The 71,686-nt window shown below is 37.4% G+C and overlaps 1 protein-coding gene across 1 annotated transcript; it reads right to left on the reverse strand.

Annotated features, from left to right (window-relative positions):
* Nucleotides 1-19,742: 19,742 nt before the first annotated feature.
* Nucleotides 19,743-45,573, reverse strand: opn5 (opsin 5). Its single transcript, XM_015604828.3, has 7 exons — nucleotides 45,315-45,573; nucleotides 33,361-33,505; nucleotides 27,742-27,861; nucleotides 24,768-24,938; nucleotides 23,972-24,306; nucleotides 22,641-22,885; nucleotides 19,743-21,017 (listed from the first exon to the last, which is right to left on the reverse strand). The coding sequence occupies exons 2-7, from the start codon at nucleotides 33,482-33,484 to the stop codon at nucleotides 20,954-20,956; spliced, it is 1,059 nt and encodes a 352-aa protein (XP_015460314.3). The 5' UTR covers nucleotides 33,485-33,505; nucleotides 45,315-45,573; the 3' UTR covers nucleotides 19,743-20,953.
* Between the last annotated feature and the right edge of the window lie 26,113 nt (nucleotides 45,574-71,686).

Consider the following 71,686-nt stretch of genomic DNA (forward strand, 5'->3'; position numbering starts at 1 on the left):
ACTTTTTTGAGTTCCTGAGTTCACCACTGCACTCTTTTTCCCCAGAATGTACCACACTTTTGATTTGGCCACTCCTAACTTTTCTGCTATCTCTCTGATTGTTGTTGGTTCACAGCTGAAATCACCTCCAGACCTTTTACCTGCTTAACTGCTGATGGATTAGTGAATGAAAAGACCATGGACTCCATAAAATAGTTTTTGAGATCATTTGTGCAATTACTACTGTAGTATAGTACTACTGTAGTGTACTATTCGTAGAAAAATAGTTGTAAATCTTAAGCACTTCATAGTATATTTTTTGTTCAACTGCTTGAATTAAACATAAAGGTCTACACTTTTTTTTTTTTTTTTAATCTAGTGTGGTGGCATGCAGAGCCCATATCATGAAGATTGTATCACTGTCTAAATACTTATAGACATGGTTAATGACTGTAAATTAATCAGAGTATACCTCAGTTAATGATTATGAGAACTGCCATTGTCCATTTTGTTCTGTAGTTGATAAAAGAAAACTTCTAATAAAATACTAATAAACTAAAAAAATCATTCTAATAAAATCACCACCATGTCTGACTGTAGCCGATATATTTCCAATAATGTTGTAAGTGTTTCTGTATTAAACAGGTTTATGGTAACTTGATTCAACTTGACTCAGACCTGGTGTTTCAAACATGCAAGATCAGGTATGATATTCAGGAACCTGATAAAACAGCTAGTATTAAACAACCATTTACTTGCTTACTTGCTGTTGCTGCACATTTTAACAGACCCATCTACCTTGTCTATCAGTAAAAAGGGCCACCGTAGACCCAGTTTGGGTTGATCAATGGTACCAGTGGTAGTTAATGTGTGCTGTTGCTTTTTGTGATGCATTTTCTGTTTTAAAGTGGGAAGAATTTAAGTAAGTATACTTGGACAGCGTTCAGTATTCAGTATGTGTTGTATAGTGTGGGTGTGTAGCATTTGGGTGGAAAAAAGGAAGCTGTTGACAGACAAAACAGTCTTGCATGAATGTGATTGCCAAACTACGATCACAAACTGTCCACCAGTGACAGATGACTGACACAAACTGTACTGGGAAAATTATGAACTATACTTTTATAACTGCACACCTGCAACATGTACTTACAAGTCAAAGTGTGTCCAAATTGTGTAGACCAGGGCTCGGCAGTTAGGTTTGGCCGTGAGCCAGATATTTTCCAAGCCATTACGTGGCGGGTCACAAAAAAAAATTGTTTTGGAGATAAAGTATAATGGGATGGAGTGCTACAGACTAGCAGCTCTCCAGCCTAGAGGGTTGTTAAACCCAACTGCAGAACAGATGATCTCAAAGCAGATAAACCCAAGAAGAAAAGAAAAAAAAAATAATAAACACACCACTCCGATACACAACCGCTGCCCCGGCTAGTGAATTGGGACACAGCCGGGAAGAAACGCCTATTGCTGCCCCATGGTGTGGACAATATGTAAACAGCAACACAGCTTAAAACATTCATACCAGCATAACACAACCATGTCTGTCACTGCTGCACTTAAATTATCTAATGATTGGTTGTTCTATGAAGGTCCCTTTTCCCATTGATGGGTGGGGTAGAGGGTGACGAACAAATTGTGCAGCGACACAAAGAGTTGATTAGTGTTTGTAAATCCATAAGTTGCACCTCTACAGTTGGTATATAAAATAATAATCTACATTGAAATACACTTTGAGTATAGGTGAGGCAAACAGAATTTGTTTATTTATTTTCTGTAACTTAATAATAATATATAATAACAGAATACAGTAAAAGTGGCAAATTTATATTTAACTCTTAAATAGCTTCAGCTACATTTCAGAATTTGTGATTAGTTGTGCCATATTAAATACATTATACAGTACATTTAAATCTAAAGTATGTTAATTGTTTTGGTAATAATATTTTTAAACAGGACAAAAGGCCTGTCTCTTTTTTTCCCAGCATTATAGGAGGATGTATTATAACATAGCAAATATGAATCAACACTGTAGTGTTAAACCAACATGCTAAGTGGTATGTTTTAAAACCCACAATGTTAGCACTTACTTTATTGATTTAACACTGGCACATGTGCTGTGTACATGATGTGAAACATATGTTTTACACTCTTTACACAGTCTCACAATAAAAAAAATGCTTATTCATCGGCTATGTAGTGAAAATAATAATAGTTTTAAAAAGCCATGGCAACTTAAAAGAACCCTTTAGTTGTTTAACTGGTTGTTTGTCTGGATTAAGGGTCAAAGTGTCAAAATATGAAAAATCTCTTGTAGAAGCTTTTTGAAGTATAATGGTTGAAATGATAAAAACGGTTCTATATCGCAAACTATTATAGAATAAAACAGTCAAATAATTCTTTCCCAGGATCTTATACATATTGTTTTATGAAAATGACATTATTTTCCAGATGCTAATTTTCCTTGTTTAAAACCTATAGTTTAGAATATATGTGTGCAACCAACTGGGGTGGTAAAGACGGACCTGAATTGTGGTAATAAAACTCCATCGTCTATGAAAATAAAGAGCTTTTCAACTTTTACTTTGTAGCTTAAAATGAATTCAATTAAATTATGACATGTGCCCAGCAGCCATGACTGGTGCTACCTGATCTAGGGAGAATTGGCTATTAGTAAATTTACATTTCAGTTACAACTAGTTGTGTGTAATGTCTAACATATATAATAATATAATAACATTTGGAGAACTACAGCCAAGGGATTTCAATGCAATATGTTATTGTATTTTGTTTGTTCGTTTGTTTGATTGTTTGTTCTCAAGGAACCTTATTGTCAGAGATTCATCTAAAGAAACACATGGATATAAATATGTATAAATCTGTACAAACACACACACACACCAGCACATATTTCCATAATCAGGTCATCCACACTACTGAGCAATAATGTGACACAGCTACATACTGTGCTTCTTTTCTACATGCTACTTCACAGCTAGAAAGTGTTGAGCAAGGTGGCAAATCACTGCATGTAACAACTGCACGTTTCTTCTTCTTTCACAATCTGAATGGCATCACAGGTTTTGGTTTAGAGCGTTATACTCAGTTCTGAATAGTCTGATCAGCTCTTTATTTGATACTTCTCAGAATAGTCCAATTAGAAATAACACGTACCATTACGTTATGTATTTTTTAAGTTGTGGCAGTGTGTGTGTGTGTATACACGTGTTTTGTTCTGCTACTGAACATTAGCACACATACTCACTCTAAAAGCCTTTGAAATACAGAACCGATTCTAATGAAATGCTTATGACGTTTTTGCTGCTCAAGATAAACCTTAAAACAGAGATACCAAGATTTCAGCATCAGAAAAGTGCTTCTGTTTATACTGATCAGTAGAAAAGCTGTGTTTGTTTTGTGTACACATAAGTGCTTATGAAATATCAGTGATTCATTATGAGTACATTGTGAACTTCAGTGTCTGTTTTGAACAAAAACTCTTAAAAAATGAACGTATCAAAGCAGCATCCTTAGAAATGAACAAAATGGCCGAACACCTTATTTAAGATTAGCTAGCTATCTCTAGTTGGTTAAGAGTAAGCAGTAAATGTCTTAGTTCTATTCAGATCACATTTACAGCTAGAAACAAAATACTGGGTTTAAGAAGAACCATCAAAATAAGCTGAATGTTTGGTATAATCGCTCATGCTGTAGTCTGAATCCACTCTAGGACAGCATCAGCTACATGCATGAATTTACATTCAGTTATGCCATATTATTATATACAATATGTAGTACTGCTCAATCCTGATTGTGTTTTAAGGTAATATTATATTGCTTAAATGTTATCATTGTTGGATATTGTATTCCACACAGTAATTTGCATATTTAGGATTATCTTAAGGCACTAGGGTACTGTGTTAAGTATTTCGATTTGAAGACGATTCAGTGTTTCTTGTCACAGGTTGAAAAAGTGCCGTCCCCTGTAAGTGTTACTTCACTTTACATTGTTTCACACTCGCCTCACAACAAGTTGTGTAGTTGTGAAATGTATTTCTTGTTATGTTTGACACCAAAGCACGGTGGAGGTAGGTTTCAGAACACTGTGATGATGACCGTGGGTTTTTAAGATGTGGTAGCATTGATGAGGGATCAAAGCCATTGATTTGAAATCTTGCTAAACTAGGCGTAGTCAGACGATTTTAATGTTCAGTACATCTGGCAGCTCTTCTAACTGTAGCTCATGATTTTGGAGCACTGGAGAGGAACAGGACTAAAGCTTTCATTAACAGAAAAACATGACACTGCCTGCAGAAACTACAGCTAGAATAAGCTGTAGAATAAACTCAATTAAAAAAATAAACAAGTGTGTTTTAATCAAAATAAACCACTGAATTTTTATCGTAGCTCACAATGGTATGAAAAAGTTTGGGCACCCCTGATCATTTCTATGATTTAAATCATTGGAGGTCAGCAATTTCAGTTAAATATATCATATATCAAATGAATACAGTGATATAAGAGAAGTGAAATGAAGTTTATAGGATTTACAGAAAGTGTGCAATAATTCTTTAAACTAAATTAAGCAGGTGCATACATTTGGGCACCCTTGCCGTTTTATTGATTTGAATAACACTAATTATTGGAACACAAAATGTGTTTGGTAAGTTTATTGATCCTTGACCTACAAACACAGGTGAATCCAATTATGAGAAAGGGTTAAGTAGCCAGTTGAAATATTTTCTACTCTTTGCAATTTCTCAAAAGAGTGGCAGCATGGAAGCCTCAAATAAAACATTTTTAAAAAGCAGGAGCCAGACTCTCATTGGAAGTTGTAGGAAGAGTTTAGAGGCTGTTATTATATTTTGTAAAATGAGGATTTACTAAATATAGATGTACATGAGCCCACATTTATGTACCTGACTAATTTTGTTTTAACACAATAATTGAACACTTTCTGTAAAACCTAAAAACTTTATTTCACTTCTCAAATATCACTGTGGTTATCTGCTATATTATATATTTAACTGAAATTACTGATCCCAACAACCAATGATTTATAAAGGAAAATCATGAAAATGATCAGGGTTATTAGGAATTATACTATTATAAATATTTTACATTATCAACAACACACTTTAAGATCTTTTTCTAAACTAAAATGTATAAAAGGTAAAACAGCTTATGTTTGAATATATTATTGTTATTATAGTCACTCAAAAAAATCACTAAAAAATTAGCACACCCCATGAAATACTGTTTTGTTTTGTTTGTTTGTTTATACATATTTAAACATGTGGACATTAGGTTTTCATTGTAGAAATATTGAGAGATGAAGGTCTCAATAATAATATAAAATAATAAATCTAAAAAAAATGTATTTTGAGTAATTTGTCACATGTGATTAGAGAGGGCATTGGAGGAGTCTAAATGTCTTATTGAAACCTCAAACATTAGTTTGGTTTGATATTGATTATTGAAGTCAAAGAGCTCTCTGAGGTCTTCAGGAAGAAGGATGTAGAGTCAACTGACATTCCATTCTGCATAAAACAATTTACGGGTGAAATTACTGCCAACACACCAGCTTAGGCTGTTGTAGCAAGATCTGCCCAAGAGAGGAGCATAAAGAATCTCCAACAATCCTAAAAAGTCATCATGGGACCAGAAGTAGCTCTTAACCTTCCTATCTAAAAAAAGAACACCTAGACCAAGATTGATGCAGCATTTAAGTAGAAGAACCTAGTACTAACTGTGAAGCATGGTGGTGAGAATGACTTTTAGCTGTAGCAGGGACTGATTCATAGTAAATTCTTCATTGTATAAGAGAAAGGATACAGCTGAGAGAATTCTGCTTAGAGGAGTGGGGAAACACTTTCCTACATAATTACAGGCATAATTATGTCTAATTTGTAAAATGATACCAAATGTCCATACTGCATGTTTAAATAAATTAAACAAGTCAATAGGTTTTCATGGGGTGTCGTAACTTCTTCACATGATAGCATGTTCTTAGTTTAAGGATTAAGGATTATAATTGTATGGCTAAACAATTATGTTACTGTAATAATATTGCTAACAATTTGAATCTTGTTACACACAGTCATTTCTGCTTTCTACAAATATACAACAATATAATGTGATTCTTTGTGTTTTAACTGTATCCATAGTTACTATCCAGTACCTGGTTTATCTAATCAGTCTTTCATTAAATTATATCAGGTGATCTGCTGATGGAAGTGAATACATTCAAACAATGAATTTTTTAATAATCTTTTAATAGTTTTTTGTGACTGTACAGTACTACATATATCTTATTGGATTTATGTTTCAGTTAAATCTAATTCTAAAAAAAATTCACAGTCAGTTAGTTGTTAAATACATGTTTCACTTACAATATTACAATATAATGGCTAGTAACAGTCCTATATGAGTTGATTACAACTTTTTTTAAAACAATTAGCATTTTTTTGCCCAAATAAAAGTGGCATTATTAACGCTTGGTGTAGTTGTATTTGGTCAATGTAAGATGCGTGACCAAATATGATCAGTGGAGGAAGAAGACAGAATGTAGGAATACATCTGTGGGCTTTGCTGCTGTTGTTTTTTTAGGGCTATTTCTGGCTCTATCTTGTTCAATAACCCAGCCTCTGTTGTTTTGTGACTTGTTTTCGCACAGCCTTTCTTAATCTCCCCTCCACCCCACCTCTGTTTTTCCCTGTCGCTGACTACGGTGCAGATGCTCAGTCACTGCAGGTTGTTAATTCAATGAACTGCCTCAATTGGGTTACATAACTTATCTGCAGCGAGTCTGTATTTCGTCTTGCTCTCTGTTCCTTCAGTGCTCTTTAAAGACTGCTGTGAGAAAGCAATGGAAAAAAAAGCTTCTTCGCTTAGCTGCAGCTTGCCAGATGAGCTGTACAGAAAATCTGTTTATGTGCATGTCGTGGTCGCCGAACAGAAGACAGAAAAAAACAAAACAAAGGAAATTAGAAAAGAAAAAAAGGAAGGACAATAGAAACTGTTGAAATATTTGGGTTTATGCACAGATCTTGTGTTCATTTTGTTTTTAAAGCACACGCTTTTAATATTTCCATCGCTGAAGGAATGACTACCTGAGGTTTTATTTTTGTGTAAAGGCAAATAGCAAAGGCATTACTCTGATAACTAGCACGTTACAGATTACATAATAAAAGTTCTGCAGTACATATGGCCATAAAAACCCAACTAATGTACACGTCTTCCACTAACACAGCGGTGAAACCCAGAACACTGTCCATTTCCATTAAGTGATCAACCAGTCACTTATGCAGCTTAACTGAATTCTCATTTCTGAACAAACAATTTGTAGCGTGCAACATGAACTAAAATAGCCAAAAAAGTAGACCCTAGAGACCATAGTGAGCCGATTATGTAAAGGAATGTTTAAGTCTGAATTTAATAGAGGTATGCATTTGAATGCTATGAATATTTTCATTGTAAACTGTTTTCTACTGCCTGCTATGCTAAAGCTATAAATATTATGACGATGTACATTTTCTTTTATATGAAAACCGGTTCAATTTTCATTAAAAGCCTTTGTCTAAGAAATACTGTTTCTCAAAGCCCATTTTTTTTCTCTCCGAGTCTCGAGTGTTTTCTTAATTTCCATGCAGGGTGATGTGTAGATGAGCATACTAACATTGTTGTGTATGATTGGCACATTTGACCATGCCTAATGAATCATTTAGAAATTAATTTACCTCCCAAGCCATACAATTTGATTTTATAAACATTAGTGAAAGAATGGGTGGAGCTAAAGAGCTCACTGAACTCCAGCGTGCTTCTGTAAAAGGATTTGACTACTGGAACAAGAAAGTCAGTGATATTTATTTAGGAACCACAGCAACTCAGGGATAAAGTTTTAGATCAAACAAAGTTACAAAGTTAGTGCTGAGTTGCAAAGTCTGGCGTCAACATTAAAACTAAAACTGTGCGAGCTGTGTACTCTGTACTTATCTGCATGGAAAACTTACATCACTAAGCACAATGTCAAGTGTACAGTATAGAGTAGTGTAAAGTGTAAAGCACACAGCCACTGATTGTAGTTTAATTATATGTATTACTACATTAAACATTGGAAAAGTTAAACTTTAAAGGACCTTCAATTTGTATGGTTACAATGTCATTCAGTCGAGAGCTAAATGTAGTCGACTGTTTTGTTACACTGGTGACTTATTTTGAAAGCTGTTTGTAATATTTGACAAAACAGTGAATTATTATTAATATAAAGGAGCGAAAACAAAGTGAAAACAAAACTACAGAGAAAAATGACTAAAACAGACAAAGAAAAACCAATCCAAAAAACAGGAGCAAAAATCTAACAACTAAACCAAAGGGAGAGTTCATAGCCAAAAATCAAAACACAGCACAACAATCAAAACTAGAATAACTAGAGAGAAAATAACTTTTATACGAATTTGATCTGATCACTTGCAAATAACTCCTCCCTTATTTCATCAGCATTTTTGTACAGGGGATCTGGACACAAATGAGTTCTCCCCCTGCACTGAAGACTGAGGTATGATTATTGTGACCAAAAAGGTCAAGCCATGTGTGATACATTATTTTTATCAAAGTGATACATTAAAACCCCTCAAACATTGTTTAGAAACAGGAGCAAATAGGCTCATTTGCTTGGTTTCAAACATGATATAACAACATGGCAGTTTGAAGAACTCTGGTTAAATGAATGATCATAAAACAATTTAAAACTTGAAACAGTATATATTAAATATTACATCATGTTTTGTGACGATGGCCAGAAACACGACAGACACTCATGGCAGATACCAATCACACAGTTTATTAACAAAGGGGGCTAGGCTTACAAGAGTAGTCTGGGACAGGCAGGATCATAAAGGAGGAAATATAAAGAATATACCAGAGCATAGTCAGGCATAAACAGTCAAAGGTCAAACCTGGTTACTCCAGCTAAAAGAGGGTCAAATATACAAAAATGGTCGGCAATGGAATAAACAACAGAAAGGGCAAGATAAAAAATCAAGAGTCCAAAACAAAAACAAGTCAATAACAAAAGCAATAAACAAAGGGAACGCCTTGTAGAAGAGCTAGATAACTATATTTAAACCTGAGGGGTATTTATACTAGACAGGCCAGGTGGAAGCAATCAGTAACTGGGAGCGTAGCATCAGGTAATCAGCAGAGGCACGGAAGTCCGGTGTGAGTGCATGCTGGGACTTGGAGTCTTTGAGTAGTTCAGAGTCCAGAGCAGGCAGAATGACAGACTTAGTTTAAACTAAAGACATGATGAGGAGCATACAAATAAGGTTCATACAAATTAAGAACAAATGGAAAGGTATCTTTCTCTGTACATTTTCTCTACAAATCATCCAGTACCTCGAGTTAGTGAACTGTAACACTGCTCTGAGGCTTACAGTACATTCTGCACTGGTGAATGTTTCACCTGAGTGTCGTCTTGGTCTCAGCTGAGTCTCTGCTTGCTGCTGTTGGAATGAAGGGGCTGATTGTTAGGGACGAGTATAGGGATGATGTTAAAACCCTTATGCTGCAGAAGATGAAAGCAGAGCGAAACTCAAAGTTGATCTTCTCCCTGTGTCTCACAAAGACTCCTCCGCAGACACCAGGCTTCAAGCCTTTTTCCTGTGTACTGACAAGCTTTGCCTAAGGGTGGAATATTTATCCTCTTTATTTAAAAGCACAAGGCATGTCTGAACACTGGGTTTAAAGCGTATATTATACACTTTATATCACGATTTTATCATTATGGGGAATATGTTTACTATATAAGGAATAGATTTTAGTTTACAGGCAGGTCATACATTTTGCATATATTTTAGGATGCTTTGTGTACCTATGGGTAAACAAACATGTAAAGAAGAATAAAGAATAAAGAAAGTCACAAATACTAAATTGTTTTATATTCATGTCTGTTTTGTTACACTGAAGACTCATTTTGATGGCTGTTTGTAATTTTTGACAAAACAGTGAATTGTAATTAATATAAAGGAGCAAATAACAATAATACAAAGTGAAAACAAAACTACCAAGAAAAATGACTGAAACAGACAAATGAAAACCAATCCAAAAAAGGAGCAAAAATAAAAACTGACAGTTTTAAAAAACAACTCTAGCTAAAAATGGAAATACAACAAAACATTCAAAACCAAAATAAAAACAACTTTTGGTTATTTAATAACAAATCTGATCTGATCACTTGCAAATAACAATACGGACAGTCATCCCAACAGAGGAAATCGGATATCTGATTTGCTTAAGTCTGGGGAGTAAATGAGGATGTCATCAATATAAGCAGTTATAAATCTGCTGATTATGTAGAACATCATTAATCAAGGCTTGAAACACAGAAGCAGCTTTCTATTACCAAGTGGAATTACCAGATACTCATAGTGACCCATATACGATTAGAAAATCAGGTCTTGTTCACTTCTTAAGAGGTAAGAAGTGCATGAAAAGGAGCAGGAAAGATGGAGATGGAGTGAATGAAACCTCGTCTCAGGGCTTCCTGCACATACTCCTCCACGGTGGCTTCCTCCGGTTGTGTAAGTGGGTAAATTATAGACTTGGGGAATTTGATTGTTCTACAACTCCAGCACATTCATATGCGCTCTCTATATATAATGTGGCAGCACTAAATTTACTAAAGACCTATTGAAAATCAGAATATTGATGTTATAGTAGTCAGAGTGAAACAATGTTGGAAACAACAAGGGGAACATGAAAAGATCTCTCTTTAGAGGATCCTGATTGTTTAGCAATGCAATTAAAAATACAAGATTTCCTCAGAATATAGAGCAATAATGTTTATTCTGAACAGGTTGACTGATTTGTTTAATGATTTAGTGAGTTCAGTACTTAGAAGTTGATCATCCACTTGTGGCCTCTAAGAAGTTTTTTTTAGTTCCAGTGCTGAAAACAGGGGTCATATGTAACTGAACAGGCCCTGAACCAATGCCCCAAAAAGGCTACTCCAGCTACTCTGCTCTGGGAGTAGGTACCTGAAGTCTGTGCAGGTGAGACCTGAACAGCAATGCCACAATATATGCACATTTATATGACCTCCACATACATAATATCACCTCTGCTGTGACAGACAGAATGATTCAGACTGCATGGGTGTTTCTAAAGGGTGTTTCTGAAGAGAGATCCACAGCGGTGCTTCTGGATGGTGCTTGACAGAAGCGAATGGGTTCCTCTGGATATGCTGGGTCAGGAAAGTGGATGATAACTGATGAGGAACTGCACTCAAATGCTCTAAACAAATGGCTTATCCAATCAGTGCTTTTATGAGTTAACTAAAAAGGATTACAAAGGATTACATTACAAAATATAATTAAAAGAGCAGATTAATTTCAGCCACTAAAATCTGCCAAAGTGCAAAATTCCAATATATAGTTAACTACTAAACCATGACCAAGTGAAAAGTTTTCCCTTCAAGTGACCCTACTGTGGGTGATAAAACAGCTTTAAACTCAATAACAAAGTTCTCATAATGTACCAATTTCAACAGTAGACCAGAATAGTGTCTCTTTAACTTTTAACTGTTAAATGTGTTTCTACAAAGACACTATTCTCAGTCTTGCTCATATATTGAGTAACACGTATACAGTGCCCTCCATAATTATTGGCACCCCTGGTTAAGATGTGTTCTTTAGCTTCTCATAAATTGAGTTTTGTTCAAAATAATATAGGACCACGATGGGAAAAAAAAGTAAAGTCCAACCTTTAACTCAAGTAAATTTTAAGGGGGAAATAAAATCCCTGACTAAGAAATAATTATTCTTCATAAAATCACCTGTTCCACAATTATTGGCACCCCTAACAATTCTTAGGAAATAAATTTAATAAAATTATTTCTGTCACTTCTACAGTAGTTTACGAAGTTGATCAGAGTATGTAGGAACATTTAATTAGTAATTCAAAACTTGCTGTTTCCCTGGGGTATAAATATGACGTGACACAGAGGCCATTTATCTTCAACATGGGAAAGACAAAGGAACATACCATTCAAGTGAGGCAGATGTGTGTTGACCTTCACAAGTCAGGCAATGGCTACAAGAAAATCGCTACTCGCCTACACCTGTCCATATCTACTGTCAGAGGAATTATTAAGAAGTTTAAAACAACTGGAACAGTGGTAAACAAGCCTGGACGAGGACGCAAGTTTATTTTGCCACCACGCACAGTGAGGAGGATGATAAGAGAAATAAAAAGTTCTCCAAAGCTCACTGTTACAGAATTGCAACAAATGGTAGCTTCTTGGGGTCACAAAGTCTCCAAAACAACCATCAGGCGCTATCTACATGCCAACAAGCTGTTTGGGAGGCATGCACGGAAGAAACCATTTATCACTCACAATCATAAACGCAAACGTTTGGAGTTTGCTAAGCGGTACTGGGACTTCAACTGGGACCGTGTGCTTTGGTCAGATGAAACAAAGATAGAGCTTTTTGGCAACAAATGCTCTAAGTGGGTCTGGCGTAACACAAGAGCTGAGTATGCAGAAAAGCACCTCATGCCCACTGTGAAATACGGCGGGGGATCAGTGATGCTGTGGGCCTGTTTCTCTTCTAAAGGCCCTGGGAACCTTGTTAGGGTGCATGGCATCATGAATGCTCTAAAATACCAGGACATTTTAAAACAAAATCTGGTGGCTTCTGCCCGAAAGCTGAAGATGGGTCGTCACTGGGTCTTTCAGCAAGATAATGACCCTAAACATGTGGCCAAATCTACACAGAAATGGTTCACCGCACACAGAATCAAGCTCCTCCCATGGCCATCTCAGTCCCCAGACCTCAACCCCATTGAAAACCTGTGGGGTGAGCTGAAGAGGAGAGTGCAGAGGAGAGGACCCAGGTCGTTGGATGATTTAGAGAGAATGTGCAAAGAGGAATGGTCAAAGATCCCTCTTTCTGTATTCTCCCATCTTGTGAAACATTACAGGAGAAGATTAGGTGCTGTTTTGTTGGCAAAAGGGGGTTGTACAAAGTATTAACATCAGGGGTGCTAATAATTGTGGCACACATGATTCGATGTTAAATAATTATTTCTTAATGTGGGATTTTTTTCCTACTGAATAAATTCACTTGAGTTAAAGGTTGTATTTTACTCTTATATTATTTTGAACAAAACTCAATTTATGAGAAGCTAAAGAACACATCTTAACCAGGGGTGCCAATAATTATGGAGGGCACTGTAGATACCACATGACTGGGTGATTTAGCAGAAACAGTTGTAGCTGAGAAATGTTTGTTCTTTTTAGACGGACAAATTAAACATGATTTAACAAACACATTTATAGCAGAATAGCCAGATACCATCAATGCTTCACATGCAAGAAACGTTAGAAACAAAGAGGATTTTGTTTAAATAGTGGTATAAAAAAAGTTTGGGCACCCTGACAATTTTTTTTTATTATTTTCCTTTATAAATCATTGGTTATTCAGATCAGCATTTTCAGTTAAATATACCATATATCAAATGAACACAGTGATATTTTAGAAGTAAAATAAAGTTTATAGGATTTACAGAAAATGTATAATAATTGTTTAAATTAAATTAAGCAGGTGCATACATTTGGGCACCCATGTTGTTTTTGTTTTATTAATTTGAATACCTTTAACACTAATTATTGGAACACAAAATTTGTTAGGTTAGCTCAATGACCCTTGACCTACATACACAGGTGAATCCAATTATGAGAAAGTGTTAAGGCGCCAACTGCAAGTTTTTCTCCTCTTTGCATCTTCTCTGAAAAGTGGCAACATGGGAGCCTCAAAAGCTCAGATCTCAGATATTTCAGTTGTCAGTTTCCACTGTAAGGAACATAGTGAGGAAATGGAAGACCACAGACACAGTTCTAGTTAAAAACCAGAAGTGGCAGACCAAGAAAAATCTCTGGATTCTTCAACAAGACAACGACCCTAAACTCTGCTCAAAATCTACTAAAGCATTCATGCAGAGGAACAAGTACAACGTTCTGGAATGATCATCTCAGTCCCGAGACCTGAATATTACTGAAAATCTGTGGTGTGATTTAAGCGGGCTGTCCATGATGATAAAGCGGGAAACCATTAAACCTGACTGAACTGGAGATGATTTGTACTGAAGAATGATCCAAAATGAACCTTCAACCAGAAGCAGGATTCTCATTGGAAGCTATAGGAAGAGTTTAGAGTCTGTTATTTCTGTAAAAGGAGGATCTACTAAATATTGATGTCATTTTTATGTTGGGGAGCCCAAATTTAAGCACCTGACTAATTTTGCAAGAATTATTGCACACTTTCTTTAAAACCTAAAAACTTAATTTCACTTCTTAAATATCACTGTGTTCATCTGCTATATGATATCTTTAACTGAAAGTGCTGATCTGAACAACCAATGATTTAAATACCACTGTATATGCTTAATAGAAAACACTTCAACCAGATAAGTGGGATTCATTATTTAATGACTAAAGATGTGTCACAGTGATATCATCTTGAACGGGATTTTGGGAATTTTAATTTGTAGATTTGGCAGAAGCAGCAGGACAACCTGGAACTGTGACACTGCTCTGTAACGTACTGTTGAAAATGCAGACGTCATGTACAGTCATGCCTGAAACTGTTGGCACCCATAACATTTTCCAGAAAATGAAATATTATTGCAGTTACATATTTTGTTATACACATGTTTATTGGAACAGCGCAAAAGACAAAGAAAAAGAGCCAAAATGTATAAATAATGCAAAATTTTAATAATGGGCCAAACAAAATGAAATAAATTGCATACTATAACCATCAACAAGCTTCTTACACCACTCAATTGGAATTTTCTATTGCAATCTGCTCCAGGTCTCCAGGTCATATTTGAAGGGTGCTTCTCCCAGCAGCAATTTTAAGATCTCTCCACAGGTGTTCAATGGGATTTAGATCCAGACTCATTCTTTCTGAAAGACTCTTAGCTTTCTAACACTGGGGCCTTTACTGCAACCCAAGATCCACTGATTATCTTCACATTCCACAATGCCTTAAATAAGTTAATGCAGAAAAACAACCCCAAAAACTATTGTGAACCTCCAACATATTTGACTGTAGGTACTAAGTTATTTTCTTTGTAGGCCTCTGATGCCCTTGCTGGCACGTAACAGTATAAGACTTTTTCCTGGTGTAAAATGTTAGTCATTTGATGTCATGACAGACATTCAACCTGAAATTGGCCAGCTGGAGCGCTTTACTAAAAAAGCTCTATCTTGGTCCCACCTGTCCACAAGAATTATAATTTTTTATAATTCTTTAGAATTTATAATTTTTAATCAAATACATTTTGCAAGCTGCAGTCTAGCTTTTTTATGTCTCTGTGTCAGCAGTGGTGTCCTTTTGGGTCTCCTGCCATGAAATTTCACTTTATTAAAATGTCGACAGTGTGCTGACACTGATGCACCCTGAGCCTGCAGGACAGCTTGAATTTGAATTGGGGCTGCTTGTCCACCCTCCGGACTTTCTTGCCCATTTTTAAGTTTTGTGTGAAATTATATAAATTGTACTTTTCTTCTCTGCTTTATTTTGTTGTTTTTCTAATACAAAAAAGGAAACAAACATGTTTATAATAGAGCATGTGTAACTGCAATAATTTTCTGGGAAGATTTCAGGGGTACCAACACTTCGACTATAAGACATTAGTAAAGCAGACTATTTTTTTCTTGCAGCTTAGAAAATGGAACTTTAACCATATAACCTTTAAAAAGATACACCTCAACTATTTTCAAAAAGAGAGACATCCAGTCTATTATATTTCTCATAAATATTCTATAATTCTATAAACATTAAGACCTTGTGACAGACAGTCGTTTTGCTATAGTAGTTTAGTCTTTATATAATTGTATAACCATGGACATGAAATTGCTGTCACCAAAAAAAAAAAGAACATTGTTTTCACATTGCTATCGGAGCTCTAATCTTAGTATTACTATATCTTTTTCAGAGTTGTTTGAAAAATGCATCTTTGGGCTCCATCATTTTAACAAAGTGTCACGTCTGTTTGGTATTCATCACTGCTGAGATAACAGCAATTCTTTCAAATGAGATGCAAAATGGAATGTGGAAAGAACTCATTTGCACTAATTGGACGCCTTACCAGATTGTCATAACGGTCCACTGGATTATGGCGAAGATGGCACCATGGCCGGGCATTTGCCATCTCATCTGTGTGTTTGTGCTGTGTCTGGCAGAATCTCACAGCCCCCACAAGCTGTACACCAGCGCTCTGAGGGAATCAAATATTCATGGAAGACCTGGATTTTCTGCTGCCTTTCATGTGCTGGTCTCTCCTGAGCTGCTAGTGTTTATTTCAAGAACAGGGTACCTACTGTGGGCCACCTCAACATTTCATGGCGAATGAAAAATGTATCTATCCGAGTGGATGGCTGTGGCCCAAAATATCTGCAATGGAAATGATTATGACCCCATTAATATTTGTACACAATACACTCCAGTAGAGTCATTCAGATTAATTGACTTTAACCATTTAATGCAGTAGTAAATGTGTGTCCTTTCACAGAAAAGGAATACACACAATGTAGAGTCTGCATTAATGAATCAAAGGTTACTGTGTGAGCAACAGAATATGATTGTTTGTATTGAACTAAACTGAATTGTGTGTCAGCTATGTGTGCTTTTCCGATTGGGTGGATTATTTTCTGATTAGGTTGACCAGGAAAAAATAGAAAATCCCAATTTATAACTCATTATATACCCCAGGACATGGAAAGTATAATTATTCATATTTTATGGGTTAAAACATAATGCACAGAACCATTTTAAGACCATTATGGAGAAATATTAGTTCTATTCAATTCCCTGGATATTCAATTTTGTGAAATAGAATGAATATACATTTACATTGTGTATTTTTTTATACAACAATCTGATTGGTTGAGAAGTGTTCTAACCGTGACGATATTTGTGATAACAGCACGGCCTTCTCACACTAAATATGTATCACTCCACAGACACGTTGCCGAGTTATGCCATATACACACAAGACACTTTTGTATCATCGCCTCAACCAGCACCAGCAGCAGCATTAGCTTAGCACAGGCTAGCACCCGCCAAGGCATTATTTCAGCGTTATTTCACGGTCTAAACGTTCACTAACTCCTTTAATCCCAATTTTGAAGCTAATGTACAAACCATGCGCCGTTTTGTAGTTACAGTTCTGTTACAGTTCACTTGTTGTGGAAATACAGGGGTTGGACAACAAAACTAAAACACCTGGTTTTAGACCACAATAATTTATTGTGGTGACGGACAGTTCTGGTGGAAACAGGAGAGTTGAGGTGCACATTGAATTCTGCCGTGATTCGGGTAGACATGGTTTTATGTTTTTTTGGATACAATCCGGTTAAGCACCCGAACATCCCTTTCAGACAGCTTCCTCTTACAGCATCCACAGTTAATCCTGTTGGATGTGGTTCATCCTTCTTGGTGGTATTCTGACATTACCCTGGATACACACAAGTTGTCCTCTTTTGAACTCTGGTATTTCACCCATAAAGTTGTGTGCATTGCAATATTTTGAGCAAAACTGTGCTCTTACCCTGCTAACTGAACCTTCACACTCTGCTCTTACTGGTGCAATGTGCAATTAATGAAGATTGGCCACCAGGCTGCTCCAATTTAGCCATGAAACCTCCCACACTAAAATGACAGGTGTTTCAGCTTCATTCTCCAACCCCTGCACTTTTTGGCGGAAGGCACAGTCCATATTGAATAATAATATTCAAGCAGTTTTGCTTGTTGTTGGAGTGGGCTGCTCTACTGACTCAATCAGGCAGACACTGACCTCATGCAATACAACCAGAGCAGTGCAATAAGTAAACACAGACAGTTCTAGTGTGTCCTCTAGTGTGTAGAAGAAGCTACTGCAGCTTCAAATCAATGCATTGAACTAGCGCAATAAATAATACAGGATAAAAAAAAAAACCTTGCACCCTTTTCACTTCACAGCATCTATAACTCAACCAGCCATAATGCTGTTCATTTATAGTTAATGCATGCTTAGTGCCACCAGTCCAACCATCATACGCTTAACATTCATGTTACTCTGTGCTGGCCTCACTTCATGCTAAGACCATCCCTAAACCCACTGGCACTGTTAAGCTTGATCAAAATAAATTTATAGGTGATTCTTTGCTTCTCCATCACTGCAACTGGCTGTCTGGCTGCAGCAGCATGTTAGACTACTACGTTCACATTACAAGCCACATTGCTCAAATCCGAATTTTTGCTCAGATTAGATTTGGCTACAAATGTAAGTGATCTGTATCTGTGTGTAATGTGAACGAATCTGTCCCTGAAACGCCTCACATGCGCACATTAATACCTGTATAAACTTTGCCTTGTCCACCAACAACAAAAAAACATCATATTTGAGAGGCGACTTGTAGCTTTATAAAGGAAAATGGATGTGTTTGTTAGCAGCTTGTATGTGGAGCATCTTTTGTTCGGGTGGAGAGTAAACAGCTGGTCTGAAGTACACTCTCAGGTTGAGGAGGTGAAAAAAAGCCAGGCAGTTTGCTTTTGCTGTTTTTGCAGCTATAACTGCACAGCTGCACCAAGAGATGTGTGGGCTTCTTTAATCTGACCATCTATTAATACTAGCAATGTAACGACCTGACTTATCACTTGAAAATTTGTTAACTATGTTTGTCAGAAATCATTTTCAGCACCCCATCCCAAATTATGACATATTTCTAAGGCCGTTTTCCCCAACAAACATTGAAAAAGTTAATGTATGATGAGATCATGATCCTTCCTCAATCCTATCCAATTATTTGATCTGGAAAGTTTTGGAGCAGGTTATACTGTAATCACATATACAGTATTTCTACATGCTACTGTGCTACTTGAGCTGCATAGAAGTCCTGTTCCACTGTTTGTATATACACTTTTTCTGTGAGTTTATGTTTTCCAGTTACAGTATATAGTACTGGCAAAGTGTAAACTTTGGTTTAAATACATTTTTTTTTAGAAATATATTGTTTAGTATATACAATACATTTTTATATTTATATATATTTATATTAGTTCATGGTTATACTATGAACTATTATTAATAATTGCATTCAATATGTTTGTTAAGTGCGAGATTAATCACTAAGTAATAATAGTAGTGATGCACTAAGTAATATTGTATTGCCAAATGTTTATTGATTGGTATGTCACATTAATTCTCAGGTCTTAAGATTGTTTTGGTTAAATGCTTCAGTCAGACAACCTTTTATTTTGCAAACATTCAGCAACTCTGCGGTTCTGCAGATTCCAGACATTTAACACTTTGAGAAGCTTTCTTCAGGAGGGTTTAAATGAACAATTAACAACCTTGTTCCTGAAAATTCTAACTTCTTAAAAAGTTTAACTGTGGACAAAGCTAAAAAAAAGCATACAGTTACTTAACATTTTCATAAATTATTTTCCATATCTTGCCTGCTTTTGAGGCATCAATAAATCGATTAATTTTCTCAATAATTGTTTAGTGTTTAGTAATTTCCGGATAAACGTTTAAATAATAAATCAATAAAATCCAGAAATTGTCATTAACTAATAAACATTTGCAACTGTACTAATGTTTTTTTCCAAATAATTTACTGTAGAAATGCACATTACATTTCAAACATTTCAAATGATTTGTCTATCTTAAAAAAAATACATTCAAATCACCTTTTTTAAAAATGTCATTTAAATCAATGATCTTGATTTACGTTGCATATTTTGACTTCAAATCCTTATAATCCATTGGGTCACTTTTTTGGGTTTACCCACCAGTAGCATTTAACATTTAGCATGTAAAAAGTGTTTTCATTGCCACTCAATTCCATGAGCCCTGGTTCACACACACGCACATAACAGGCTTGAAATGGTACTGAAGTGGTAAACCAAGATCAGCACAGAGGAGAATCACTGGCATAATTTGTTTAACTCCTTCTATTTAATAAGCTTTAATTAAACATCTGGTCCAGATGATCCAACTATAAAGAACAGGGACAACGCAGTAAGAATAAGGAAAGAGGGAACATAAATGGATGAAGACGTTGAAGCTGAGTGAGTACAGGACAACTACAGTACACTTACTGTGATGTACAGCAGTACAGACGTGGTAACTGAACAGTAATCTATTATCTAATAATAATTTCATCTCATTATTCACACATTTAGGCTTACAGTTTCAATATAAATCTGTAGTAGCCAAAATAACAGACAACACTAGAAAAAGGCATGAAATATGTTGCACAATATAATATTATTATTTTGATGAATTATCCCTTTAAAACAACAATTGCACATTACCCTTAACAAAACTGATGTGCCAGAAATGTTTAAATACAAGGTAACAATGTTTTATTTAGTGCATAGTGTTTTATCGCTTTGAGAAAAATATTACTCTTAATATTCTTTCTTTAACACACATTACTGTACAGACTTGTGTAGACATGGCAGTGTATGTGTAGTACCCAGCGCTTGTGTCCATCTCAAGTAATGTAAACTTAGATTTAAATTACAGACTGTTAACTAGAACAATCTGCAAGATTGGTATTTGCTTAACACAACTGATACAAAGTACTGCTTTCTCCATTTAAACATACTGCTGATATTTATATAGTGTATTGTGCTATGAATCACCACACTGTAAAGTTCAATGCACTTTAAACAGTGCAGATGCACACAGAATATGACTGTTATATATGTAGTACCTGTACAAAATATAAAAATACACATATCTTTATCACAGCATCTGTCTGCAAATACATGTATAACACTAAGTATTCCAGAGGCAATGGAACGTCAGCAGAAACAGTGCAGGCTAATTCAGTCATGGATCAGTCCGTGGTGTCTGATGGGGAGGATGACACTAATGTAGGAGAAAAAATGTCCAGTGTAAAATCTGACTTTATCAGACGTTTTCACATCTCAATTTGCGGTTCTGTTGCTGGTCTCTCTTTGATGGATGCCGAGATAGAATAAAACCTGTAAAACAAGAACACAAATGTCATGAAATAAAGCTTTTTGAAAGGCAGGCTAAATACGCTTCAATATATATATATATATATATATATATATATATATATATATATATATATATATATATATATATATATATAGTTCTAGAGGGTGTCTAGTGAAACCATCCCCAATATACATATACAGCTCTTCAGTTTCTGAATCAGTTTTTCTGATTTTGATATTTAAAGGTTTATGTTTGAGTAAAATGAACATTGTTGTTTTATTCTATAAACTACAGACAACATTTCTCCCAAATTAGAAATAAAAATATTGTCATTTAGAGCATTTATTTGCAGTAAATGAGAAATGACTGAAATAACAAAAAAGAGGCCGAGCTTTCAGACCTTTCAAACAAGTTAATAATCACAGTTTTTAAGCATCTTGGCATGTTCTCCTCCACCAGTCTTACACACTGCTTTCAAATAACTTTATGCCACTCCTGGTGCAAAAATTCAAGCAGTTCAAAGTATCTCACTATATCACTATGGGATAATTCACTCATGCTATTACAGATGGAGCTAGCGTTTATAACCTAAGGTTAAGCACAAACTACAGGAGGTTAAAAACCTTATTTGATTAGTACATTTCATACTAGATGAGTTGCTCTCAGTTTCAGATGTAAAAATCTAACATGTCTAAAAATATTTCACAAATACACAATAGCAAAGACACTTTTTACAGCATACTTTGCAGACAATGTCCTATTGCACTCTCCTATACACTTAATGAGCAAATTAAAGCAGACTCAAAAGACACAAGTTGCCCTTGAAGTCATAATCAGCTAATTCATAGAACACTATTTTAAGCTTGGTATAGAGCTCTACTAGAAGTAAATCGGTCAAATGTCAAATATCATAGTAAAATTCTTACTGGGCTGGGCAGTTTCAGCAGCTGCCCTGAATAAGCTCTCTAATTGGCCTTGGTTTATTAGAAGCTGCCATTATTTTTTCACACCTTGCTTAATTGCTTTCCACACCAATGTGACAGATGGGCAACATTTTAATTGCTCCCCCTTCCCCAAACACTGCTCACCTCTTACCAGGGGAAATAAAAGATAAGAAAGAGGAGGTAGCAGTGTTGATAAATGATAAAAGGTCACAACTGTACAAAAAGAGTACTTGCTAAAAGCTTATCAATACTGTAAACTAAAGCGTTTTGCATTAAAACTATTTAAACATGATATAAAACAATTTGAGTTGAGTTGTTTGTGCCATGAAGCTCATATGCTCTGTACAGGAACACTACTAAAGTTTAATCTGCACAACTCTCTACCTATTCTTAATAAAGTGCATATTTAAAGGCCTTACACCACCCACAATTGTCCAGCCAAGAGCAGCTCCATGGCTAGAAACCTGCCAAAAGTAAGGGTCCTCAGTTCCGGTCCTTCAGGGCTAGAGTCCAGCATTTTGGTGAGCTCTTCCCTTATCTGAGCACATGATACCCAGGCACAGTGTATCTTTTTCAGCATAAAATCATAAAACTAAGCTGGAAAGCAGCCCTCTAGGGCCGAAACTGATGACCCCTACTGGTGAAGAAACAAAGGAATATACTGTCAGGTCTATATGCAGGTCTATGCGCAGGTCTTACCTTGGAGATTTATACTGTTTCTTTTTGCTCAAGACTTTAAAGCAGCAGGATTTAGAGCAGCTGTTCTTGCAGTCGATGACCTGGTATATGATGGGATTGTACATGGCGGAGGATTTGGCCAGTAAAGTTGGTATGACTGAAGCTGGAATAGGCACTGAATCATGCACCCCAAATGCAGAGATCACTGACACCACTGCATACGGAATCCATGCTATTAAAAATCCAGCACAGATCAACATTGCCACCTGTAGGAAACAAGCAGAAACACACCCACTTCACATTTCAATTCAATTAGAAGTCAAACTCAAATAAACAAGACCATACTGATTTGAAGTCAGTGAATGACGCAGGTATGCGAAACTCAAGGCAATAGTAATCTACATATTTGTATATTTAAGAACAATACCTGAGCTCAATATATTTAGTTTGACTGCTAGTTATATATGTAAATGTCCAGAATGTATCTACTGGCAAGTGCAAACATGGGTATTTAACCCCTATAGCTCAAATTCCATATTTTCCAAATTCCAGCAAAATAATTCTGTTCTACACGCAGTTACCAAGTCAGATTTGTTTACACTAGTGGTAAAAGAAACTACGGGTTACAATGTCTACAACACAACTGTAGGTATTTTATTTACTATCACAAACCAACAGTATGTGTGTTTTTAGTGTGTACCTTTAGAGATGTTATATTTAACATTGATTTCTGTAAAAAAAAAAATTGCAAATCAACACTGTCCAATGAAAAGCAAGTATCTCCATTTTTGTCTATTTTTAGTTAACTACACAATTTCAGCCGACATACTGTCCTTTACACTGTGTCAAAATACCTTTAAGGACAACCAATAGAAGTACTTAAAATGACCTAAAATAAGCTCTTTTTACATTGACTTCCATTGAAAGTTTAGAAGTTTTCTCTCTCTTGTAAAGTTGCTGTTTTGGAGATACTTCTTTTTCATTGGACAGCGATGAAATGTGGTCTGTGAGTGTCTTTAAGGATTATTATGTTGCACAACACCCAATGTGTACCTCTCTTTTAGCAACCATATTCATAAACATTTATTGCAACATATTTCTGTATTGTAGCATTACATGCATACAAGGCAGTAAAAGTTTCAGATGTCTAATGTAAACACCACTGTTGTACTTATGGCATACAATCATCCAGAATTTGAATTTGTTAACATATTATAGTATTGTTTTTGAATAGATAATCTTTGAATATTAAAAGCCTGAAAATTACATTCATATCTACAAGACAATTAGTTTATGTATTTAAAAACAAAACAGAACTAAACGTCTTGGCTGTAACAGTCGGTGCTCTGTACCTTAGTTAACTTTATCTCCAGGAGGTGGTTGTTCTTGTTCCGGGCATCGTAGCAGGACACTTCCTTAGCGGATGCCTTCACCTTGATGATGATTCTGACGTAGGAGAAGACGATGATGACCGTGGGCAGGACGAGGCAGAAGAAGAGGATGGACATGACGAAGCTTTGTCCTGCTACAGAGGCCTGGGCCAGCCACCAGTTCAGTGTGCAGGAGGTGCCGAACGGTTCCGGGGCGTAGCTGCCCCAGCCCACCAGCGGCATAGTGGCCCAGAAGGCTGCATACAGCCAGATGAAGAGCAGGCTCAGCATGGCATGATGCCGCTTGATCCATGTACCTGTACACCACAGGGGACACTATTAACACATTATATTCATTGTGTTGGATCATGAATACACATAGTGCATTTGGCCATTTAGAAGGAACTAATAGAACAGTATAGTAATGTGTAAAAGCCTTTGGCCAGCCTTAAAAAAATATTGAAATATTTAAAATATTTAAAAACTCAATATTTTTCAATGCCTATTGTTATGATTATCAATACATATTAATAAACTTGCTGTCCAGCTGCTATTTTATAACTTGCTACAGCCAAATTAAACGTAGATACTACTGGAAACAACAGCTAGTGATAAAAAATAGAGTAGAAATTAAAAATGTAAAAACAGACACCTGAAATATGACGTATTTAAACCTACATTGTTATGTCTTCTGTAATGTTTCCACATTTTTTTAACAGACAAAGAAGTATATTTCTGGAAAACAGTATTAAACACAGTATATATGTGTTATACATACCGTATCTTAAATGGCAGATTTTCAGATATCGTTCAAAGCTGACCACAGTCATGGTGATGAGGCTGCCGCAGCCAAAGAAGAAGCCGGCCCAGCCGTAGAAGCGACAGCCCTCCCAGCCGAACAGCCAGCGGTGGGCAAAACTCGAAACTACAAAAAATGGCTTCCCAGTGACTGTAGGGTAAAAGAAGGCAGGGACTATGAGACTCACACATCATACATTAATGACTAAATTGCATAGGTATTTAACTTCCATATTCCTGTGCAAGTTAACCAGTGAAAAACCAATGAAAAACGCAGAGGAAACGAAAAAAAAAAAGAACTGTGTAAACCGTCTAATATTTGCATAAAATAATACATAAAAAAAACATATAATGTGACTCAACATTAAAGATACATTTTTGTTAAGTGAAATTCTATGTGAAGTGATGGTAATAAATATAAACAAGCTTGTATGATGTTTGGGGATATCAAGTTAAATGGAGCCTAACTGAAATATTTTTTTAATTCCTTAGAATTTCTCATGTATCTATGTTTATTTGTATACTTAATGTTGGAAAGTGTGCAAATAACTGAACTGTCAATAAAAGTAAAAGAGATAATAATGAAAATCTCATCTCAAACAACTGCACAAACTGATTTTCTGTTGAGACTCTATTATCCAGCTGAGCTGCAGCCTCTGCCCATTATCCACACGGTGGAGCTAGAGCACATTTTAAACTATGAATGGCAGTCTGACTCACTGCACCACCAATGTTTGGAAATATCCTTACAGTCCGTATTTTATTTGTCATCATTTTTTTTGCATTGTAGATTAATATTAAAGTCATCCAAACTATTAAGAAAAAAGTGTTAAGCAAATTCTTCAAAGTATCACCTCTTGCTTAGAAGACAGATTAAGTGTTATCTCTGTTGCAAAGGAAATGTTCTGAGTTACCAGCATCAGAAACTACAAGTTAAGAGCACTCTAGATAAGAGCATCTAAAAGCTTCACAGAGTATTTTGGTTTGTTAAACACTACATACTACATAATTCCGTATGTGTTCTTTCATAATCTGGATGACTTCAATATTAATTTACAATGGAGGGAAAAAATAATAATACAAACACTGAATCGCCCATTTTTGAATAAGAGGCCACTTAAAAATGAGTTTCTTTGATTTTACCAAATTGAAAACCTCTGGAATATAATCATGGTGAAGATGGATGATCACAAGCCATCTAACCAAGCTGAACTGCTTGAAAAAAATATACTAATATTAAAAAGTATTAAAAAGCAGTGTGTAATACTGGTGGAGGAGAACATGCCAAGATCCAAGAAAAGTGTGATTAAAAACCAGGGTTATTTATTTTTTGAAAGAAATGTTGTCCGTAGTTCATAGAAAAAAAACAACAATTTTCATTTTACTTAAACATAAACCTATAAATAGCAAAATCAGAGAAACTGATTCAGAAACAGAAGTGCTCTCTTAATTACCAGAGTTGGCAGGTACTGTATGTACTGGTACTCATAAATCCACAGTATGAGTCACCACAATGTCATACAAAGCAATACATCAATTACCTGTGGCATTCCATCAGATTGTGGACAATCAATAATGCTTATGTTTCCTGTACTTCAGTCCAGTCACACTCATAATTAAAAAAGTAATTATGCAGAAAGACAGAAGCATGTTCACAGACGTGGATGGAAGAGCCAAGACAATTTCTTGCCACATTTTCTGTGATTACTTTGATGACAGTGTGTTGATGTCAGTGTAAGACTCCTAGTCCAACTGAGTCTAATCAATATTGTGATGAGTTTCATGGTCTGATACTGGACAGACTATGTGGTATGGGTTTGGCTTATTTCACAGCGAACCACTTAATGCAGCGTTAACCAGTGTGGGCATCTGTTAGCTGATGTAAAAGAACTAGCAGTAACTGTAAACAGTAAATTTCAAAATGAGATGGATTTACCCCATCTTCTGTTAAACTGTCCCTCAAAAAAAGGGATGTATCATATATCAACCCCTGCCAAATGTGGGACCCTTTAGTATGGAAATGCACTTCTTTTTATTTATTTATTCAAGATTTAATGCCATCAACATATGATATACCTTGTGGCTAAAATCATGTTAATTGATAATTATTCTGTATTGTCCTTCAGAATAAAGTAAGCTATTTTTTTTTCTTCTAATGGTAGCAGATATTACTTTAGATTCTAGTAACTCAGTGGACATTAAGCAATATCTCAAATATGTAGTGATGTAGGTGTAATTCATATTTTAGGGAATCTTTCATTGTCAGATTTTGTTTCTCTTCAATCCGTCATCATTAAGTCAAAGCTCAAGCGTGTTGTTTACCTAGTTTACCTATGTTTTGCATGTTTCAGTAACTCGCAATGGTTGCAAAAGACTGTTTCATGTACTGATCTCAACATAACTACAAATAATTATTGAAGAGTGGACAAAGTGCATTTGCATATAGAAAATCCTAACCTTAACTCTATGCCAATCAGTCCAACTAGCTCAGGTGTTCCCTCAGGAGAAACCTATAGAGCTGCATTTTACTTGTGTATATTTGTCTCCACATTCGAACTGCTGCCCTTATTTATGCATATATTTAAATGTGTGTAATGCGCTTGGTTACAAACCCTGGCCATGCTTATCATTGCAAATTGATTAAATCACCATTATGTAAAGCCTGCAACACTTTGAGATTTAAAACTCATTACGATAAGTGAGATTTCATATTTAAATCAGGGTGCTCAAATTAATTGCATCCATATTCCATATATAATCTTTTATTAGTAATTTAGATGTGTATCTTGCTCAAATACTTTTAACATTATTTGACAAAAATCAAACCGGGTCTCCCTGGCACAACTGCACCCATTCTATTTAACACACTATGTTGTGGTTTACCATGTCATATCTAAATAAGGAGAGACTGAATAAACAATTTAAAACAATAATACCGTTAAATCATGCCTTACCTGAGATGCCGAAGTCGAATATGGCTAAATTCAGAGTCATTATTTCAGGTGGTTTTAACTTTGTCTTTCTTCTGATGGCCATGTAGATAACATAACCATTTCCTATAGCTGAGAGGATCCCTGTGAAAGAGAGGAGAAATGAAGGATGTCAAACCAGGCAGTTTTTATTGTTGGTTATGAGGCAAAAGACTAAGCAGTCTTGCAGTTTTCCTCTAGTCTGAGTTTCTGTAGTTGTTCCCTCACCTTATCATACACATAGACCTCTGTAGCTATCTATCACTGATGTACCAAGCATCAATGTAGAATCAAGAAGACAGATATACAAAGGTAGCACACAGATACAAGTACATGCTTCATGTCTTTCTAGGGCTAGTGAAGTAATTAGTTAAATATAATGTGGGAAATTGGCTAGAAAAGTGGTTCTCAAACTGTACGCAGAGCATGTTATGGTGATACACCACTACACCATGCACTAAAATGAAATCTATATAGCAAAAATCTCTCACAATTACAATCCATTTCTGGGCTCACTGCACTTGCCAAGCCTGAGTTGCATTTGGCGTGACCCCGGTTTGGATCTACGGGCAAATCTGGCCCAAACCGAGAGCTGCATGCTCAAACGGGTTCGGTTGCCAAGCATTATACACCAATCGGCCCACACCGCTTTTGCCAAGTATAAAATATATTTAGCCCAATTCCATATTGCCAGTGTCGACTCTCAACTAATGCAATCAGCCAAACTCGATGCTTCGTACTATCTGGTACCCTTGTAATTTTTATAATTGTCGAGATTGTAAAGATTTTGTTTATCCCATTAGACCCTGTATGAAGTCCACATTTCAGTTCTTCACTCTCATAACTATAGGTATTATATAACAAAAAATAATACTATATACTATAATTATTAAGTATAAATTATGATCATCAAGTCCTAATGTTAAGTTAACTGTCTAGCAAACAAGTTTTCTTCATGTGTCAAGTTTTCAATACAATACAATGTATTAATCAGAAACAATCAATATATTGCAGCTTACAAAAGTGCACAAGACCTACAGTGTAGACTCAGTAGGTGATACTTGGAAGGTTTAGTTTGATCATGGGTGGTACATGCTTTATTTTTTTTTTTTTACTAAATCTATTAAACCATATAAAAAAGTGAGTACACCCCTCTCATTTTTGTAAATATTTTATTGTATCTTTTCATGGGAAACACTGAAGATATGACAGCTTGATAACAGTGGAAATCTTCTGTGCCCTCAAAATAAGTCTTGTTACTGTTAAATTTGGTACTTTGAGTACAATTCTTTTAATATTGTTCATCGGATATTCAACATGGCATTTCGTGACTAAAATATGTGAGAAACAGAATTGTTGCTTTCCATAAAGACAGCCGAGGCTATGAAAAGTTTGCTATCACCCTAAAACTGAGATGCAGCGCAATGGCCCAGGTCATAAAGCAGTTTTCAAGGATGGGTTCTAGTCAGAACAGGCCTGAGAGGATGAGTCCACCTGTGAAGACGCTGCTCCATTGCTGCAGAGTTTGAAGAAGTGGGAGGTTTCCCAGCAAGGCGGCCAGATTCATTTGAATAAAGTTGAGATCTGCTCAACTTTCGTGCCAGAGGGCGGGGCTGCGCTCAACGCAACATAACCCAGCATGCAGCGTCTCTCTCCATTGAAATGAATGGGATGTGTCGGGGCTTAAGTGCCAGTGGCACCGTAAGAGCCACTGAACCTACACTCTTTTATTTTGTTTATTTTATATCCGCAGTACCACCATAATTCATGTATGAACTAATAAACAAGTGGTATACTGCAAGAGAGAGTCAGAGTTTCCCATCTGCTCCAGCACGCTTCGTGTTTCACCTGCCCAAAAGCACACTATCTGGGTAAGAGCGTTTAAACATATACCCAGTTGGTAAGCTGCTTAATGAAGCAAATCAGTCTAAGGTTTTTCTCTCCTCCTGTTGATGGTTAAATTTTAAAGTAGTAATAAAAAGCTTACCAAATAATTAACAAGGATTATTTTAACCAACATGTGTCTGTCCTTATCCATTTTAAATGTTTCTTTAAATCACAATGTCCATATAAAAATATAGTGGCAGATCTTAGCTCTGTCACACAATTGAAAGTTATCGATAGATTATATGTATGATAGAACAAAACAAACAGCAAGGTAAATCCAGTTCCTGACAATCAATCTTCCGAAACAAGAGGTATAGAGTAAACAGGTCCACTGCTGGTCCACCTTCACCACCCAGTCCACACAAATGTGTGCAAGACTTAGATAGCTTTTAGTTGTGAAAGAGACCTAGTCGTGACTGTTCCTGATTGGACCCCTTGGAAAGTGTGCCAGTTCCTCACAGGGTCCTCACACATACATTTCCTCACACCCAGGGGGCAGTTTAGAAAAGCCAAGCTCTTTATTAAGGGTTTTTTGGGGAAGTAAGAGGAAACCAGTAAAACCTGCAGCTATACTCCTCACAGAGCCCAGATCAAAAATCAAACCCACAAACAGAAGCCCTGGAGCTGCACGGCACACACGCTACCTGCAGTGAAACAATGACAACCTGTATCTTAGACAACCAACAAAAACTTTCAATGCTGAAAAGCCAAATATAATATTTCATTAAAAGTTGTTACTGCTTACTCTGCACTTATTTCTCCAGAAACAAACTGCTACAGCTAAATCATGTAAATACAGAAACTATTCTGACTCTGTAAGAATAACAGCTATTGCTTTGTTTAGTGTCTATATATGGTCTTATGGTAAAGATTCTTGATTGGGAAAGATTAATGGGATAAATCATCCTGAAATATCAGCATATATACCCAGAGTTTCAGTCATTTCTTTTAATGTATTCATTTTATCTTGTCTCGGGAACTGACTCATACTGGTCTCTACTAACTTGGTACTTTAAATTGAGAATTGACTGTCAAGATTGAGATTCACACCAGACATAACACTTACTCACACAGCATCACAAAAATGCACCATAGACAAAGTGCAAGTAAGTGCATGCACTCAATTTACACTGCCTCTAACTCATCTCTATCACATAAATGTCTCAGACAGTGACTTCAGCTCTTCTTCTTTATTTCTGTTCTGCATACACCCCCACTTGTCACACGCACAGACACACAGCAGTGCACGAACCCAACTTTTACATCAACAAAATACAAAATATTCCCGTAAATGACCTGCTTGCACACCTATGGGAACAGGTCAGTCGTGCAAGGTGTACTTTTCCCTTTGTTACGATAGCAAAGACACACTAACACACCCTAAATTTAAGTTTGAAGTGTTTGAAGGCTTGCATAGAGACACTAAAATATGGGCCAAAGACTTGTTTGGGCTTGGTTTTCTTTTGCAGTAAAATTAAAGATTAATTAGCTTGTTACTTTAACTATGTCCTTCAAATATGAATAGTTGCTTAATGAAGGTTTGAAAAACACAACTGGAGCAACATAAAGTACATTCCATTTTAGTAAAATCCTTTGACTCCTTGTTTTGAATGTTTGCACAATTGGAAATTATTTACATAGCAGAAATAGTCTATTAAATAGAGCCATATCCCGCATTTTTTTGTATATTATTTCAGATTTAATTATGGAACATGATACATACACTTTCAGAGCATAATGCTCCTTAATATAAAACATTGGTTCTTCTATGATTTGGGTCTTTTTGTTTTGCTGTAATAAACAGTAAATTGCTTTATGTGTTTTTATTTGGGAAATGGTTATTATATAATATAATATATATAACCATATAAATTATATATAATTATTAGTGTTTGGGTCATGCAAATGCAAATAATTGGGGTGTTTATGGTCCAAAGTGCCATTGTCCTCAGAGTATTTAACTGAATTAAAGGAATAATAAGCTAATAAAATGTACATACCAACAGCTAACTGAATTCTCTGTCGTGTTTTACAACAATGTCTGAAATTATTATTATTAGTAGTAGTAGTAGTTGTAGTAGTAGTAGTGTTGTTGTTGTTGTTGTATTGATATTATAGATGATACTGTCACTGATTGTTATGATTTAACTGCAAATCAAGCATTTTGTAAATTGTTAAACACTTAAATGTGCACATAGATGCACCAAACATAAAAAATGATTAATCATAAAACATGTTGGCAAAATTTGCTCTGGTCAGATCAGATCTGTGTAGTAAATAAGAGCCTTTGATAAATGAAGGATGTTGCTATGCTGTTGCCAAACAAAGCCTATTTGAGCTTAAAGAGCCTCTAAAGTGGATCAAGACCTATAGAGCCAAGGAACAGTAAGAACTTTAGTTTTGGCCTAAGCAACCTGACTTGAACTCTTGGTATAGAAGGTTATCATGGTGTATATGGTTCATATTACAGAGTCTTTAACCTAATCTCTGCCAAACTAGTTTCCCTGTATTCAGAATGAAGTATTTATACAAAAAACATTTATGGATACTGTATTGCATTACATAATCACTTTTTCATGTTTTAGCATCACTTCATTCATGTTCTGAATAAGATGACAGTTCAACCCAAGCAATAGCTTAGCATCCATTTTCATCACATTGTTAGTCTATTTATAATCTATCAATTGTTCAAGTGTGTATTGTTGATACACATAGAGTAACAGTAAAAACAACTGTAGTGTTAAGTAAATTTCTGTGCATTTATTGCAGAAAATGTTTTATTTTTTGAACACAGTATACTTCTGTGATAGCATTTAATTGTGAGAGTAGGTTAATTGTGATATTAAAATGGTTAATACTCTTGATCAATAGGTCCCTGTTGGGAGGGTCATTAGAGAAAATCTCAGTTGTTGTGTGTGTGTTCTCTGCTAAATGTCCTTTAGCATCTATCTGACCTGCATCAGCTGACAGACTCAAAAATCACTCAAACATCAATTCATTTGCTATGAGTAATACGTTACAAAAAAGAGAACTGAATAAACTCATTCACTTGAATCTGGTCATATGATACCCATGGATGAGGCACACTGAAAGAATTAACGAAAGCACTGTTTTGGAACTGTTTCGTATTTTTAGTTTTCTCAGGAAAGCAAATAATACATTTATTGGAGAATCGAATCCATAGTGGACTAAATCTGTATGAGAGACAATATACTGAATTGTCAGTATGCAAATGGTAGGCTATTCACATATCTAAGCAAAATAAAATGGACATCTGTCAATCAGGTAAGTTCACTCAGCAGCCAACAAAGCCATCATTTTATGGGTTGGTTCCTGTACACTTTTTTTTTTTTATTGTGACTGAATATGTACAAATAAGGCTTATCTTCTTAAAATGTTAAATGTGTAAAATAATGACTTATTGTTTTGCTTGTAATTTAAAGACACATTCAGATATATTGGTTTAGTTATTTCATATCTGCCCCCTAGAAATGGGACATTTTTTTATTCTTACATAATCATTATTAACGTTGCTTTGTTGGAAATAAAGGGCCATGCATTTTTGTTATAATGTATAACTTTAGGGCTGAGGGTGGAGCTAAACGTAGGTTGAATAGTCTAAAATCAGATGTTAGAAGTATAACTTCTTTTGTGATATTACAAACTGTGAATATAAAGTATGTCAAGACTATAGACTTCAATCTTCCAGACACTTACCAATGAGGAGGATGTACAAGGCTGCCACTATGTCGCCCCCTTTGGACAGCTTGGAGGCGAAAGGGTCCTGTCGGAGGAGATAAGGGGGAATGTAGCCTGTGTGCACTGAAGTTTCGTTCTCCATAGGGGCTCTGGAGTCTGCTTCCTGCAGAGAAAACAGTAGAAAGTTTAAAAAGATTACATATTACAGAATAGTAATGAATTGAGTTTTATACACTGTTTTATTTAAAGTGACAGTCTGTATTATTTAGTTTCTAAGCATTTTTAAATAGAGAAGGGATAAAATATTGTGTTTATTGGTACCAGTGAGCTGGAACGACCATCCCTGCTAAGCCTTATATATTCATTCTAAAAACTGGGCTGTCGGTTCGCTTTTCAAGGGAGTTCTTCTGGCCACATCACATGTCTTTACATACTTTCGTCACATGTACAGCCTCTAAAAGAGGATCCGGCTCAGTTTTACTCAACTCAAGCAGCTGGTGGAGCAATGGAGACTTCAGAAGGGCTCATTTGCCCATAGTAAAAACATAGAAACGAATGAGTGAAGCAAGCTCTGAAGCCAAAAAGAAATGCAATAGAGTCTGTGCTAAAACCAGGATTAATATTGGTTTGGCGTTTGAACATTTAAAAGAGCTCTGTGACCGCGCTGTCTTTCTCTGACTGAAAATAACCTGGAATCGGATTCATCTGCTCTGAAAGGAGACAGCATCACACCCGCCCAGTTTAAAATGATTCTTCGCCCTAAATCCCCCAAAATCCCAAAACTTTTTCAAACTCAAACCTTCTGTGAACTCTCAACAAGTGTGATATACAGGCCTCTCTTGGCTGGCTAAAGAGCTAAAAAGCAGGAAACCCTCTAAAGAAGAGTGGTGATTACCATTGTCAATAATACTGGCAATGATAGTGGAAATGAAAAGACAACACAACCGTAGTGATCATACTTGTTCTGGGCTGAGATGGAATTTAGCCAGTGACACGCTGAGACCCCAAAAGCCCGCTGCTCTAACCACTAAGCCACCACTGTCCTTGAATGAAATTAAATGGAATTATGAAAGTTAAGATACGATTGGGAAAGCCTGCCTTCAGAAATCATGGTCTGTATGGATCTGGATCATGGTCAATTAATGGAATTTATTTTAAGATTTAAGTTTGCAAATGATGTACGAAAGCCAGAGACACTTTGAAAACCTGCTAACTGAAGTTAAAATGGGAACCTTTGGGTGGGTAGATGGTGCTCTTTCCCCTCATCACTCCTAGGGTGATATCGGTGAGCTGACGTATTGAAAGCTCGAAAAGAGGCGGTGGCTGACCTGATGTATCGGAGGAGGCATTTGCTAGTCTTTACCTTTCTGGTGTTGAGGCATCACTTGTGATGGGGTATATACAGCTGGCTAGCAGATGAATGGGTGTGACAATTGGCCACATAGATTGGGGACAAATGGGAGGAAATTAGAATTAAAAATGGAAACCTTTAGTCAAAACCATTACAAGAAACCATTGTCAACTGTTCACCTACTGTGTCACCTACTGTGTCTGAGATTGTGTGCAGCCAGTGGCACAGGAAACAAAGCACAGATAGTTCTAGAAGCAAAATGTGAGACGAGGCAGAAGCTGCGTGCTTCGTAAATTATAACAAGCCCTTTGTCACAAAACAGAAAGTGGTTTATTTGTTCATCAGATTTAATGCACAGGACAACTCTGCTGTCAGTATGTTAGATGAATGAAATATGTGTTTTAATTATTGACAGATGCTTCTGCAACACAAGCCGTTTCTTTAGTAAACATCATTTAATAGAGATGGAAAAGCTGCTCAGTAAACAAAGACGGTGAAAAAGCTGGAATTTACTCACACTGAGTCTGGAACATTGCCCCTAATGAATGCAAATCTCTCCCATGATAGAAAAAAAGGATGAGGAAAAGGTCAAAGCAAATCAGTATTTTTTTTATCAAACGTACATGTGACTGAGTGATATTCCCAAAGTGTTTCACTCAATACTATGGGTTTGATGTTTAAAAAAAAAGTCAGTTGAAAAGTACCCAAATTATTATTTTAATGTTCAAATGTTCCACTGACTAGCCAAATGTCATGTGCATTATGTAAATGTCTTTCTTTCTGGCAAAAAGCTAAACCCTAAGGACAATTCAAAAACGTTTCAGTTCATGTTCATCATCTAAGGCCCTTCTTCCAATTCATTCTTTTTAAAATAAAGTTAATTAAATCCTCAAACTTTATAATAAGAATACGAGAATTAGCATTGCCTAGCGCTGTGATCTTTCCTCAAACTCAGTATTGTTGTAGTGATACTATAATTTCGCAAACACACAGACATCAGCAGTCAGAGAGAGCACAATTGGCCTTGCTCACTCCCAACATGACTCCTATTATGTTGCTTTAGCACAGGGGCCTGTTATTAACTGAGCCCCTATCTGAGCTTGGATAAGGCTGTGTACCAGTAATGTGTATCAAAGAAAGTTCAAAAAGAGGCAGTTTGAAAAGAGTGTTGGGGAATTTATATGAATGTAGATTGGGTAATTGGCCTTCCAAATTGTGAAGAAAATGAAATAATGTGTGGATAAGACATATATGCCATGGACTGAAAATATCATGATAATGTTACTCATAGTGGACTGAGGAATATTAAGTTCTGTGGAGATGGACCTCTTACTTGAGAAACATAATTGTTTGATGTTTTATTGAAAAATTGTATTATATTTTGGAGATCTGTGCGGAATGATGTAATATTTTTCTTTTCAGTGCAAGCAAAATCTATTGTAACTGCAACACATTTCTATAAGAAGTGGTGCATTTTCTAAAAGAGGGTGCAGGAGTGCAAAAATTGTGGTCATTATTGTTGGGACCACAGACCTAAATTTTAGAGAGCATCCCCAGTTACCCTTTTTACTGAAGAACAGACAATAGTGTGCAACATTCTCATAGTAATTAACCCTTAGTGGTCTTTATGATTAGTGAAGATTAAGTGCTGAACAAAACAAAATGTTCTCTAATAGCCAGTAGGAATTTAATTTATCTCATGTCTGTACTCAGTGATTTCTTTCATGCTTCTGTTTTCTACAAAAATCAGAAGCACAGGTGGTTCCTGACAATGAGTAATCTAATTTAATAAAACTGTTATATATTATTTCTGGTTTTGACCATGCCACATTCTGTCTAAATCACAACAGTTTAGCAACAAGCTAATAATTTAAGCTAACATGACAGTCACGATATAACAATGCAATGCAATATGTTATACTGTAACAAGTTCCTGGTATCCACTGTCCAGCACTTATAAATCTTTCCTTACATCATAAACCCCCAAGAGGCTTATCTAGTGAACTGCTAGAGTCATTAGCAGTGTTGGGCACGTTACTTTGAAAAAGTAATTAGTTATAGTTACTCATTACTTCTCAAAAAAAGTAACTGAGTTACTAACGGAGTTACTCCACTATAAAAGTAACTCGTTACCAGCAAAAGTAACTATCGCGTTACTTTTTTATTATTCGCCCATCGAAAAAAAAAAAATCAATTATGTATTTACTATTATTATTAGAAAAATAACAAACGAAAATAAACCCAAAATGTTGACAAAAATATAATCTAACGAATTAAAAAAAATAAAAACGAAATTTTCCACACAACCAAAGAAAATTACTAAAACTTGTAATACTGAAAACAAACGGAAAAAACGGAAAAACGTGTCTGGGGATGAAATTAAACAAACCAAGCCAAGCGAAATATAATCAGAATTATGTTAATTAACACTAACATAAAAGCACAGAACTATTATTTAATTAAAATGATTTTTAAGAACAGCTACACACAATGCTGCAAGTCAAATGCGGAGGCGTTTCACGTGCGCCCAGAGCTACGTGATTATAACTTTTTTCATTTTTATTATAGTTTAATTTTATTTTGTTTTAATTTTTTCTGTTCAGTAAGTTTTAATTTGTTTTTAGAGTGGGCTTGCTAGTTTCTATTAGTTTTTACACATCTCATCAGAGAGATCAATCTAATAAACGTGAGAGAGAGAGAGAGAAAAAGAGAAAGAAAGAGATTTGCGTGTTCTGGTATGGGCTACTCACAGGTAAATGTTCTCACATACTGTATCTCCTGTTTCTCTTTCATCTGCCTGGCGCTCATATTGTAATCCCATACATAATTCTGCAGTTTCTCAGTGTTTTCTGTCGTATTTTGCGGCTAGCGCGAGCGCTTTACACAAGAACTAAAGGACCAAGAGGTGCCGCGCGGTCGGCACAACACCGCCCGCTGTACAACAGCGCTTATAAATAAATTAAACACGAAAATGAGGATATTCTATCAGTAATTTCAGTTCATTTTAGTTAGTTTTATAAACACAAAATACAGTTCGAGATAGTTATGGTTTTTCCTTTTAATTTCCGTTTTTATTAGATTCAGTTAACACAAATGTTTTTTCACTTTCAGTTTTCCCTATTTCGTTCGCTTTAGTGAACAATAATTGGTTACTTAGCAACATTGTGATTATCACACCAGAGCTTTATATAAAATAAAAATAGGAGCCCGATTTCGGGTCGGTCCTCGGGTCAGGTCGGGTTCTGGCAGAGAATCTAAGCTCTAAAAGAGAAAGCAGCAGCACCACAAAAACCGGAGCTGCTAAAAAGAGTTTAACGTCCTTTTAATCGGAACTTGGGCTGTCCACGGCAATCACTGAATTGATTAGAGCATGCAAATCGTCACAATTGTGCCTCACTTCACCACGCCAAACCACAGGCACAGCGGCCAGAAGCTCAAGTTCACCAAAGGAGGGGTTAACCAGGGCAAAGCGAAGTTAAAAAAAAAAAAAAAAGTTCATAGAGCTGCTAAAGTAACGTGCTGTAACGGGGTGTCGGAAATGGTAACGGCGTTATAGTTACAGTCATAGTAATTAGTTAGATTACTCGTTACTGAAAAAAGTAACGGCGTTAGTAACGCCGTTAGTTTTAACGCCGTTACTCCCAACACTGGTCATTAGTGCTATACAATAGATCAATTTAGTATCGCCACAACTACACTGCAGAATGTTTCACATAAGGCAAACAAGTCAAACATATCTTGCTACAATTTGACTAATACAAATGAAAACATCTGACTGTTCTCAATTTCTATTAAATTTCTACCAAAGACAGATTATATACATTATCATTTATTTTACTCTTCAATGCACAGATGGTGTCAAAAATAAAACACATTGGATCATTAACCTCTGGAGAAATCTGGTTCTGGAGAAATCTGGTTTGTGGACACTACAATTTGTACAATTTATAATTTGAACTTCATGTATGTTTACATGCTAATATCTGCAATAAATGACTAGGATAAACAATGTGAACCATTCTATTCACAGTTATTATTGTGTGTCGTAACAAAATGATTAATTAATATTCACTGACCAGACAATAAATTTTCAGATATTTTTATCTATTAAAATGCCTTTTTTAATCATAAGGGGTAGGGAATAATACAAAAATATCAATATGAGGAAAATAGCACTTTTAGGGCCCTATAGTACACCCTGTGCATCGCTATGCTCGTTGTTATGTTACTGCTCCGTCGCGTCAACACATGATCGCACTGCCCCCCTCCAATTGGTGGCATGTGGGCATTACAAAGGCGTTCCCTGCGTTGTCCAATTAAATCGTTTTAATAAATGGGAAATGCTTTTATACAAGCTATTATTATTATTTTCTTTAAATTAATAAATATAAATGTGTATTAATAATTAGTTTGACTGCGCTTTATTACACACTGTCTACTGAGCACGAAATAGGCTAACGAAAGCAAACTTTTCCAATTAAATAAAATTTTAATATTTTAAAAACCCACCAGAGACCCCAACAATCTCTGCAGCCTTTCTACACGCTGTACTACGCTGACCAGAAACCCTGCAAATCGGCAGGGATTTAACATAAAAGGCAGGGAGGCCTGAAACTTCTCTTCCAGGCTTCTCTGGAAGTTTAAAAGCGGAACTAAAATGTTTTCACTGCGCTGAGGATGCGTATCAGGCAAACACATGCTCTCTGATTGAATAGACGCAACGCGTTGCAGATTCATTTGCATAAAGTTGACCTTGTGTTGTCGCAACAGAGCAATGTAAATGCTGTGTTACACCCCGTTTTTTTTTACGCCTTGTGCACGTGCCATTAAAACAGCATCAGAGTTTAGTAATATTTCTACACTGATTGTGTGGTGGTCTGGAAGTGATGTATGTTCAAGTAAATTTATGGCGTGTTGCTATTTTGGGGGTGGAAAACACAGGTGCGCCACTGACTGAAATTAACTTTGACAAGAGTCAGTCATCACCCATCCATACCACTCTTAGCTATGTGCACTGTGCTTGAGGCACACACTCGTCTCGTGTACACCCCCGCTCCATGCAAACACACAGACCCACTGTTGCTTTTACATCAACAATAAACAGAATAAAGAATAAAATAACATTGCTGTTTTATAAATTATCTGCAGGTCGGTATCACCTTCACAGAATGAACATGCAGGTCAGTATCCTCTGCTGAGAGGCACAAAGCACCACGCTGTTAAGATACCAACACACCAAAGTCAGAGCGCACCTGCCTCTTAAAGGGGATGACAACCTGCCCAAAACACACCCATAATTAATTAAGAGAATTATTACATGCCATTTGCACATTTTGAGCTGAACAATGCAAATTTTTTGTGCCCCCACGATAGGAAACACACACCAACATACCCTAAATTGTGTGTGACGCACAACTGACCTGACTTACAGCAAAAAGTAAATTTCATTACCACTAATATGTGCAACGAATGACACAGCAGAAACAATGTGAAACAATGTGTGTTCTATTTACAGTTCTCATGAGTAACTGGAAAATCTGTCCTGCATTGAAAAACATCAAAATGTGGCAGGATTTTTTAAATCATAAAAGGGCAGGGGGAGATTTGAAGTCAGCTTTCCTTTTCTCCCCCACTGGGGGAAAGGTTTCATTCCTTTTCTCCCCTACTGGGGAAAGATAAAAAGAGATGAGTCTAGCTATTTATGTCCTACTGCGAAGAGACAAACCTATTTCCTCACAAGTCAGAGCTTTTCCTACCTGCTTCTGCTGAGCAGGACACACTACTTCACATTTTTTAGCAGTGGGACCAAAGAGTAGTGCTGGACAATATTGAATAAAATCTGTAATAGCACAGATACATTAAAAGATATCCAGGATCCAGTCTTTTTACTTTACTACTCTCACTAGTCTTTTTTTTACACAAGTTATTGCATAGTAATTTTTTATGTTAAACACTACTGTACTTAAATTCTAAAACACACTGGACTTGATATTTTAAAGTGGATTTCTTTAAACTGTTGCTTCCACTTCCACTTCTATTAATATAATGCACCATGTCCCAAAAAAACGTCAAACTGGTTTCATGATTATTTCCCACTTATTCCATAAGGCAAAGGGAGATTTGCAGTGTGACAGTATTTCTTTAAAACATCTATACGGAATATATAATCATGTTAACACAGGACATAATCTCAACATAATCTTGTGGAATCCATAGCAAATAGGACTGGTGTAGTATTAGTAGGATGTTCTAAATTAAAGGTTTGGTTAGTGTATCTATCAATGGATGGTTTGTTGTGTTTTTAAAAGCCTCTAGTGAGTTCATGGCCAGCTAACATTAATAATCCTACCCACTGTGTTCTTCTGTGATGCTCAGCTTTTCTAATAATTACCCTTGGGGGTTGAGGTCAGGAGGTGGATCACTTCATTTTTGCATGTAATAATAAGTACACTGGTAACAGAGTCATGAAAGAAATAGGAAATTCTAAAAACCCATGAAACCAAGCTGCTTAAAATACTGGCTCATGCTTATCACTCAAAAGCATCTGTGACATTTGTGTAAAAACAATGTGAACTGTGAGGAGCCCTCTGTTATTGTGTGTTGTAACAAAATGATTCATTCAGAATGAAGAATGTGACTAGTGCACGTTGGAAATGAAGCTCGATATGAAGAAAATTGCACCTTTTGTCTTTTTAGTGTTTTGAAACTACACCTAAAAATTGAGGTGCTTCAAATAGTTATTTGAGTAATGCTATAAAAAATAACGTATTTATAATTTCATAAAGAACCTTGTTTGTAATAGATGTGTAAGTGTGAAGAATCATTGATTAGAAAAGACACTTTACATCAAGTGAAGGTAATTTAGATCTAACAGCTCCTTCACATCAAAATGAGATTTCGTTTTGAAATAAATATCTGGTCTAAAAAAAGTTGATTAATGGTGGAGAGGTGCACGTAGAGGTGAAGTATATTTAAGTCAATGAGAAAAGAAAAAATAAATCTGTTTTCCTTTGTGGCTTTGAATTGTAAATAAAATGGCTATATCTGTGTTGTAGATTCCTGATTCCATTCACCACCAATGTAAAAAAAAAAAATAATAAGTCGTTTGTAAGTTTCTCCACAATAAATGATGTTTACAGCTCTACAGATTTAAAGCAAACAGGTCTTAACTCATTGTTGGCCTAGGACGTCATATCCCTAAAGGAATGAATAATGTGCAAATGCACATTGCAAATATAAACCAGAAACGACATTTATGCAACAGTCATGAAAGGTCTTTTATCTTTGTAGGAAACATATGCATCACAATTCTGTAAAGAGCTTTATCCATGATGTGTCATTTTTTCATAGGACTCTATAATATCCCAGAAACCTTCTTTAGTCTGCAAAATTTAAAAGCAGAAAGAATATACCCAGGTGCTAATCTCTGCTATTAAAAGTAAAAGAGCATGACCAATTCACATCAGAAAAGAGCAATTTGCAGCAATTACAATTTCTTGTACACAGTGGATAATTCCCCTCAGTTTGGGACAACTGCCATTTACTAGCTGTGTACTTGTATTATGAGCGTATGATTAATCTCCTACCAGAAACACTGTCTATTCATTAAATTCTCTCTAAATCAGTTTACCTCTGATAAGCACATTCCAACCCCTGCAGAAATAAAATCCTTTGAGCTGCAGATGCCACCCCAGTAGGCACGTATTTCTGAAACATTTATGAACAACCTTGAATAGCAATACCTTATCTTTATAAATGATTCATGTTGTGATGAGCAGAGGGGTAATTTAAAATGACAGTCTCTTCATACAAGCTGTTAACATGTAACTCTGTCAACACCCTTCATCATTCATGACCCCACATGAGCTTTCTGGATGTGTGTACTCATGTCCCTCCCCAGCACTGTAGCCCAAGTTAAAAAGCTAAAAGTTGAAGCCTGCATTCAGATTAAATTAGAGAAATACACCCAGCAAAACCGAATCATGTGTTAATTAAATATAAGCAGAGTGTGAACAACCTTCTTAATGAAACTGAATACTGCATGTTGAGTCAGTATGTTCAATTCTGTACACAATTCTTACTTACAATTTTTACCAGCTATGTAAACAATAATCAGCCCTTTTTTGTTCCAAACATTGGGATTGAACCTAGTTCAAGATCAGTGCAAAACTACAGGGTCACACATGACCTAGGTAAAAAATTAGACCCAAAATTAGACATACTGAATAACGCTGCTAATTACATTTAATTCCATTTTGATTATTGAAATTGAAGCAGAGATCAACACAATTCTTGTATACCCGTACTCTGTGTTTTTTATAAATAATGATTTTGTCAATACTGATTAATGAAACCTGTAATAATGAATAAAAGGGGGCAAATTTTCTTTTTTTTTAATGCTTGTGAACATTCCTTACGGTATCTGGGGTGCCTAGCAGATTACAAACTGTAAAATAAGACATCTTGCAATTGAACCTAGGTCAGAATTTGCTCCCCGTCGGAGAAGAAGCAACCAGAATTATATCGCCTTATCTCCTCCAGCCACAACTAGAGAAAAAGATGAGCAATTTATTTTCTCGCAAAGTGCGTAATGTCTACACTAAAAATATGCATATGAACGGCTCTGATAATGTAAAATATTCCAAACGTATCTCTTACTGGTTACTGGGTCTGAACAGCACAAGGCTGACAACAAAACGGAGTGTGAATGTAGAAAAGCAGAGAAATAGGCATTCTAAATGAAGGCAGTTTTAGCTAGCTGTAACAAATAGGGACAAATGATGAATGAACATGTAAGCATTCATGCAGCCAGGAGGAGTTATTAAATAGGTTGGGGGTGGAGGAGGTGAAGAGAGTGAACACTGGCTCATTATCATTTGAAGCAACAGGTACTTAAGTCTGACTTTATGAACAAGGTTGTTTTATAGAAGTAAAGATAAGGGTCAGTTTTTCCTGTACCCATAAGGTGTTTTGACCAAAGCATGACACCAATATATTATAATATTAAAACCACAGAGACCACGCTGTTAGTTTGTGATAAAGGGGAATATAGATAAATGTGGCATGTACTGTAATAGAGCATGTAATAAAATGTATTGTTTACTTCCTTTTTGTAGAACCACAGTGTAGACATTTCTTTGTCTAGTCATGTGACCATGTACATACTCACACTGGAGAGCACAGGAAAACTATATCCTCCACAAATCACTTACTTAATTTTTGAATGGATTCACCTATTTGTTAATGTATTAAACATGGTCAGATATGTATTTTGCCTTGATATAAATGTAAAAAGTGTGTTGTCTATCAGATTCACATATCTGTGATTACACACAGAAACCCATTCATCATTATTCATTGACACAGTTCAAACAACAGCAGTGCAGGGCAGCTATTCTTACTATTTTATAAAAATCTGTGATTTTTAATGCATACAAGTATTAAAGTGTGTTTAAATTCTTCACATGTCAAAAGTATTTCGACTTATTTTAGGGAATTTACACTATTACACTATTATTTTACACTAAATGCTGGAACACTGTATAACAGATCCTGCTGTCAGTAGTAGACTGTTCTCTCCAATATCTTATAAAGTCAGTTGTACAATATTACTGTTTACTGCTTACTGTTTACTAATCTATCGCTGCCAAGCCATGTGCAGTATTACTGTGCATTGTTTACTATGTGCAATATACAGTTTACTTCTGATTACTGATTTACTCCTCTACAATATATCAATTCACCAAATGCAGCACATGCTGTTCAGTCAGTATTTCTACTTATTACAATTTATTTGCTATTTATTTACAACATTTGGTCAATACCTCTACTGGTCAATGCAAGCTGTGTGTGAAATATTTGTAATTATTCTGTTTTATTATTGCATGTTTTACATGTTTTTTTTTTTTGTTTGGGGGGTGAATCATGTTTCCTGTAATCTTACATTGTTTTAACAATCACATTTTTTATACTGTCATATTATAGCTTTTATATTATCTTGTGTTGTATAGTTTATTTAGACAAATATATATGTCTAAATGCTTCTGTCCTGTGTCCTGTTTTTTAACTGCAGTAATATTGCAAAATGTTACTGCTGTGTGATTAGCAAAGGTTTATCTTATCATATTTTAGCTAATCTAAAAGACCATACACAGTAAATTCACCAGTGTCAAATCAACTCCATATTGGGATATTGCTCACAGTAGACGAGTACATCTGTAATCAGTAAACAGTTATTATATATTGAACATAGTAAACAATGCATAGTAATACTGCACATGGCTTGTCAGTGATAGTGAAGTGTAGCTCATACAAGTAAGAAGCAAATAGCAATATTGTAAAGCTGTATTTGAAAGATATTAGAGAGAACTGTCTAGAACTGTCTAAACTGACAGCAGGATCTATTATACAGTGTATAATACATACATAAGCACATATATAACCCTCTGCGTGAAATAGTTGGTAGTAGAAGGTCGAGAGTTCCTGATAACAGTATTGATGTTAGAATATGATGTGTGAATGCAGATCCTCTCACAGTGTTGAGACTGTAACTCTGGTGAATTAGCTGTGTGCTGCAGATGTGCAGTTGTGAGAGCTGAGGTGTAAAGTCAGGTGAACTCACTTGTCTAGGAGTGTAGGAGCATCGCCCCCCGCTCTCTGTGGGTGAACTGTGCCGCAGGTCTCAGCGTTCAGCGTCTCCTCAGAGTGGAGCTGTAAACTCCATAATCCAGACTCCGCTCTCTCTCTCTCTCTCTCTCTCTCTCTCTCTCTCTCTCTCTCTCTCTCTCTCTCTCAGAGTGAGAGCTCTTACAACTGTCTGTCTGCCCTGCAGCACCCTGACCACAGCGCTCACTGTACTACCACTGTTTATTATTACACCACAGCCTGCGCGCGCTCCTCAACACCAGACCCCGCCCACTGCTCAGAGAGAGAGAGAGAAACTGAGAGAGAGAGAGAGAGAGAGAGAGAGAGAAACAGAGAGAGAGGAGGAGAGAGAGCGAGAGACAGAGAGAGAGAGACAGAGAGAGAGCGAAGGAGAGGATACATTTGGAAAATGATAATGTGTTTCCAAATGTATGACTACAACTGTATATATTCAGGGTTTATACATGGAGTACAGTCAGCTAAAATTGGCCACTTGTTGGTAAATGAGTTAAAATATCAGTCACATCCTTTCCCTGTGTTTGTTTACCTGTCATTCTCCTCCCTCATGTTCCTGTGTGTGTGTTCCCCACGTGACCCGTGCTCCTCTGTGTCTAGAGCCTTCACCTGTGTCTTATTCGTTACTCCGCCCCCTCGTTACCTGTTTCTCCAGGTCTCCCATTTCCGTTTCCCTCCTTGTGTATTTATACCCCAGCTTTTCCGCGTTTCCTTCATTGGTCTTTGTTGTTTATTATTCAGCGTTTCCTCATTTATTATCCTTCTTATTTGCTCTCCTTGTTTGCTTCTTGTTTTTCCCAGTGTTTGTTTTGGTTTATTCTGTTGTTTCTTTGTTTTGTTTCTTTGTTTAAATAAATATTTACCTTAATACCTGCATTTGCGTCTGCCTCGCATCCTCCCTGCGCCTTCCTGACAATCATCTAATAATTGTTGAAATCTAATGATTTTTGTTAATTAAAGAGGGTCTCTAAAAATGTAAAAAAAGTTCAGTGGGACAGTACCCACAATTACTTTTTCACAAAAATATATATTTTAAATTTATTTTGATTTTAATTTTATTTTATTTTAAAGGGTAGGTTGTTTGAAAAGACTTACCTGTAATTGCTTTATCACTCTTATACGTGATGAGTGAAATTTGCTATATTGTCCTTAATTACCAAAGGAACTTCCAGTGATGCTTTGCCCCGCCCATCTTAGCAACCTCCAGGAATGTCACCTGGCCTGGGCTTCTTGGGCTACAGCCCAAAACATATTTTATCGAGCTCCGAAAGTAATGTTTGTAGCAAAGCTGTCACATTCCTGTGACACACACCCTGGACTGCCCCTCATACGGTGGCCAAGAAAGCCCAACGCAGTGCAAATTGAAAAGCGCTGCAAAAGCACAAAACACATCCATCAAAATTACAACACAGGCGCAGCAACTAGAAAAACGCGCTGCAAATAGAAAAACGCGCTGCAAATAGAACCACAACACAACGAAAGTGAGTCACAACACAACAGAATTTTCCCGGGGGACCTTAAAAGATACTGTACCAGCTAAGCTGCGTCTTCAGTAACGTCTCGGACTTCACTATGTGTACAAAGGACAATAAGTGGCAAACAAGGCGTTTTGTGAAGCAGAACTTTTAATAATATGCACACAACCGTGGTAATCACAGGTAATAAACATAACTTACTTTTCAGAAGCTTGTTTGCCACTTATTGTCCTTTGTATACAGCTGGTACAGCATCTTTTAAGGTCCCCCGGGAAAATTCCGTTGTGTTGTGACTCACTTCCGTTGTGTTGTGGTTCTATTTGCAGCACGTTTTTCTTTTTGCAGCGCGTTTTTCTATTTGCAGCGCGTTTTTCTATTTGCAGCGCGTTTTTCTATTTGCTGCGCCTGTGTTGTAATTTTGATGGATGTGTTTTGTGCATTTGCAGCGCTTTTCAATTTGCACTGCGCTGGGCTTTCTCGGCCACCGTACCCCTCAAAGTCTATTCTCTGGTAATGTAAACAATATGCAAAATAACCTACAGGAAGCGTAGTTTTATACAGGCAAAGCTTTTTGGGACACATCCATCTTCTCTGCCTATACTCCCCAAAATACTCAGCCAGAGAGTACAGCACTTTTTTACATATCTACATCATCAGTACTAGTAATATTAGTTATAGAGCAGCAGATAAATACTATAAAGTAAGTTTACGCTGTACTGACGTCAGCTTGTTAGCTAACTAATTATTAAATTATTTAACAAGCTAAGGGTACATGAGGTAATGTAGCATTATAATACATTTACCTGTGGATTTTAAATTAAGTTGGAAGTTAATTAAAGTGCTTTTTTTTTTTTAATTAATCATGTAGTCCGCTTTGGACTAGTAATCATTTATATGCCTTTTGGTCATTTCTTATGTGAGCAAAATTAAAAGTAAATTATAATTTGGATACTTGAAAATTGAAATAAATAGAATAAATATATAAAAAATATATATAACATAGAGGTCAGTTGCTAACCCCACTGTTCAATATGTGCAGGCGCATATTGATCAGTTGCCAGAAGAATGTGATTCAAGCTATAAAACTCTACAGATTGATTGACATGAAACCAATGTGAAATCCCAGACATTTTACATAATTAAAAAAACCCAGATGTACAGATTTTTTTGACATTCCAAAAGGAGGACATGCCTGGGAGAAAGTGGACATATGGTCACATCTGTCCAAATCTGTCAGGCAAAGTTCATATCCAGTACTGCCCATCTCCTGCAGCATAACTACCCCCATCTCCTCCAGTCTAACAGACAGTCTAGCTCAACACCTTTGTAATGAATGTGATGTTCCACCTCTATGCTGCAGAAAATAATGTGGTTACATGCAGCCAGGAGCTAACCCTAGGCTCGATATGATGTGCTGGTGTGGCTGCAGATTTTCTTGAGATCACTTGATTCCACTTGTTAAATCACTTGTTCTCAGTCTTTAAAGAAAACAGTTGATTGGTGCAGATAAGCTCCTGCTTGCTCAAAATGAAGATATGCACCCACAGCAGCCCTGTGTGCTTAAGAATGGACATCTCTGAGTGTTGTTTACGTACATTTGAATGCTAATGCTAAGAGAGATAGTGTTTATTACAATTCTTACTCAGAGGATCAGAAAACTAGACTTATATGTCCGTAAAGACATTTGTTTGTTGCTTAATTTCCACAAGAAGTCAGGCAGTCTGACTATTGGAACATCACCAAAAGCCTATTACAATCATGTTTCTCATTTTTTATATTTTCGCCAGATACAGTGTAGATGTACCTCATTCTGTCATGTGGAAATGATGAATGGATCACTCACCCAGGCCAGTGTGGCCAACACCCAGAGGCCTCTGTCTGTCAGGAACCTCAAGGTTGAAAGGGCTGAAAGACTGGAGACAGTTAAGTAAAGATGTTAAAAAAAAATACATAAACAACTGATCTGTCCTCTACAAGCAACAATACAAAATGTGTACATAACTTTCTTGCATTAATACAATTTAAAATACACAAAAAGCTGTGAAATATCTGGCTATTACATGTTTATAGTTTTTTTTTTAGTTCTATATTAAAGCACTTAAACAAAAGATCAAGAAAATATTGCTGTACAGTAGAGTGTGGGGGAGGAAATACTTGTGCTCAGGGGTCTCATAAAACCAAGTTCCATTACTGGGTGATCAAACTAATTTAGAACTCATTTAATTGTATTTTTTGTTTTGTCGAATTTTTATAGGAAAAACAAAATTTGTGAAAAAAAGAATATATTTGACATAATTATCAGGGCTCTCAAGTTTTGAACTTTTTGAACTTTCAAATCAGACACTTCTTCGTGCCTGACACTCTGGCTGAAACTCCACCCTCTTTGACTAGGTCTACCTAACAACAGAGTGATCTATATTCTGATTGGCTCAACGAGAGTCCATTATAATATACAGCCGATGGATTGGCAAGCGTGAGAAATACCATGTGTGGCGTGTGAGCGTGTGAACTCGCTGAGGTGCATGAGACTTGAGACTTGAGAACACTGAGTAAGACTCTAGCAAGAAATTTGTTTAGTGTAAGGTCGGCCAAATGACAATCCAACTAATCAGCACCCAGCGTTTGGTTCAGCTCAGGAAACCTATAGACTATTAGGAACTCAGAGGAAAGAAGGAGCTCAGAAAGGTGAGCAAGAAGCTGAGAGAAAGCTGCAAGTAAAAGAACCCAAAGTAAAGTGTAAAGTGTGTGGTGAAATTTGTTCTAACATTGAATGAATGTTATTATGTTTTTCAAAACACAAATATTATGAGTGAATACTTAAACAAAGTAACAGTGTACAGCTACTAAACTACTATTATATTACTCCCAGGACAGTGTTGAGTTCAAGGGGACATTGTTCCAGTTATTTATTTTGTAGGCAATCAAAAGACCAGATTTACCATTAATTTTAATGTTGGCCTAGTCGTCAAGTACTACTACATTAATTTGAATAGTCAGTTCATCATTATTAAACCAAAACTCTTTACAGACACTGCATGTGTAGTGGTAGTTGTTAAGTAGTGATTACAGTCTCCATATTTGTGCAAATCCCATGGGCTGTAGCTCACAGATGTTGTAGTACCGCTCTGTTCCTTTTTGTGTTGGAAAGATACTGAAATTCTCATGACCTTTTCCACCTTTTCTTCCTCAGCAAGTGAGGCGTCATCATCTGTGTGAGCAAAGACAGATTTTAACTGCAGTTTTGCCTTTAAATAGTCTTAGTTGACCAGTGTCATCATCACAGTGTCAGTTTCAGTCACTAAATAATATACAATGCATGGACTTAATAACAGGGTAGATCTAAATAAGAAAGTAATGGAAATAAGTATAAGTTGCACTATATACTGACAGTTTCAGCCTGTTTATCTTTTACCATCTCTTATGTGCTTATTAGTGTATATAAATTAATTGGCCCATTGATAATATGCGGTGGTAGTGCCTCCACCATGTTTAATAGACAATGTGGTATGCTTTGGTGGTATGATATTCCCTCATCAGGTTTGAATTAATCTTGTTCTATCTGTTCTAATCTAGAGTTTAGTCTGTCAAAAAAAGCATTTAGTTTTCTTTCAGTCTAATCTGACATAAATGTTGTACCAGTGGTATCTTCTCTCACAGCTGTTGGTAATGATAATCCTCCTGACTTTACTAGATGTATTGAAATATTTTTTGTCTGTTCCATACATTAATCTATGTGTAATCTAAATGTTTAAAGGCAGAGAAACCCCCTTAATTGACAGCTTGAATTGTATTAACCAGAGTGATCACAATATATACAGTATACAGAATGCTAAGACAACACATAGGATAATTAAAGAACAGGCCACATCTGGTGATGATTTCTTTATGTATATTTACATCCATTGAGGTATAGATGTAGAGAGGCAAAATACCAAAATCTGACACTGTCTAAATCCTTATATAAAAGTGTCTTATGCACTAAACCATGCTGCATTTCAACATAATATGTAAGTAATATGTAAGCAATAATACATGAGAGGAAGTGTTATAACGTGTAATACTGTGTCCACATACTGTTCACTCTATTAGACAGAAACTCATCTGTTGCTAAAACTCATCTGTTTGTGTTGGTCATTTTCTAGTCCTTCCTCTTTCCTTCAGAAGTTTATTAATGGCAACAAAAGACGTTTTTGGCACCAAATTCTAATTCTAAATCATTGATCGTGCAGCGATCATTACTAGGTTACCTGTATGTGGCGGAGTAATACGCGGTGACCTTTTGTTACAGTGCATTACCGGCTGATAACGGCTCTCTCAGCCAATCACATTGAGGGTCAGAACCAACTGTGGTATAATGTATTTTAACTTACCCAGAGTGTTCAATAGCCACATTCCATGAGGCAATAGTTAATCAAAACAGCATACCTCACATGATTGAATGCTGAAATGCATTGGTTCTGCTCAGATCGTAATGTTGATATTTATGTTACCATGCCAACAGACAGCTCTTTTCAGAATCTACCCTGCCTGCTGGTTTTTCTGTTTGCCCAGTTTTTCCTCTTTCTTCCTCTGAGCAGAGGCTAAAGCAGTATAAAATCTGGCCCTGATCTTGTATTGTTTGCTGCCCTGTATTATGACCTTGACAAGATGTGTTTCTTTGTGCTAAAAAATTGCATTTGTCCAACATCTCCTCTCTATTCTACAGTGTTTGTGTTTTTCATTTAGAATCTCTCTCACATAACAAGTGTTCCATATGTGTGTCTCCTTCACCTTTATTTATTAGGGTCACGATTCTGAAGAGAAAAGTAGGTGAGGAGAACTACCTCTTGTCTTATCACTTTTGTTGAGACGCTAGAGAGCATTTCATAGTGAGTAGAGAATAAATGCGCTCAGATATTTTGTACATTCAAAACATTAGTGAGCAGCCATTTAACTAATTAGCTAATCAGTTTATAAGCCAGCTAGCAGTCTGTGTGTTATATGCATCCGTACTACAATATCTAGTGTCCTTTTGGAAGGTGGGATCTTTTTGGGTATGTTTGGTATGTTTGAAGGTGGGTATTTTTGGTAAACAAGTTGTATCTCCTATATAACACACTGGAGTGATTTCATGGCACAGTCATTAGATAGAGCTGATATACAGTCAAAAGTTTGGACACTGCTTCTCATTCGATGTCTTTTTTTTCTAAATTGTAAATTAATATTAAAGTTATTCAGACTATTAAGGAACACATAAAGAATCATGTAGTAACTTAAAAGTGTTAAACAAACCACAAACCAAGTCCCAGTTTCTTGTTAATAAAATACTGATTAGTAAGTAAGAAGAAATTACTAATATAAATGATTTATAATACCAAGGTAAATAAAGTAATACAGTACTGCTTTTTACTAGCAAGCTAAGTAGAGGTTCCCCATAAACCTGCATTACACATTACTAGTAATCATACCCTTGAATTTAACTGATAATAATAAGGGAATGGTGATAATGATAAGGAAATAACAATGTAAAATAACAATAAAATTCCTGATGAGATTCGGTTTCATTATAATGTTTTATGGTCATCTGATGCTCTCAAACACATTAAGATGGAAAAAACTCTTGAAAAGTTTAGCACAGCTGTTAACTACAATAATTTAAATTATTTCATATGTTTTTAAAACATTTAAAAATAATGAAAATACATTGATTGTTTAAGGTATGTCCAAACTGTGGTGTGTCATTTATTTCCAAAAATCTGTTGGATTTGGACTTCTTGAATTTAAAAAAATCCAAGAAGAAAGAGTTAAATAACAATAATTAGGCAACTTTTTGAATAATAGTCAAATTTTGAATAATTCAACCCCTATTCAGCCTTATACAAGCACTCTCTAATGTTTTGCTGTATTTGTATGGATTTGGTGTGGTTCCCTTTAGGGAAGGGCAAAAATTAATCCTTTTTTGGGGACTTATACAGTCAGATGAGGCAAACATTGGGTTGTTTGGCCACAAGGCACTCAGTCCCATGAATGATGTACCTGGAACTGGTATACTGCACAGAGGGGGTGGAATATAGAAGAAGGAAGGCAGCTAGATGTTTTAACTCCTATCAAGCTGCTCCACATTTTAGATGTAAAGTCAGAGACCGAAACTCATCTGTTGCTAAAACTCATCTGTTTGTGTTGGTCATCCTCTAATCCTTCATCATTCCTTCAGAAGTTTATTGATGGCAACCAAAAGTTTATATGTTCTTTTGACGTTGTGTTTTTTCTTTTTTTGACTTCAGAAAAAAATAAAGTTTGGGCACCAAATTCTAAATCTATTTGTCTAGTGTTTACCGTTTCAACTACACCTCTGTATCACACAGACTACCCTGCCCTTTGATCCCTAATCCAGTACATAATGTCCTCTAATAATAAACATCTTCTCAGATTAGCACTGCATTCATAACAGCTGATGAAAGCTTAGTTGCATAAAAAAACACACAGATCTTGTTAGAGTTACACCACTACTGCAAATCATGTCTGGAGATTATACATTCATTACTTAAAGTGGTTTTTGGAAGCTTTGTCATCTCTGTTTTTTGGTGTATTTTAATCCAAAAAGGGGAGTACTTAAAATAATGCCAGTCAGATGCCATTGAGATACAGAATAACTGAATATGTATTTTTTTTATGAATTACAGTAGCTGGTACATATTGCAGATGGTACATATTGTACAATATTACTGTGATTTCTTTTTTCTTGATGCTTCTTGTTTGTATTCATTCTCTACCATTTCACACATGGATCATCTCTTTTTCATCATGCTATGACTGTAAATGTTTGGGCTCAATAACATGTAGAGAAGAATCTTCTGAGATGATAAATACAGGCCACAAGGTTACTGTACTTCTTGCTGCATATTGACATTTCATGAATCTGCTATGAGCAATCTCCAGCCTAAACCCCCCTCACATCACATCACATGAATAAAGAGCTGGTTCCACTTGTATGCTGTGATATACAGACAGATCTGTAGGTTTTGTAACACAATTTTGTAGTATTGTCTCTTAGCTTCACATGGAGCTTGATAGAAATATTAAATTAACAAAAATTCAGCCATTCCTTCCATTTTTAAACATGTATCGACCAAACTAAACAGTTTAAATAGAACAAATAGAAATAAATAGAATAAATAGAACTGCAGTCAATGTATTCTATTGCAATCAATAACTCATTTGGGATGCATTGAGATGCTTTACAGAGTGCAGCTATCTTTCCGCTTTCAGAAAGCGTGCTGATTAGAGTTTAGGTCAGGTGACGGATAGGAATTTTAAAATATTTTTTCACTTTGAGTTTTGATCATTTTTCCTCTTTATTATGTATGCCATTTTATTCAGTGGCAGCTATACATACTTATATTCCAGTGCCTCCACTATACTATAGGTTCAGGTCATTATCTATTCTCTTTTTCTTCATACTCATGTTAATATGGTTTGTTTTTGTCGCCAAAGGAAGAATTCTTTGATTGTGTACTTTTGTTGAATTTCAGATTTGGCCTCTGCATTTAATTTGGCCTCTGTTATCTCTCTGATGGGTTTGATTATTTTAGTTGTCTTCTAGTGTCTGTTTTTGTACTTCAGTCTAATGATAGTCTTATTTGATTGCATCACATCATTTGGAATTATCTTAATGCATTTATCTCCTTAATTTGTCATGAAATAAACCATTGGTAGACCATTCTCAGCATATCAGTAATAACTTGCTGCTATAGACTACTGAGGTCGTGTCATCATTTTGTAGTTGGCACTATTTTGTTTATGCCCATATTTGGGGTTACGTGTCTAAGTGGATTTGGCCTATGAGGAAAATGAACTCACCTCTATCACATTCTGTGGTAAATAAATACCTTCAGGGCCCTGTGCATTTTATTCTGTGTACATTTTTCTCCTGAACAACACTGCAGCCTATAAAAGATATGACACCAGTTGTAGAACTCTGGTTGAATCCTGTTTTGGATTATTATTCTTCTTCACAGAGGATCATTGAAATGTTTAAAGAGGTGAAAACTCTATTAGCATGGTGATGTTAAGCAGTGTAGACTGTGTTAGAGATTTAAAATACAGATAATAAGAGAAAGTGAGCTTTAGCTGCTCAGTGGTTCTCAACAGCGCTGTTCCACGGGTTTAGTATTTAATCACGGTCATAGGTTAAAACTAATTACAGCACATCTAATATAACTAATCAACAAACAACTAACTAATTCACTAACAACTAAATAATCAACTAACTATCTCCCCTCGCTAAGACGAGCTGTGTGATACAGCAGGAAAACTAGCAGGACAGTATTCATCCGAGTTAATCTATCTAACTGAAGGAAAAGAGTCTAAAACACTTAACATAAAAAGACGTAATGTGTGATTTCTTTCCACTGAAACCTATTATAAGAATCACTTTAACGTGTCTTAATGTACTAAAACAACAAGCCTTAAACACCAAACGTCTATAATTTATTTTACTGCATAATAAACATAATCAGAATCTTAATAAGGTAAACAAACCCCTGCATTATAACCCTCATTAGTAACCCATTGTAAAATCCAGAGAGGCTGAGAAGTAAACAGACTGGTTAAGTGGATTTTGAACAGCACAGCAAATGATGTATTTTGAGTTTGATGGCCTAACTGGTCCTTCAGTATAACCAGGGTGGTTGGCCAGTATGATTAGAGCTCATAACAGTGTTCTCAAGTCTCGCGCTTTGAGCGCGCAGTGAACCTCAGCGAGTTCACACGCTCACACGCCACTCATGGTATTTCTCACGCTTGCCAATCCATCGCCTGCATATTATAATGTACTCCTGTTGAGCCAATCAGAATATAGATCGCTCTGTTGTTAGGCAGACCTAGTCAAAGAGGGTGGAGTTTCAGCCAGAGTGTCAGGCGCGAAGAACTGGCCGATTCGAAACTTCTGAAACACGGTGAACGCCGGCAACCGCATCCCCCCCTTGAACAACCGAAGAAGAACTGCGCGCATCCACCACCAACCCAACCCCACGCCCCCCCCCCCCCCCCCGCCCCTTTGGTACAACTGAAGAAGAACTGCGCGCAATCCCCACCATCCTAATCTCACCAAACTTCAAAACTTGAGAGCCCTGGCTCTTACCAATAGTGTGTAGAACTGCTTCTCTAAATTAAACACAATAATAACAATTTGCAGCAAGTACAGGGTTCTGAACATATTTATTTACCACAGCATGTGATAGAGGCAAGTTTTTTAAAAAGCCTATTTATTTACCGATAGGTCAAAACCGCTCAGACATGGAACCCCAAATATGGGCATGTGAGGACTACAGAATGACGCATGACTGCAGTGGTCTATTGAACTTTTTTTTATATTTGAGTGTCACTGATGGCTTGATTGTCCACCAATTTAAGATAATTATCTGTAGTCAGAAACTGAACACTGATGGATGTCAATAGACCAACTCAAATCATGCATGGATATAGATTAACTATAGTCTCTAACTTCTCAGGAAGCTGTGCAATCAAGGCAGGTGTGTCTAATGGAGAATATATTCCCATATTTCCTACCTAGTTCTTGATGCATTTATGCTTGCATAACACACACTATTATGACACTACCATGAAAATTATTCACCACTCAAATCATATGTGGAAGGTAGGGTCTTTTCTCATCACTGGACGAAGTAAAGGAGAATCATCAACAGATACTGCGGTCCATACAAGGTTGCAATGGCAGCACAGTGTATAGTGGAACAAAAGCATTAAAACTTGGTTCTATGAAAACATTTTTGTATCCTGGATGAACAGTTACTTAAGCACCAAAGCGACAGTTGTTCCATCAATGTTCTTTTCAGCTGGTCAGCTTTGAGCAGAACATGCAGTGATGTGATGTGAAGCAGGGCCTGCTGTGAGTACGATAGATCTTTAAACTGCATCTTTCTTCTCTGAACATCCATTTACACCTTCCTGCTACTATGTGGAACTCCACTCTCCCCCCAGCATGTCTAGTTATAATCTACAGACATTGGCTCTTTGATGACTTCTCACGTTAATGTTTTAGATTTTGCCAGGTCAAAATGATGATAACAGGAACAAGACGTATGGAGAGTTAAAGGCTTCTAAAATCTACATAGCTTATACATACAGTGAGTACAAAAGTGATGACAGTGTTGAGAATGGGTTTCTTCTCATATGTGTGGTGAGGAGAACTGTTCCCTAAAAAATGCTTTAACATTATCAGTAATTAAAAAATGTAGTAAAAAAGTATGTGAACCCTTTGGAATTTCATGGTTTTATGCATAAAGATGTTATAAAATGTGATCTGATCTCAATGGTATGAAATAATAACACAAAATACAAATATATGATCTTGCAGGTCTTTATTGAACACACTCGTTCAGTGTTCAAATTGGTAGTGGAAAAAGTAAGTAAACCCTTCGCAATCTAAAGCTGTTTCAATTTTAACTCATTTCTCCAATAGTATCTCTATTGGGTTGAGATCTGGGCTCTGACTTGACCACTCCAAAGGGTAGATTTAGTTGTTTTTTATCCATTCTGTTGTCTGCTTTTTAGCTCATTATCCTGTCGCATCACCCACTTTTAAGCTGTACTGATAATTTACAGATACTATCAAATTATCCTGTAGAATATTTTGATACATATGGGAATTTATCTTCCCCTCAATGATTGTAAGCTGGCCAGGTCCTAATGCAGCAAAACAGGCCTAAATTATGATGTTCTCTCCAATTGTAGACTGTTTGCTTTGCGGTAAATTACATTACATTACATTCTATTACATTTGGCAGACGTTTTGGTCCAAAGCGACTTACAATAATAATGTACATAGAGTAATAGAAGTTCAAAGTAAAAAAATATTATTAGATAGGGCCTAAAGGAGGCTAAACTGAAAAAAATGGGATAGAGGAGGAAAGGAAGGGGAAAAAGGAAATAAGGTTAGAGGTAGTTAGTTTGTTAGAGGTGTTAGGAAATTAAGTGCTCTTTGAAGAGCTCTGTCTTCAGGAGTTTATTAAAGATAGCGAGAGATCCTCCTGATCTGGTAGTGGAAGGTAGTTTGTTAGAGGTGTTAAGAGAGTAATGAAGATTATGAAGATGGATTTTAATTGTTGGTTGTTGAGTGGAAAAGTAATGTAATTGTAGTAATATATATAATATTTTCTTTTTAATGGAAAATCTCCATTCAGTGTGCTGTGTAGTCCAAGACTAGGCTTAATCACTTTTAAAGAAACTGTTTGGAGTCCAATGGTTATTTTAAATGTATTCTTAATTAAAAAATCACTGATTATATTTAGTACAATGTTATCAGTATTCAGTCATCAATATGTTATGGACAAATACTCTGTTCAACTCTCAAGTCTGGTGTATGGTGGTCTAGTGTTGCTTGGTATATACCCAATACAAAAATAACCTATTCATGAGATTCTTCCCCACAAGAACCAAAGGTCTGATTGAAATTCATAGACAGGATGCTATTCAGCTACTGCATTGTTATAGTTTCTGCATTTTTCAATAGTGAAAATAATGAAAACAATGATGTTTAGGAAGGCATTCAGTGACATTCAGTGAGGTGTGAATCCCCACTGGTATGACCTGGTATGGCCTCACCAAAATTTGCCCGGTGCAAAAGTATGGGCACCCTTATCATTTTATTGATTTAAATACTCCTAACTACATTTTACTGACTTACTGAAGCACAAAATTGGTTTGTTAACCTCACTGAGCTTTGAACTTCATAGCCAGGTGTATCCAATCATGAGAAAAGGTATTTAAGGTGGCCAATTGCAAGTTGTTCTCCTATTTGAATCTCCTCCTAAGAGTGGCATCATGTGCTCATCAAAACAACTCTCAAATGATCTAAAAACAAATATTGTTCAACATAGTTGTTCAGGGAAAGGATACAAAAAGTTGTCTCAGAGATTTAACCTGTCAGTTTCCACTGTGAGGAACACAGTAAGGAAATGGAAGAGCACAGGGACAGTTCTTGTTAAGCCCAGAAGTGGCAGGCCAAGAAAAATATCAGAAAGGCAGAGAAGAAGAATGGTGAGAACAGTCAAGGACAATCCACAGACCACCTCCAAAGAGCTGCAGCATCATCTTGCTGCAGATGGTGTCATCAGTCAACAATACAGCGCACTTTGCACAAGGAGAAGCTGTATGGGAGAGTGATGCGAAAGAAGCCATTTCTGCAAGCACGCCACAAACAGAGTCAACTGAGGTATGCAAAAGCACACAAAAGCACACCTCAGGTGACTTGCAGAAATTGCTTCTTTCGCATCACTCTCCCAAACAATATCTGCAATCAAAGTAAATGACAATGCTTAGCACACACATTGCTCACAAGTGGTCAATCTGCTCAAACTCAGAGTGCAATCTTGCATTTCTGTGATCAATGAAACCCTCAGTACTTAAAGGGACCATAGAGGAAAAATCAAGTCTATAATCATGTGGTCAGCAGGGGACTGATTGCAAATTGGCTACTTGTCTAAGGTAGAATTGCTGACAGGAATGTTTCCAAGCCTGATTGTATAGGATTTACAGACAAGTGTTTTCTGGATGAAGTGAAGTTTTTACGTCTGTCTCTTGTAGTTCAATAAATCTGAATTAAGGGCTAGTGTTTGCAGTGTGAATGTGATGTATGACAGATTGGAAACATTTTCCCAGTTCATCACCCACAGCATTGACACCCATTATACTGATGTCTCTAAAGTCATGGGACAACAGTATGTAAATGTTGCTGATGGATGAGAATATTAAATAAAAAATATGCTATGCTAAAATTAAAAGAGTTTTTAATATACATTTCTTAGGTGTTGTAATTGAACAAGTTAACATGAAAACAACACATTAGATATATAAAAGGAAAGTTCATAAAGTCAACATCATAAATTAATATTGTAATGTATTAGAAAATAATACAATTAATGCACAGAGGTTTTTCTCAGTCCAAATATGACTTGTGAGATGTTTGTAAATTTGTTGTAAAAAAAAAAAAAAACAACAACAACAAGAAAACAGATTAAAAGGAGGTGTATATCTGTTGTTTGGGTTAAACTTTGGAATTATACTAATATAGATTTATGAATGTGTAGTTCACTTTTCATTTTCAAAAAACAGTAAAAAAAAGGCTTTTCTTTCTTTATTTCTTTCTTTATTTGTTATATACTGTAAAAATGTTGAAGGGTAGCTTAATTTCTTATGTAGGGAAGTCATAAGCATAAGCATTATGTCTTTTCAGTCACTGTTTTGTTGTCAATATGTGTGGTGTTAATAGTTACTGTATTATTTAAGACTATTTAGGACTAACTGACTGAAAAAAGAATCATTATCATCATCATCATCATCATCATCATCACCAAATGGATGTGCAGGTATTTAACATTCTTTGATTTACAGTGTTACATGTGTGTGCCTGAAATACGTGTGATGATAATCATGTAGACTCATCTGGCTGGAATTGTGAACTCATATCCACATTCAATGCAGCACATCCCATATTTAAATATATCTCACAGGTCTCTGCTGTGTTCTTTAACTTCAATGGGAGATGACAAAAGTTACGGGACACCATGCCATGCATTTGGCATGTTATTGTAATATGTACTGATAATGAATCAGATGTGTATTTTATTTTGCATATTTTTTCTTTGCATTGGTCATATCAATTGTATTTGTTACCTAAGATGTCTGGAGGTTATCCATTTAGATCCTTATAACTAGAAATATTTAAGAGTATATGCTTTATGTACAGTCGAACTGTGTGGCCAACATGACTCTGGTTACGGACAAATTCAGAAAGGGTCCTACAGCGCTGTATCAAATCAGTGGGACTCACATGAGCTGACTTTCTCAGAAAACATTCTAGGCCAGAAAACAAAACAAGCCTATAAGAGTGCCAGAATGACTGGTTCCACTGCAAAGGATCGAGAAACACACAAGGGGTTCTTTACTTGTCAGCTGATTGCCTTTCCTGAAATTTCAAGGAATACTTGGAACTCTTTCGATGTGACAGCAGAGTATCATACAGTGGTTTAATTTATCTTGCTCATCTTCTCCAACACTAATACGTAAAGCTGAGGAGACCTCAATACAGACTGTTATATTACAAACTGAATTTCCTTGTTAAGCATTACTGATGCTGACAATTAAGCAGTATTTTTTTGAGTGATTACGTCTTTAAAACAGCAGAAGGTCCCCAGTTATTATATTACAGATATTTTTCACTAAAAGTTTGTAAACCTGACTTAGATACAATTAGACCTGGCTCCTTACAATTATGACAGTAATGTCATGGTTTTAGACCACAATAATTCATTGTCCCGACGGACAGTTCTGGTGGAAACAGGAGAGTTGAGGTGCACATTGAATTCTGCCGTGATTTGGGCAGCCGTGGTTTTATGTTTTTTGGATACAATCCGGGTTAGCACCCGAACATCCCTTTCAGACAGCTTCCTCTTGCGTCCACAGTTAATCCTGTTGGATGTGGTTGGTCCTTCTTGGTGGTATGCTGACATTACCCTGGATACTGTTGCTCTTGATACATCACAAAGACTTGCCGTCTTGGTCACAGATGCTCCAGCAAGACGTGCACCAACAATTTGTCCTCTTTTGAACTCTGGTATGTTACCCATTATGTTGTGTGCATTGAAATATTTTGAGCAAAACTGTGCTCTTACCCTGCTAATTGAACCTTCACACTCGGCTCTTACTGGTGCAATGTGCAATTAAGATGATGAAGATTGGCCACCAGGCTGCTCCAATTTAGCCATGAAACCTCCCACACTAAAATGACAGGTGTTTTAGTTTCATTCTAAAACCTCTGTTAGTTCTTGCACCACTAAAATATTAAAGTAAATTTGTCTCTGATATAAATAAACTATATAAATAAACTTGCCTTACACTGTGTCAACATGTCTTAATAAATGGACCAATAGAATTTCTCCAGAATTACCAAAAGTAAACTGTTTTTAAATTCACTGGACAGTGACAATATGGTCAAACCATTCTATATAAGGAACACAGAATATTAAGAACAAAAATACAGTATTTTCACTGCACCATACAAATGGAATGATCTACTTTCTCTCTGCTTTGCCTTGCGCTAATACACACACACACACACACACACATACGTGCGTTCACCATTACACAGCACTCCTTATGCTGTCACTGTCTGACACTTCAAATTTATTAAGCTAATGCTGCAGCCTGCCTATCAGTCACTATCCTCTGGTTAAATTGGAGTGAGAGAAGCTAGCTGTTGAGCTATTGGTGGATCTGTGTATTTATAATTGATTAGACAAGATAATGAAGAATGCTGCTGTTGTAACAAGGAGGAGGAGGCCGGATGCAAATGCAAGTCATATTTATTTTTAGACATAACAAAAAAGCAAACCAAAAACTGAGACAAAGAAAACACTTAAAGTAAACACTTAAAGACTATAAAACAAAAGATAAAGTAGGTCTTGAGAAGCAAGGAACAAAACACTATAAAGATAACAAACCAGAACTGTAGCCCAAAATAACAAACACACAGGACAAGGTCAAACAAAAAGCGCGACAGAGAACAAAGGATAACATGAGGTATATATACACACAGGCACACACTAGGGACACCTGTGGAGGTAATGAGGGGGCGGAGTTACAAATGAGACACAAGGTGACAACACTAATGGCTTGGGCAGGGCTAGGGTGGGGCTAGGGCGGAGACAGAACAATAACAAAACAACGCCATGTGCTCAAAAAAGCACATGGCTGGAAACACAAGACAGGAAAACAGGGCAGGAGCACAGAAAACCAAAAGAGGGAAAAACAGGACAGACAGGCTAATATGTGACATTACCCCCCCTCAACGGCGCCACTACCAGAGGCGCCGAGAGAGAGGGAACAGAGAACAAGACGAAACAGAACTATGACGGTGGAACTATTGACATAACAGGAGACTGGACTTTGGACGAGAACTGAGACTGGACAGACGACTGGACAGGGGGCTGAGACTGGACAGGGGATACATACTGGGACTGGAATGGAGACTGGGGAGGTGGGAAAAACAGAGACTGGACAGGGGACGAGAACTGAGACTGGACAGAGGGCTGTACATTGGGCAGGGATGCAGACAGGGCAGGGGACATGAACAAAGACTGGACAGGGAACGGAGACTGGACGAAAGACTGGACAGGGGGCTGGACGTTAGACTGGGACAGAGACTGGACTGGGGACGAGAACATAGACTGGACAAGTGGCTTAGACTGGACAGAGGACTTGGGCTGGACAAACTGGGACTGGACAAGACAGGACGAGGGAACCGGGACAAATACACTTACTGGGACTGACACAAATATGGTGACAGGGACGGGAACAGAAAAACCACCAGGGACAGGAACGGGAACAAACACAGACACGGGGACCAGGACAGGGAGAGACATGGGTACAAACAAAATAGGATGCCCAGGACTGGCAAAAGTTCTTGAGGTCTGTGAGACCAGCCTGGGCACAGTTCTGGGGGTTGACCTGGAGCTGGTCTGGGGGTGTACAAAGTTCTGGGAGCAGGCACAGGGTCAGAGGCGGCCGGAGCCGCGGGCACAGGGTCAGAGGCGGCCGGAGCCGCGGGCACAGGGTCAGAGGCGGCCGGAGCCGCGGGCACAGGGTCAGAGGCGGCCGGAGCCGCGGGCACAGGGTCAGAGGCGGCCGGAGCCGCGGGCACAGGGTCAGAGGCGGCCGGAGCCGCGGGCACAGGGTCAGAGGCGGCCGGAGCCGCGGGCACAGGGTCAGAGGCGGCCGGAGCCGCGGGCACAGGGTCAGAGGCGGCCGGAGCCGCGGGCACAGGGTCAGAGGCGGCCGGAGCCGCGGGCACAGGGTCAGAGGCGGCCGGAGCCGCGGGCACAGGGTCAGAGGCGGCCGGAGCCGCGGGCACAGGGTCAGAGGCGGCCGGAGCCGCGGCCACAGGGTCAGAGGCGGCCGGAGCCGCGGGCACAGGGTCTGGAGCAGTGGGTACCACGTGGGTGGCAGGCACTGCTGGTGCTGGAGCTGAGGCTGGAGCAGTGGGAGCTGCTGGAGCTGGAGCTGAGGCTGGAGCAGCGGGAGCTGCTGGAGCTGAGGCTGGAGCAGCGGGAGCTGCTGGAGCTGGAGCTGAGGCTGGAGCAGCGGGAGCTGCTGGCGCTGGAGCTGAGGCTGGAGCAGCGGGAGCTGCTGGAGCTGGAGCTGAGGCTGGAGTAGCGGGAGCTGCCGGCGCTGGAGCTGAAGCAGCGGGAGCTGCCGGCGCTGGAGCTGAAGCAGCGGGAGCTGCTGGTGCTGGAGCAGCGGGAGCTGCTGGTGCTGGAGCAGCGGGAGCTGCTGGTGCTGGAGCAGCGGGAGCTGCTGGTGCTGGAGCAGCGGGAGCTGCTGGTGCTGGAGCTGAGGCTGGAGCAGCAGGAGCTGCTGGTGCTGGAGCTGAGGCTGGAGCAGCGGGAGCTGCTGGTGCTGGAGCTGAAGTAGCAGGAGCTGCTGGTGCTGGAGCTGAAGTAGCAGGAGCTGCTGGTGCTGGAGCTGAAGCAGCGGGAGCTGCTGGTGCTGGAGCTGGAGCAGCGGGACCTGCTGGAGCAGCGGGAGCTGCTGGTGCTGGAGCTGGGGCTGAGGCAGCAGGTACTGGAGCTGGGGCAGCAGGTGCTGGAGCTGGAGCTGGGGCAGCAGGTGCTGGAGCTGGAGCTGAGGCAGCAGGTACTGGAGCTGGGGCAGCAGGTGCTGGAGCTGGGGCAGCAGGTGCTGGAGCTGGGGCAGCAGGTGATGGAGCTGGAGCTGAGGCAGCAGGTACTGGAGCTGAGGCAGCAGGTACTGGAGCTGGGGCAGCAGGTACTGGAGCTGGGGCAGCAGGCGCTGGAGCTGGAGCTGGGGCAGCAGGCGCTGGAGCTGGAGCTGGGGCAGCAGGCGCTGGAGCTGGAGCTGGGGCAGCAGGTGCTGGAGCTGGAGCTGGGGCAGCAGGTGCTGGAGCTGGAGCTGGGGCAGCAGGTGCTGGAGCTGGGGCAGCAGGTGCTGGAGCTGGAGCTGGGGCAGCAGGTGCTGGAGCTGGAGCTGGGGCAGCAGGAGCTGGAGCTGGAGCTGGGGCAGCAGGTGCTGGAGCTGGAGCTGAGGCTGGAGCAGCGGGAGCTGCTGGTGCTCTTGAAAATCTGAGCTTCAGTAGCTCAAAGAGTCCCTCCACCGTCTTTGCCTTTTCAGGCCTTTGGTCAGACACAATGTCCGCCCATTGTGAAGCCCTACCCCTCAGTAAAGTCTTGACAAAAAGTACCTTTATAAGTTCTGGAAGGGTAGGGCACAACAAATGGTCGAGGTAGAGGGAGAACTGCATGATGAAGCCCTCACAGGTCCCGTGTTCCCCATCATATTCACAGGGGGAAGACATCAATGAGGGTAATACCAGCGGCTGTCCGTCTTGAAGCTTGGAAACAAGGCTCTCCAAAAACTCCTGCTGTTCCTGCATCGCCGAATACAGACTTGCTACATCCTCAGTAGGTCGCGCTTTATGTAACAAGGAGGAGGAGGCCGGATGCAAATGCAAGTCATATTTATTTTTAGACATAACAAAAAAGCAAACCAAAAACTGAGACAAAGAAAACACTTAAAGTAAACACTTAAAGACTATAAAACAAAAGATAAAGTAGGTCTTGAGAAGCAAGGAACAAAACAATATAAAGATAACAAACCAGAACTGTAGCCCAAAATAACAAATACACATGACAAGGTCAAACAAAAAGCACGACAGAGAACAAAGGACAACATGAGGTATATATACACACAGGCACACACTAGGGACACCTGTGGAGGTAATGAGGGGGCGGAGTTACAAATGAGACACAAGGTGACAACACTAATGGCTTGGGCAGGGCTAGGGTGGGGCTAGGGCAGAGACAGAACAATAACAAAACAACGCCATGTGCTCAAAAAAGCACATGGCTGGAAACACAAGACAGGAAAACAGGGCAGGAGCACAGAAAACCAAAAGAGGGAAAACAGGACAGACATGGGCTGAGGTGTAACAGCTGTGCTGGGATTTTTTAATAAAAAAAAAATAATAATTCTATATCCACGCCCAACTCTTTTATTATCTTCTCATCTTCTGAAAAGTTTAGATTGAAGTAACACCGGTCACCTGTGCGGAACAGTTTTTGTGTATGATTTGAATCTAAATTACTCCATTGCTTCTGATATTACACACTCACTCCTCCTGGGATCATATAGAAAGTCCATATATATATCATTCAGCACCTCTAAATCTCTGATCCCCTGAGTAATGTTGGAGTCAATACCAGAAACATACAGCTTCATTAGCAGCACTGTGTGCTCTGGATTCACTATATTAGACACAGCTAATATAGCTTTCACTGTACATCTATTAACAGGTTACTATAATCCACATCAATCCTAGGTTCATTTGCTACACCAACCAACCAGCCATAACAATAAACCTTCCGACAGGTGACATGAACAAGATTGATCCATTTAATCAACCTTAACTGGCTTTTAAAGAAGGGACAGTGGTTTCTCAATACACAAGTACACAAGTCTGTACTCCTGGACTTGGCAAGTACGGACTTGGGAAGCTCAGATCGCGAGTGCGGACTCCCGAGGACAGGAGGAAGCGGGACGGTTGTTCTGTAATTGGAACAGCTGTGTACTTGATGTAATTGAAAGCGTTGTTCCGAAAACATAGTAGCACATTTTCACCTAGCCGCTTTCTTATCAAATAAACACCATATCTGAAGTCTAAGCCTCTACATTCTCGCCGAAAAATAACTTAAAACCTTGTTTTAGCACACAGCAGTACTGTTTTAAAAACGTACAGGTGCTTACAGTTATGTACCTTCTCCTCCTGCATTGCACTGATACTGCTGCGAGGTGCATTCTGGGTTATCGGGCTGTAAGAAGTTCACACAAGTCACCTTCCATGCGTCCTCGATAAAGTGGGAGGAGCAAGAACACATCCGGGTATTAGTTGTGTACTTGGCTAACTGCGATCTTCTGAATTGGAACAGTACATGGGCTGCGACTGCGACGTTTCACGAGTTCACAAGAACACAAGTACAGACAAGAACGCAGATTAAGAAACGGCCAGTGTTATTTAAGCATCAAGTTTTCAACATTGTTTGTCATTTAAGTACTGCGAGTAGTTTATAAAAAAAAAGTTCTACTTAAATACTGAAACTTGTTATGTAGTTAATACAGAAAACAGTGGACAGTTCTCGGAGTGAAAGGCAGAATGAAAGCAGCGTGGCCTTCAGCTTGATTGCTTGATTCACTCAGTGATGAGGAGCTTCATCAAACCCGGTGACAGTGCAGATTATCTACTGCTCTGGCTTTAGTGATAATGTGGGTTTGGAATGATTCCTTACATTTTTAGAATTGTAACAAGTAACAATGCAGCACATAAAGAATGTATTAGAGTAAAAGTATTTAACTCATCTAAAATACTGAATGTAGTAAAGTTAAAGTGGAAGAAGTAGAAAAACAGAAAATTTCAGATAGATATAGACACAGCATTTTAGTACTTAAATACAATAGTGAAATAATTCTACTACCTTACTCTACATCTCTGCCCTTTCCTCCGAGTGCACTGACTACCCAGTGATGCTGCACCCTCATAGTGTTGAGGACATTACTATTAAAATAAATTAAAACAAACAAAAAAATAATAAAAGTAGTGAAATGTGTGTTTGTGACATTAATCTCCTACATTGTTTTAATCACTCTATAGGTAGTGATAGTAGCTTATCATTTGAACCCATAAAAAATAATGGACCATGAGGGTTACTCATGCTTAAGCACAGTCCTTTTGGGGGGTTACGTTAGCATAAAGGTAGAACCAAATTTCACAAATGTACTATACTATACTATACTATACTATACTATACTATACTATACTATACTTTATACTATATACCACATGTGTCAAACACAAGGCCCGCGGGCCAAATGTGGCCCGCCACGTCTTTTTATGTGGCCCGCGAGAGCTTGTAAAATCTTAGTGTCTATAATAAATAGGTCAGAAGCGTTTTTTTGACCAAAAACTACATTTCCCACAATGCTTGTCGATTGTATTACCCGCGAAGTTACAGCTTACTGCCACTACACAGCAGTGTAGTCATTGATGTGGAAACCCTGCCGGAGGGAAGGTGTAACTTCGCGGGTGGAATTGAGACATGTTTATCCCATAATGTCCAGAAAAAGAAAAGTTGATGCAGACGGACGGCTGTGCTTCAAGGTGAAAGACCGGTATGCCTTTTGTGTTACGAAGAGTGTTACTGACCAAAATAAACGCTTTTTAGAAGAGATATAAGTTATGTGTAAATATTTATAAGACAATACCTGACAAAATCTGTTTTAATGACGTTAATAAACATCACTGGGACAGCGCTAGTCGCAGTTTCACCGCAGTAAAGGACGAGGAGGTGAATCACTTATCTAACCAGCCTTTACTGATTTCTGCTCCAATAACCCTTTCAATAACCTCCAATAGCCTTTAATAGTCTTCAGTAGCCTTCAACAGTCTAACCTTGCAGCCGTGGTGTGTTCTAAACTCCGTAGTTATAAACATCCTGAGGTTAGCAGCGCGCTAACTGACCTGTTTATAATGTAATCCGAGCAGTGACTCCGTGACGCTGTTCTAACCTGCTGCTGTTAGCTGCTTGGGCTGAAAGATGAACTGTAGTGAGCTGTATTATCCGGTTAGTGGGGTTAAAACCTTTATTTCCTATACAGAAGAACTTAAAAAACTGTAAAAACGCTCCAGACAGGCTCAGCTGAGCCCTGTAGCCCGTGGCTGGGCTGTAGCTCTGACTCAGTAAAGACTGCGGGCTTGTGCTGCTACAGCTCAGACTAGTGGTTGGATGAGGAACTGCTAAATCTGAGGAAATGCTAAATCTGTCACATGTTCTTAACAGCTCACAATTTTTGATTTTATATTTATTAAGCCTCTTTTCAGTATCAAACGCTTTGATCAAAGTTAATATAACTTGATGTCATTTCTATTCACTTGACTAGTTTGGCTCTTGATTGATGGAGTTTTTAAGGATTTATGTTAATAGAGCAACAAGCAACCATTTTTCCATGCAACTGTAATATTTGATTGAATAAATAGTATATTGAGAGTTATTTAACATTAAGGAGTAATTACATTCATTTTATATTACATCTGGTTACATTTTCTTATATTTACAAGTTACATCTGGCCCTCAGAGGACAGCCAATATGCCAATGTGGCCCTCGGCCAAAATGAGTTTGACACCCCTGCTATATACTATACTTTACTATACGAAATAATAAACAACATAAACAATGTGTGCCACCGAATTGAACTGGAAAATGTACAGCATGATAAATAATAATGTCATAGCACAGTTCAATTTTGCAAGTAAAAACTCTGGACTGTGATACTCCACATATTGTAAAACAAATAAATAAATAAATAAATAAATAAATAATGACCCATGTTGAATAATGTTGTTGTTGTGGGAGTGTCCTGTACTGCAGATTTAATGAAGAGGTGTTATGTACAGGTGACAATGACCTTCCTGACTGCAGTTAATCATACAAATCTGTCCAGGCTTAAGCCTGATCAGCAATTACAGTAATGACAACCTTTTGTAAGTCATGTGCATTACACAATCCTTTATAAAACACATCTTACCAAACACTCAAGTGTGATGAAACTGTGTTCAGTCACCACAATCAGAAGCATCTTTTCTATTACAAGTGAAGGTCACGGATCAAAAACACACAATCTACACTATAATCCAGGAGCCCTGCTGAAGCAAGGTCAATTTATCAAATGCAGAAATGCCTGTCTTCATCACTGACAGAGTCAGACTTTAAAAACTGAGGTATTTTCTGATGTATGAAAAAGTAGAAGAGAAAGTCAAGAAAACAAAGGCAAGAAAATAAGTAAATAAAATGCCTTAATAAGAACTTAAATTACAAGCGCATGCTGATCATACCCTGCATTGCACTGACAAGCTAGTCTTCCTTATACATAGAATAAAAACTATTCAGATAAAATAAACTACCGGTGGTTAGCGTAGTCATCCAGCTAAGCTACTGTTTTAACGATCATGCTGAAAGATCAGCTTATTTAAATACAAATCAAACATAGGCACTGTTCTACTGGTCAAGAGCTAATCTGGTTAATAGATTTTTTTTTTATCTTCTATACCATCAATTACATTTTACCACTAATTATCTTAGGCCATCTAACACTTTCTATATGCAGATATGCAGAAATCTATATCTAGATTTTCCAGCATGATGTCTAGAACAGGGGTTCTTAACTGGTCTAAGCCCAAGAATCACATTTTCTCTGGGTTATTTTCTCATAGTTATTAGGCCCACTTTTATAGAACACAAAACAGACAAATATATATATTTTTAATTGGCTTTAAAAACCCATTTAAACATATATATATATATATATATATATATATATATATATATATATATATATATATATATATATGCAACATGAGTTTAAGAGCATTTTCAAAGATACTGAGGAGGAACATGACAACTGCATGTATAAAAAGTACAATAGTAAAAAAAAAATCCCCCAATATAAAAGGGGAAATTTATCTGCACAAAATCAGATTAATATTTCTTTTTTACTTTATATATATATATATATATATATATATATATATATATATATATATATATATATATATATATATATATATATATAATTTTTTTTTTTCAAGCTGTTCACGACCCACTTTAGAATCACTGATCTAGAAGATTGTCACGTCTCGTGCTGTTAGCTCCTCTGTCCCTTCCACACCCAGCTCTAACAGAGGTTCTGAGGTCAACAACTACACTACCCAGAATGCACCACCCGCTGACATCACGCACTCACCTGATCACGTGACACCTCACCTGCTTCCTCCAGGAAGCCCCAATACTGATTACTGGCACTATAAAAGAGCACTCCACACAAACACCCACGCCGCGTATTGTAGGTTCTCCTCTTTACAAAGCGTTTCTATATCTCTTGTCTCAGTATATCTGACATCTGGATATCTCGTGTATGAACTCTGGACTGTCTCTCGTTTAAGGTATGGTTTTGTCTACAGGTCTTGCATTGATGATGGTAGAGTCTGACCAACTGCTCACAGTCTTCTTCAGCCTTTCTCCACATCCCAAAGATTCTCAATAAGGTTAAGGTCTGGACTCTGTGGTGAACAATCCATGTGTAAAATGATGATCTTATGCTCCTAAATCACTCTTTCACAATTCCAGCACCATGAATCCTGACATAATCATCTTGGAATATAGCCAAAAAAAGAAAAAATCTATTGATTGAATAACCTGGTCTATATTCAGTATATTCAGGTAGTCAGCTGACCTCATTCTTTCAGAACATACTGTTACTGAACCCAGACCTGCAGACCAACTGCAGCATCAACCCCACATGATTTACTTACTTAAATGCAGGTGCTGATTTGTTTTTTTTTTAGCCAGGCAGTATATCTATGCCAATGGTTGTGGTGGTCTAGAGGTGAGGTGTGTGCAGGTAAATTTCTGACATATTTCTATCTTGGCAATGGAAAACACAGGTGCACCACTGACTGATTTCAATCTAGACAACAGTCAACAGTCCGGCATTACCAAAGGACATGCAGCAGAGCTCAAACCCAAATTTCACATCAACAACAAACAGAACACTAAATAAAATAACATTGCTGTTCCCTTAAATTAACTTTTCACGCACCTTCTTAGTGTGAACACAGATAAATTTCCTCTGCTGAGAAGCGCGGAAGCACTACGCCTTCAAAACAGCAATGTGCCAAAGTCAGAGTATACCTGTCTCTTAAAAGGAATGGTAGGTGGCACACTGATTGGTTCATTT

The sequence above is a fragment of the Astyanax mexicanus genome, chromosome 1 (genome assembly GCF_023375975.1).
Source record: "Astyanax mexicanus isolate ESR-SI-001 chromosome 1, AstMex3_surface, whole genome shotgun sequence".
NCBI lineage: Eukaryota > Metazoa > Chordata > Actinopteri > Characiformes > Acestrorhamphidae > Astyanax > Astyanax mexicanus.

Coding starts and splice junctions, on each gene's coding strand:
- opn5 (XM_015604828.3), bottom strand. CDS start 33,484: ATGGAGAACGAAACTTCAGTGCACACAGGCTACATTCCCCCTTATCTC. Junction 24,939..27,741: donor ATTCGACTTCGGCATCTCAG/GTAAGGCATGAT, acceptor TTTACCCTACAG/TCACTGGGAAGCCATTTTTT. Junction 21,018..22,640: donor AAACAGTATAAATCTCCAAG/GTAAGACCTGCG, acceptor CTTGTTTTACAG/GTTTTATTCTATCTCGGCAT.